Below are 72,089 nucleotides of genomic sequence, written 5' to 3' on the forward strand. Positions count from 1 at the left end.
TGAAAAATCCGTAAATTTGATGAAAAATTTGAAAATTTTGCATTTTTCTAACTTTGAAGCTCTCTGCTTGTAAGGAAAATGGATATTACGAATACATTTTTTTTTGGTTCACATATACAATATGTCTACTTTATGTTTGCATCATAAAATTGATGTGTTTTTACTTTTGGAAGGCACCAGAGGGCTTCAACGGTCAGCAGCAATTTTCCGATTTTTCACAAAATTTTCAAACTCAGTATTTTTCAGGGACCAGTTCAGGTTTGAAGTGGATTTGAAGGGTCTTCATATTAGAAATACCCCATAAATGACCCCATTATAAAAACTACACCCCCAAAAGTATTCAAAATGACATTCAGTCAGCGTTTTAACCCTTTAGGTGTTTCACAGGAATAGAAGCAAAGTGAAGGAGAAAATTCACAATCTTCATATTTTACACTCACATGTTCTTGCAGACCCAATTTTTGAATTTTTACAAGGGGTAAAAGGACAAAATTTTTACTTGTATTTGTAGCCCAATTTCTCTCGAGTAAGCACATACCTCATATGTCTATGTAAAGTGTTTGGCGGGCGCAGTAGAGGGCTCAGAAGGGAAGGAGCGACAAGGGGATTTTGGAGAGTACGTTTTTCTGAAATGGTTTTTGGGGGGCATGTTACCTTTAGGAAGCCCTTATGGTGCCAGAACAGCAAAAAAAAACCACATGGCATACCATTTTGGAAACTAGACCCCTCGGGGAATGTAACATGGGATAAAGTGAACCTTAATACCCCACAGGTGTTTCACGACTTTTGCAAATGTAAAAAAAAAATAATAATTTTTTACCTAAAATGCTTGTTTTCCCAAAAATTTTTTATTTTTAAAAAGGGTAATAGCAGAAAATACCCCTAAAAATTTGAAGCCCAATTTCTCCCGATTCAGAAAACACCCCATATGGGGGTGAAAAGTGCTCTGCTGGCGCACTACAGGTCTCGGAAGAGAAGGAGTCACATTTGGCTTTTTGAACGCAAATTTTTCTCTGGGGGCATGCCGCATTTAGGAAGCCCCTATGGTGCCAGGACAGCAAAAAACCCCCCACATGGCATACCATTTTGGAAACTAGACCCCTCGGGGAACGTAACAAGGGGTTAAGTGAACCTTTATACCCCACAGGTGTTTCACGACTTTTGCATATGTAAAAAAAAAAATAAAATTTTTACCTAAAATGCTTGTTTTCCCAAAAATTTTACATTTTTAAAAAGGGTAAAAGCAGAAAATACCCCCCAAAATTTGTAACACAATTTCTCCCGAGTACGGCGATACCCCATATGTGGCCCTAAACTGTTGCCTTGAAATACGACAGGGCTCCAAAGTGAGAGCGCCATGCGCATTTGAGGCCTAAATTAGGGATTGCATAGGGGTGGACATAGGGGTATTCTACGCCAGTGATTCCCAAACAGGGTGCCTCCAGCTGTTGCAAAACTCCCAGCATGCCTGGACAGTCAACGGCTGTCCGACAATACTGGGAGTTGTTTTGCAACAGCTGGAGGCTCCGTTCTGGAAACAGTGGCGTACCAGACGTTTTTCATTTTTATTGGGGAGGGGAGGGGGGCTGTGTAGGGGTATGTGTATATGTAGTGTTTTTTACTTTTTATTTTATTTTTTGTGTTAGTGTAGTGTAGTGTTTTTAGGGTACAGTCACACGGGCGGGGGTTCACAGTAGTTTCTCGCTGGCAATTTGAGCTGCAGCAGAAAGTTTGCGGCAGCTCAAATTTGCAGCCAGATACTTACTGTAATCCTCCACCCATGTGAGTGTACCCTGTACGTTCACATTGGGGGGGACATCCAGCTGTTGCATAACTACAACTCCCAGCATGCCCGTTGGCTGTCGGTGACTGCTGAGAGTTGCAGTTTTGCAACAGCTGTAGGCACACTGGTTATGTATCACTGAGTTTGTGACCTAACTCAGTGTTTCACAACCAGTGTGCCTCCAGCTGTTGCAAAACTACAACTCCCAGCATGTACGGTGCATGGTGTACGGTGACTGCTGAGAGTTGTAGTTTGCAACAGCTGGAGGCACACCGGTCGTGAAACACTGAGTTAGGTAAAAAAAAACTCTGAGTTTCACAACCAGTGTGCCTTCAGCTGTTGCAAAACTACAACTCTCAGCAGTCACCGACAGCCAACGGGCATGCTGGAAGTTGTAGTTATGCAACCAGCAGATGCACCACTACAACTCCCAGCATGCACTTTAGCTGTTTGTGCAAGCTGGGAGTTGTAGTTATACAACAGCTGAAGGTACACTTTTCCATAGAAAGAATGTGCCTCCAGCTGTTGCAAAACCATAAGTCCCAGCATGCCCATAAGGGAATGCTGGGAGTTGTGGTGGTCTGCCTCCTGCTGTTGCATAACTACAGCTCCCAGCATGCCCTTTTTGCATGCTGGGATCTGTTGCTAAGCAACAGCAGGAGGCTGTCACTCACCTCCAACGATCCTCGCCGCACAGGTCAGTCCCTCGTCGTCTCCGCCGCCGCAGCTGCTCCTGGGGCCCCGATCCCAACAGGGGCGCCGGGGATCGGGGTCCCCAGCACCCGGGGTGCACGTCCCGCACCCGCTCACGTCCTCCGGAAGAGGGGCGGAGCGGGTGCGGGAGTGACACCCGCAGCAGGCGCCCTGATTGGTCGGCCGGTAATCCGGCCGACGAATCAGGGCGATCGTGAGGTGGCACCAGTGCCACCTCACCCCTGCAGGCTCTGGCTGTTCGGGGCCGTCAGAGACGGCCCCGAACAGCCAGTAATTCCGGGTCACCGGGTCACTGGAGACCCGATTGACCCGGAATCGCCGCAGATCGCTGGACTGAATTGTCCAGCGATCTGCGGCGATCGCCGACATGGGGGGACATAATGACCCCCCTGGGCGATATGCCGGGATGCCTGCTGAACGATTTCAGCAGGCATCCGGCTCCGGTCCCCAACCGGCTAGCGGTGGGGGCCGGAATTCCCACGGGCGTATGGATACGCCCTCGGTCCTTAAGGACTCGGCATGCAGGGCGTATCCATACGCCCTATGTCCTGAAGAGGTTAATGACATGTTGCGCTGAATGAGTCAGGTACAACATGAGTGCCATGCCCCGACTGAAGCAGAGTCAGATCAAGAGCCGAGTGGCAGGTGTGTGTGAGGACGCGCGTGGCTGTGACGGAATGTCAGTAGCAGCTTCATGCGTGACATCGGGGAGTATACCCGTGGATGTCAGAACCGTGGATCAATGGACGTGAGTTTGTGGGTTTGCACGTGTGTACCCTCAGAAGAAGAGTTTCAGGGAATTTATTCCAGAGTATTCCCAGTGCCAAAGCCAGGTCAAAAATGTCATTTAATAATAGATCTTCGTTTTTTAAACAAAAATCTGAGAAAGATGAAATTCAGAATGGAAAGCATCAAGCCCGTTTACGGCATCGTGCAGCCAGGAGAGGTCATGGCATTGCTTGACCTAAAAGATGCTTACCTGCACATCCCCATCAGAAAAGATGACAGGAAATACCTCAGGGTGGCAGTAGCATCAGAAGGTCAGATGTTTCATTTTCAGTTTCTGGCGTTACCATTCGGTCTCTCGCCCGCTAAAAGAATATTTACAAAAGTCGTATTTGTATTGGTTGCTGCACTGCATCTCCAAGGCATAAGGGTCATACCCTATTTGGACGATTGGCTGATCATCGCCAACTCCCCTGGGACTTTAAGAAGTCATCTGTTGTCCTGCATGCATCTTCTACAAAGAGTGGGGTTCATCATAAACCATCAAAAATCAGAACTCAGTCCAGTAACACGGATTCAGTTTTTGGGGCTAATAGTGGATTTGCAAGCAATGAATATCTTTTTACCATCTCTGAAGATCACTCAGATAAAGAATGCCATGCAATATCTTTACCAGATTCCGAGGATTACAATCAGAAAAGCAATGAGCATTCTAGGCCTCCTGACAGCGACAATAGAAGCAGTCCCTTGGGCAAAGGCCCATTTTCGCTGTTTTCAGCAAGAGATTCTCCGGTTCAAGCCCCATCTTCAGCACCTAGACGCATATGATACCTCTCAGTGTCCGGAAAAGTCTGTTGTGGTGGACCATCAGGTCAAACCTGGAGATAGGAAGAATTTTTGTTGTCAACAGTCAAACCGTGATCACTACAGATGCCTCGGGTTGGGGAGCCCATTTCTGGTCAGACATGGACTCAAGGGGTATGGACACCCAGTATGGCGAAGAGGTCTTCGAATTTCAGGGACCTGAAGGCCATCCAGCTCGACCTGAAGCATTACAAATTCTCTGTCTTAAGAAAATCAGTGTTATTGCGGACCGACAACGCCACCGCGGCATTTCATATCAACAAATAAATGTGGAATGTGGTGCCGTGCACTTCAAGAGCTGTGTGCAGAAATTATGAAGCGGGCAGAGCCAGTTGTGCTGGATCTACAAGCAATTCAAATCAGAGGAGAGGCAAATCATCAGGCAGACCTGTTGAGTTGGCAGACCCTCAAATCTGGAGAGTGGGCTCTGAATACGAAGTGGGGGGAACTCCAGAATGAGATCTCATGGGGACCAGGAAGAATCGCAATTTAACAAGATTCGGTTCTCTCAGGAAGCAAGATTGGCTGGATATTCTGGACGCATTTTCATTTCCCTGGAGCAACAAATTTGTGTACCTGTACCCTCCGCTTCCTGTACAGCCCAGAGTGCTGAGCAAGATCATGACAGAATCCCCAACAGTAATTCTGGTCACACCGTTTTGGCCCAGGAGGGCTTGGTTTCCAACTGTGTTACAGCTCTCAGAGGGCAATTATTTCAAATTCCCAGCAGCACCAGACCTGCTTCTACAGAAGGGATTCTTTCACCCTCAACCTGAGCATCTCACAGCATGGTTACTGAGGGGGAAAGGTTAAAACAACTGGGTTTGTCAGAGGAAGTAGTGTGTACATTATTATCTTCCAGAAAATCATCTACAAATTTTATATATTCTAGGTTGTGTAAAAAATTCCAAGCCTGGCTCGCCTAATCCGATTCACAACTCGGATTATCATCAGTACTACAGTTTCTTCAAACCGGACATGACAAGTGGCTAAAAGCAAATACTCTAAGAGTTCATCTTACTGCCATAAATTCTATGATGGATGGGAAGTTTAACAATCAACCACTCATCACAAGATTCTTTAAGGCTCTGAGAAGATTGGATCAGGTGGTATGTCCTCCAGTAGCGGCATGGGGCTTATGTATAGTACTGAATGCGTTGACCTCCATTTGAATCTCTGGAGGACATTGACTTCAAGTGGCTCTCCATGAAAGTGCTATTTTTGGTTGCAGTGACTTCTGCACGAAGATTAGGAGAGATCCAGGCCTTGTCATCCAGTGAGCCATATATGAAAATGTTGCCTGATGGTGTGTGTCTCAGGACTATTCCAGCTTTCATTCCTAAGGTTCCTACTGCAGAGAATATCAATAGAGAATTGTTCCTGCCAGTCTTCATTCCGAATCCCACTATGCATGAAGAAATAAAGTTTCACACTTTAGATGTCAAGCGAGCGCTGTCTTGTTATCTGTCCCGCGTTCATGCCTTCAGAAGGGAAGAAAACTTGTTCATCCTAACCTCAGGTGCCAGGAAGGGGTTCAAAGCTTCAAAGGATACATTAGCTTGCTGGATTCATACTACCATTATTGAAGCTTACGTGAAAGAAGGAAAAGATCCTCCACAACCTTTGAGGGCCCATTCCACGAGATCCACATCCACGTCTTGGGTGGAGAGGGAACCTGTGTCGCTAATGGAGATTTGTAACGCTGCCTCGTGGTCGTCTACTTCAACATTTGCCAAACACTATCGTTTGGACCTTCAGACCAAGATCCCAGCCTTCAGCACCGGAGTCTTGTCTGCAGTGTGAGATTACTAATTAACCCCTCCCCTTTTGGTTCTATGTTATATCCCTCCTGTGCTGCCGTAGGGGACAATGAGGAAAGTGGGTATTTATACTTACTGTAATTTTACTTTCCTCAAGTCCCCAAAGGCAGCACACATACCCTCCCAATAAAGTGTGTTTTGCATCAGGCGGTCTATTTTATTACACAGAGGCCCTCATTTACTAAAGTCCAACCAATTCTTTTTCTCGGTTATTGCGCCTAAATTTTAGTCGCAACGTCTGTGTGACTATGCGACCAAATTTTTGTTGCAAAACCAACACTTTAGAAAACACTCTGAATGTTTTTTTTTCACTCTGAAATGGGCGCGTTTTATTCAAAAATGGGTGTTTTACCGACAAAAAACATGGAGTACTTCCAAAATCACTTGAGAAAAAGTGTGAGTTTGCCTCACACAATAACCGACAGCCAAGAGGCCGAGTGAAATTTCAAAAATGGAATGATTTCTAACAAAGGACTGTTTGTCATTGTGTTTTTTGTGAAAGTAACTTGTTTTATAACCTGAAAACTTTTTTTACAGTTCAACACTTTTCTGAATAAAATATTCAATGCTTTTGTGATAGTTTCTTTTTAAGACATTTGCAATATTAGGTTTAAATCAATTTAACACCAAAGCTGATAAACAAGGATGATTGTTGTAATGTTTGAAAAATTATAACACATGAATACGTTTGACTCATGGAAACATTTTTAAACTAACATGTCTAAACCATTTTGACTCACACAACTAATTTCTTTAGCTCCGAGTTTGTGCGACACAATTGACTAGTGCGACACAAAAAATGTGCGACACAAAAATAACCGTCATGTGCGACAGAATAGCAAATAAGCCTGAAAATAAAGACAAGTGATATTGAAATCACTCCAGAAGAAACACTCCACTCTTAGTAAATCAGGGCCAGAGTGCGGGAGTTTGCGGGGTTGTTTTATAGGTATGGTACCTTGGTTAATTAAAATAATTAATTATGCTAACATTTAGATGGGTGGTCCTGGTTGGTGGTCTGGAGACCGCAATACCCTTCTGTGCTGCCTTCGGTAGAATTACAGTAAGTATAAATACCCACTATATAAACATATATATATACATATATATATATATATATATATATATATATATACTCATGCATATATATTTATATACAGTGGCGATCAAAAGTTTGGGCACCCTAAGAAATTTTTTTTTTAATGTGCATAAGGAAGCCAAGGAAATATGGAAAAATCTCCAAAATGTATCAAATTACAGATTAGACATTCTTATGTGTCAACAAAAGTTAGATTTTATTTCCATCATTAACACTTTCAAAATAACAGAAAACAAAAAAATGGCATCTGCTAAAGTTTGGGCGTCCTACAGAATTTAAAGCATGCACTGCCCCTTTTGCAAAGCTGAGACCTGTCAGTGTCATGGATTGTTCTCAATCATCATCTAGGAAAACAAGGTGTTGTCAATCTCTCAGGTATTAAATGCCCAGACTCATCTGACCTTGCTCCAACAATCAGCACCATGGGATCTTCTAAACAGTTGTCTAGAAATCTGAAACTGAAAATTGTTGACGCTCACAAAGCTGGAGAAGGCTATAAGAAGATAGCAAAACGTTTTCAGATGTCAATATCCTCTTTTCGGAATGTAATTAAGAAATGGCAGTCATCAGGAACAGTGGAAGTTAAAGCAAGATCTGGAAGACCAAGAAAATATGAGACAGAACAGCTTGCAGGATTGTGACAAAAACAATTCAAAACCCATGTTTGACTGCACAATCCCTCCAGAAAGATCTGGCAGACACTGGAGTTGTGGTACACAATTCCACTATAAAGAGATACTTGTACAAATATGGTCTTCATGGAAGAGTCATTAGAAGAAAACCTCTTCTACGTCCTCACCACAAAAATCAGCATTTGAACTTTGCAAATGAACATATAGACAAGCCTGATGCGTTTTGTAAACAAGTTCTGTGGACCGATGAGGTTAAAATTGAACTTTTTGGACGGAATGATCAAAGGTACGTTTGGAGAAGAAGGGGAAATGAAGTTAATGAAAAGAACCTCTGTCCAACTGTTAAGCATGGGGGTGGATCAATCATGCTTTGGGGTTGTATTGCAGCCAGTGGCACAGGGAACATCTCACAAGTAGAAGGAAAAATTGATTCAATAAAATTTCAGCAAATTTTGGATGCTAACTTGATGCCATCTGTGAAAAAGTTGAAATCCACAGGGGATTACATCAAGAGGCGTAAACCGAAGGTTTTGCCATGGCCTCCACAATCTCCTGACCTCAACATAATTGAAAATCTATGGATAGACCTTAAAAGAGCAGTGCGTGACAGACAGCCCAGAAATCTCAAAGAACTGGAAGACTTTTATAAGGAAGAATGGGCATAGATACATCAAACAAGAATTGAAAGACTCTTGGCTGGCTACAAAAAGCGTTTGCAAGCTGTGATACTTGCCAAAGGGGGCAGTACAAGATATTAACTCTGCAGGGTGCCCAAACTTTTGCAGACGCCATTTTTTTGTTTTCTGTATCTTGAAAGTGTAAATGATGGAAATAAAATCTAACTTTTGTTGACATATGAGAATGTCTAATCTGTAATTTGTTGCCTTTTGGAGATTTTTCCATCTTTCCTTGGCTTCTTTATGCACATTAATACAAATTGTCACCTGGGGTGCCCAAACTTTTCATCCCCACTGTGTGTGTGTATATATATATATATATATATATATATATATATAATATATTGTGACAAGGTGGCAAGGAAAAGGGTGTATTTCCTTGGCTCACCCTGGAGAATCTCTCACCAGCTTCTTAAGTAATGAGGCAGCAGGGAAGAGAGGTGTATATAAGATGGAGACTCAGTCTCATCTGTGTTCTCCCTTGGAAACAGTATGCTGGCTATTAGAGGGGGAGACACACAGGCCACAGGCCCTGTGTAGGTAACACGCAGCCGCTGCGAGTGGTCCAAGTTTGGGTGTGAACTGGTAGTAAAACAGGTTGCAGGTGGCACGGGTTTTAACTGGATGAGGCAAGCTCACCAGTTGATAGACAGGGCATGCTGTGAGTTATAGTCAGCGACCAGACGGTCTAGGACTTAATTTTGTTCCTGTTTATGTTTTGTTTTTACCTGCAACCTGTGAAAATAACGCTGGCAAGGAGCCAGACTTGTATGAGGAACTGTGGTCTGCTGTGTTATTGTTAGGAACGTGTCCCATGGCAAGTGACCAGGACGATCCAAGAACTAATCCCTGAGACGGTTCGTCACATTTTGGTGGAGGATGCGGGCACACGTTGATAAGGACATAACGTTGACAAGGGCAACCCGTTGACAAGGGCAACCAACAGGCGAGTTGCAGTGGAGCTGTTGCTAGGAGCAACCCCCGCAAGATTGCAAGTCGGAGGAGCCCAGCAGAGGAGTTCAAGCACAGGATGGTGTCTGTGGAGGAGCGTTGCTAGGGGCAACTGATCAAGATTTTTGTTTTCAGAAAAAAGGACATTGGCAGGCCGTTGCTGGGGGCAACCGACGTGGGACACAACCGGTGGTCACCAGGATGAAGCCAAGGTCCCGTGAGGTATTGGTGGGCGGAATCACACTGTGGGTGGACTTGGATGGACGTAAGACTGTGTCTCAGATAATGCCGGAAATAATTCCCTTTGTGAAGTACCGCCCGGAGCCCGGTAAGACTGTTCAAATTACCTTTGATACATGTTTTGGGGCAGTAAGGTATATGATGGAGGTATGTGCAGAACTTACAGTTGAAATTGTACTGGACAGAGACTTTCCGTATTTCTGGCAGCTGTGGGATGCCGAGAGTGCACCTGAGAGTTCGCACACAAAGATTCCGGAAGTAGTGAGGACTGGGGTGTCTCTACTGGACTGTGTGAATGGTGCTGCATATTGTGAACCCATGCAGGCTGATAATGTTTTTCTTGAAACACTTATGTTAATGTGTTCTGATGTAAAGAGTACTGTTACCTCCTCTCGCAGGACAAAATAAAACCTGTGTGAGCTGGAAATAGAAGGTAAAAAGATGATGGATTTGTTAGATCAAAAATGTGTAATAAGTCTGGTAAAGACCAGCTGCAGAAAGCCAGACCCTGCTGTAATTTCTATAGAAGCTGGTTTTTGGGGTTATAAAATAGTTAATGTGTGTATTTCTACTCCCTATGGTACCATAAGTCACAAGGTTGCAATAAAGCCTCCTTAGAGTATGAAGTAGTGCTGGGGAAGGATTTTCCATTTTTTCAGCAGTTAGTCAGGAACACCTGATAGGCTCACAATACTTGGCTTTCAACACATAGCAAGGGACAGTAATTCAACAGATGATGAGGATGGGGAGTGTCAGCAGACCCTAGGTATATGTCAGGTGGGAGTGTGCCAGGCCACTAGGGGAGCTGAAGAACAGTCCGCAAGTCAAGTTAAAGAGGTGACTGGAATAGAAGCTATGGAGATGGTTGTGGAAAAACCAAAACTCCAGAAGAGAGTACCAGTGGAGCTCGGGGCTGCGCTTACGGTCACAGACAGAGTCCTAAGTGAAGGAGATGTGGCAGATATTGTAGCAGACCCAGCAGCCCTAGTCGTTTTTGCCAGGCCGTAGAGAGACTGTGACAAGACAAAAGTCTGCCAAGGAGCCGAGAGACAGTTCAGAGGAACTGTTTGGGAATCACCCTGACTCGCTGGTGCCAAGAGCCATTGAAGTTGTTGTTAGGGGCAACGAACTTACCGCCAAGGGATTGCCAATCTGACGGGAGTGTTTAGCAAGAGTCTCCCTTGATAACCTCTTCAACAGCGCCTCCTCCAGACTCCAGTGGTCTTAAGTGAGTCTTGTCCTCCAGTATTTGATCTTAAAGGGGGTCTCCTCCTACCCCTTATGAGGCAAATTAATCCTCCTAATGTTAAAGGCGCCTCATTTGCCTCTATATGTTAAAGGGGTTATCAGAGGAGCTAAAATGGCATAAACTTTCCCCTCCCTCCAGTGGCACTTTTCCAGTTAGCTCTCATCTCATCCTGATACCTTCTCACCTGGAATAAAGGGGGTGGCTGAAATAAGGGGTCATGGGTTATGTGGTTGAAACCAGGCCTCCATGTGGTAGAAAATGTACATACGATGTTGCAGACATTTGCTGCCACTGATTTCGCCTGCATGTGATGACTGCAACATGCTACCTGCTCCCCCATCTCGGCCCTCCATTTTCATACCAGAAGGTATCAGGACGAGTCGAGACCAAACCAGAAGTGAGCTCCTGGGAAGCGAGGTAAGGTCATACCTTTTCAGCTGTCTTGATAACCTTTTTAACAGCGCCTCCTCCAGACTCCACTGGTCTTAAGGGAGTCTTGTCCTCCAGTATTTGATCTTAAAGGGGGTCTCCTCCTACCTCTTATGAGGAAAATGAATCCTCCTGATGTTAAAGGCGCCTCATTTGCCTCTATATGTTAAAGGGGTTATCAGAGGAGCTAAAATGGCACAAACTTTTCCCTCTCTCCAGTGGCTGGGAAGCGAAGGAAGGTCATACCTTTTCAACTGTCTTGATAACCTCTTTAACAGCGCCTCCTCCAGACTCCACTGGTCTCAAGGGAGTCTTGTCCTCCAGTATTTGATCTTAAAGGGGGTCTCCTCCTACCCCTTGTGAGGCAAATGAATCCTCCTGATGTTAAAGGCGCCTCATTTGCCTCTATATGTTAAAGGGGTTATCAGAGGAGCTAAAATGGCATAAACTTTTCCCTCTCTCCAGTGGCTGGGAAGCGAAGGAAGGTCATACCTTTTCAGCTGTCTTGATAACCGCTTTAACAGCGCCTCCTCCAGACTCCAGTGGTCTTAAGGGAGTCTTGTCCTCCAGTATTTGATCTTAAAGGGGGTCTCCTCCTACCCCTTGTGAGGCAAATGAATCCTCCTGATGTTAAAGGCGCCTCATTTGCCTCTATATGTTAAAGGGGTTATCAGAGGAGCTAAAATGGCATAAACTTTTCCCTCTCTCCAGTGGCTGGGAAGCGAAGGAAGGTCATACCTTTTCAGCTGTCTTGATAACCGCTTTAACAGCGCCTCCTCCAGACTCCAGTGGTCTTAAGGGAGTCTTGTGCTCCAGTATTTGATCTTAAAGGGGGTCTCCTCCTACCCCTTATGAGGCAAATTAATCCTCCTGATGTTAAAGGCGCCTCATTTGCATATATATATATATATATATATATATATATATATATATATATATGTTAAAGGGGTTATCAGAAGAGCTAAAATGGCATAAACTTTTCCCTCTCTCCAGTGGCTGGGAAGCGAAGGGAGGTCATACCTTTTCAGCTGTCTGGTAGACTCTTTAACAGCGCCTCCTCCAGACTCCACTGGTCTTACGGGAGTCTTGTCCTCCAGTATTTGATCTTAAAGAGGGTCTCCTCCTACCCCTTATGAGGCAAATGTATCCTCCTTATGTTAAAGGCAGCTCATTTGCCTCTATATGTTAAAGGGGTTATCAGAGGAGCTAAAATGGCATAAACTTTTCCCTCTCTCCAGTGGCTGGGAATCGAAGGGAGGTCATACCTTTTCAGCTGTCTGGTTAACCGCTTTAACAGCGCCTCCTCCAGACACCACTGGACTTACGGGAGTCTTGTCCTCCAGTATTTGATCTTAAAGGGGGTCTCCTCCTACCCCTTATGAGGCAAATTAATCCTCCTGATGTTAAAGGCGCCTCATTTGCATATATATATATATATATATATATATATATATATATATATATATATGTTAAAGGGGTTATCAGAAGAGCTAAAATGGCATAAACTTTTCCCTCTCTCCAGTGGCTGGGAAGCGAAGGGAGGTCATACCTTTTCAGCTGTCTGGTAGACTCTTTAACAGCGCCTCCTCCAGACTCCACTGGTCTTACGGGAGTCTTGTCCTCCAGTATTTGATCTTAAAGAGGGTCTCCTCCTACCCCTTATGAGGCAAATGTATCCTCCTTATGTTAAAGGCAGCTCATTTGCCTCTATATGTTAAAGGGGTTATCAGAGGAGCTAAAATGGCATAAACTTTTCCCTCTCTCCAGTGGCTGGGAATCGAAGGGAGGTCATACCTTTTCAGCTGTCTGGTTAACCGCTTTAACAGCGCCTCCTCCAGACACCACTGGACTTACGGGAGTCTTGTCCTCCAGTATTTGATCTTAAAGGGGGTCTCCTCCTACCCCTTATGAGGCAAATGAATCCTCCTGATGTTAAAGGTGCCTCATTTGCCTCTATATGTTAAAGGGGTTATCAGAGGAGATAAAATGGCATAAACTTTTCCCTCTCTCCAGTGGCTGGGAAGCGAAGGAAGGTCATACCTTTTCAGCTGTCTTCATAACCGCTTTAACAGCGCCTCCTCCAGACTCCAGTGGTCTTAAGAAAGTCTTGTCCTCCAGTATTTGATCTTAAAGGGGGTCTCCTCCTACCCCTTATGAGGCAAATGAATCCTCCTGATGTAAAAGGCGCCTCATTTGCCTCTATATGTTAAAGGGCGTATCAGAGGAGCTAAAATGGCATAAACTTTCCCCTCCCTCCAGTGGCTCTTTTCCAGTTAGCTCTTATCTCATCCTGATACCTTCTCACCTGGAATAAAGTGAGTGGCTGAAATAAGGGGTCAGGTAATGTGTTGTTGTCACCACATGTGAGTGAAACCCGGCCTCCATGTGGTAGACAATGTACATACGATGTTGCAGACATTTGCTGCCACTGATTTCGCCTGCATGTGATGACTGCAACATGCTACCTGCTCCCCCATCTCGGCCCTCCATTTTCATACCAGAAGGTATCAGGACGAGTCGAGACCAAACCAGAAGTGAGCTCCTGGGAAGCGAGGTAAGGTCATACCTTTTCAGCTGTCTTGATAACCTTTTTAACAGCGCCTCCTCCAGACTCCACTGGTCTTAAGGGAGTCTTGTCCTCCATTATTTGATCTTAAAGGGGGTCTCCTCCTACCTCTTATGAGGCAAATGAATCCTCCTGATGTTAAAGGCGCCTCATTTGCCTCTATATGTTAAAGGGGTTATCAGAGGAGCTAAAATGGAATAAACTTTTCCCTCTCTCTAGTGGCTGGGAAGCAAAGGAAGGTCATACCTTTTCAGGTGTCTTGATAACCGCTTTAACAGCGCCTCCTCCAGACTCCAGTGGTCTTAAGGGAGTCTTCTCCTCCAGTATTTGATCTTAAAGGGGGTCTCCTCCTACCCCTTATGAGGCAAATGAATCCTCCTGATGTAAAAGGCGCCTCATTTGCCTCTATATGTTAAAGGGGGTATCAGAGGAGCTAAAATGGCATAAACTTTCCCCTCCCTCCAGTGGCTCTTTTCCAGTTAGCTCTTATCTCATCCTGATACCTTCTCACCTGGAATAAAGTGAGTGGCTGAAATAAGGGGTCAGGTAATGTGTTGTTGTCACCACATGTGAGTGAAACCCGGCCTCCATGTGGTAGACAATGTACATATGATGTTGCAGACATTTGCTGTCACTGATTTCGCCTGCATGTGATGACTGCAACATGCTACCTGCTCCCCCATCTCGGCCCTCCATTTTCATACCAGAAGGTATCAGGACGAGTTGAGACCAAACCAGAAGTGAGCTCCTGGGAAGCGAGGTAAGGTCATACCTTTTCAGCTGTCTTGATAATCGCTTTAACAGCGCCTCCTCCAGACTCCACTGGTCTTAAGGGAGTCTTGTCCTCCAGTCTTTGTTCTTAAAGGGGGTCTCCTCCTACCCCTTTTGAGGCAAATGAATCCTCCTGATGTTAAAGGCGCATCATTTGCCTATGTTAAAGGGGGTATCAGAGGAGCTAAAATGGCATAAACTTTCCCCTCCCTCCAGTGGCTCTTTTCCAGTTATCTCTCATCTCATCCCGATAGCACCCCACCTGGAATAAAGGGGATGGCTGTCATAAGGGGTAAGGTAATGTGTTGTGGTCACCACATGTGGGTGAAACCAGGCCTCCATGTGGTAGAAAATGTACATACGATGTTGCAGACATTTGCTGCCACTGATTTCGCCTGCATGTGACGACTGCAACATGCTACCTGCTCCCCCATCTCGGCCCTCCATTTTCATGCCAGAAGGTATCAGGACGAGTCGAGACCAAACCAGAAGTGAGCTGCTGGGAAGCGAGGGAAGGTCATACATTTTCAGCTGTCTTGATAACCGCTTTAACAGCGCCTCCTTCAGACTCCACTGGTCTTAAGGGAGTCTTGTCCTCCAGTCTTTGATCTTAAAGGGGGTCTCCTCCTACCCCTTGTGAGGCAAATGAATCCTCCTGATGTTAAAGGCGCCTCATTTGCCTCTATATGTTAAAGGGGTTATCAGAGGAGCTAAAATGGCATAAACTTTTCCCTCTCTCCAGTGGTTGGGAAGCGAAGGAAGGTCATACCTTTTCAGCTGTCTTGATAATCGCTTTAACAGCGCCTCCTCCAGACTCCACTGGTCTTAAGGGAGTCTTGTCCTCCAGTATTTGATCTTAAAGGGGGTCTCCTCCTACCCCTTATGAGGCAAATGAATCCTCCTGATGTAAAAGGCGCCTCATTTGCCTCTGTATGTTAAAGGCGTTATCAGAGGAGCTAAAATGGCATAAACTTTCCCCTCCCTCCAGTGGCTCTTTTCCATTTAGCTCTCATCTCATCCCGATACCTTCTCACCTGGAATAAAGTGGGTGGCTGAAATAAGGGGTCAGGTAATGTGTTGCTGTCACCACATGTGGGTGAAACCCGGCCTCCATGTGGTAGACAATGTACATATGATGTTGCAGACATTTGCTGCCACTGATTTCGCCTGCATGTGATGACTGCAACATGCTACCTGCTCCCCCATCTCGGCCCTCCATTTTCATACCAGAAGGTATCAGGACGAGTCGAGACCAAACCAGAAGTGAGCTGCTGAGAAGCGAGGGAAGGTCATACCTTTTCAGCTGTCTTGATAACTTCTTTAACAGCGCCTCCTCCAGACTCCACTGGTCTTAAGGGAGTCTTGTCCTCCAGTATTTGATCTTAAAGGGGGTCTCCTCCTACCCCATATGAGGCAAATTAACCCTCCTGATAGTAATGGCGCCTCATTTGCCTCTACATGTTAAAGGGGTTATCTCAGCATCTAAAATGGCATTATCTTTCCCCGGTTCCCAGTGGCTCACTTCAAGGTTGGTCTCTTTCCCTGTTGACTTATTACCTGGAATAAAAGGGGGGGACTGAGATGGTGGGTCAAGTACTGTGTTGTGGTTACCACATGTGGGAAAAACCATGCCTCCATGTGGTAGCCAATGTACACACAATGTTGTATACATTTGCTGCCACTGGTTTCACCTGCATGTGAAGGCTGCAGCATAGTACCTGCTCTACCATCTAAGCTCTACCTTTACATACCAGAAGGTGTTAGGAAGAGTAGAGACCAAATCAGAAGTGAGCTGCTGGGAAGCGAGGTACGGTCATACCTTTTCAGCTGTCTTGATAACTTCTTTAACAGCGCCTCCTCCAGACTCCACTGGTCTTAAGGGAGTCTTGTCCTCCAGTATTTGATCTTAAAGGGGGTCTCCTCCTACCCCTTATGAGGCAAATGAATCCTCCTGATGTTAAAGGCGCCTCATTTGCCTCTATATGTTAAAGGGGTTATCAGAGGAGCTAAAATGGCATAAACTTTTCCCTCTCTCCAGTGGCTGGGAAGCGAAGGAAGGTCATACCTTTTCAGCTGTCTTGATAACCGCTTTAACAGCGCCTCCTCCAAACTCCAGTGGTCTTAAGGGAGTCTTCTCCTCCAGTATTTGATCTTAAAGGGGGTCTCCTCCTACCCCTTATGAGGCAAATGAATCCTCCTGATGTAAAAGGCGCCTCATTTGCCTCTATATGTTAAAGGGGGTATCAGAGGAGCTAAAATGGCATAAACTTTCCCCTCCCTCCAGTGGCTCTTTTCCAGTTAGCTCTTATCTCATCCTGATACCTTCTCACCTGGAATAAAGTGAGTGGCTGAAATAAGGGGTCAGGTAATGTGTTGTTGTCACCACATGTGAGTGAAACCCGGCCTCCATGTGGTAGACAATGTACATACGATGTTGCAGACATTTGCTGCCACTGATTTCGCCTGCATGTGATGACTGCAACATGCTACCTGCTCCCCCATCTCGGCCCTCCATTTTCATACCAGAAGGTATCAGGACGAGTCGAGACCAAACCAGAAGTGAGCTGCTGAGAAGCGAGGGAAGGTCATACCTTTTCAGCTGTCTTGATAACCTCTTTAACAGCGCCTCCTCCAGACTCCACTGGTCTTAAGGGAGTCTTGTCCTCCAATCTTTGATCTTAAAGGGGGTCTCCTCCTACCCCATATGAGGCAAATGAACCCTCCTGATAGTAAAGGCGCCTCATTTGCCTCTACATGTTAAAGGGGTTATCTCAGCATCTAAAATGGCATTATCTTTCCCCGGTTCCCAGTGGCTCACTTCAAGGTTGGTCTCTTTCCCTGTTGACTTATTACCTGGAATAAAAGGGGGGGACTGAGATGGTGGGTCAAGTACTGTGTTGTGGTTACCACATGTGGGAAAAACCATGCCTCCATGTGGTAGCCAATGTACACACAATGTTGTATACATTTGCTGCCACTGGTTTCACCTGCATGTGAAGGCTGCAGCATAGTACCTGCTCTGCCATCTAAGCTCTACCTTTACATACCAGAAGGTGTTAGGAAGAGTAGAGACCAAATCAGAAATGAGCTGCTGGGAAGCGAGGTACGGTCATACCTTTTCAGCTGTCTTGATAACTTCTTTAACAGCGCCTCCTCCAGACTCCACTGGTCTTAAGGGAGTCTTGTCCTCCAGTATTTGATCTTAAAGGGGGTCTCCTCCTACCCCTTATGAAGCAAATGAATCCTCCTGATGTTAAAGGCGCCTCATTTGCCTCTATATGTTAAAGAGGTTATCAGAGGAGCTAAAATGGCATAAACTTTTCCCTCTCTCCAGTGGCTGGGAAGCGAAGGAAGGTCATACCTTTTCAGCTGTCTTGATAATCGCTTTAACAGCGCCTCCTCCAGACTCCAGTGGTCTTAAGGGAGTCTTGTCCTCCAGTATTTGATCTTAAAGGGGGTCTCCTCCTACCCCTTATGAGGCAAATGAATCCTCCTGATGTTAAATGCGCCTCATTTGCCTATGTTAAAGGGGGTATCAGAGGAGCTAAAATGGCATAAACTTTCCCCTCCCTCCAGTGGCTCTTTTCCAGTTAGCTCTCATCTCATCCCGATAGCATCCCACCTGGAATAAAGGGGGTGGCTGTCATAAGGGGTCAGGTAATGTGTTGTGATCACCACATGTGGGTGAAACCAGGCCTCCATGTGGTAGAAAATGTACATACAATGTTTCAGACATTTGCTGCCACTGATTTCACCTGCATGTGACGACTGCAACATGCTACCTGCTCCCCCATCTCGGCCCTCCATTTTCATACCAGAAGGTATCAGGACGAGTCGAGACCAAACCAGAAGTGAGCTGCTGGGAAGCGAGGTAAGGTCATACCTTTTCAGCTGTCTTGATAACCGCTTTAACAGCGCCTCCTCCAGACTCCACTGGTCTTAAGGGAGTCTTGTCCTCCAGTCTTTGATCTTAAAGGGGGTCTCCTCCTACCCCTTATGAGGCAAATGAATCCTCCAGATGTTAAAGGCGCCTCATTTGCCTCTATTAAAGGAGTTATCAGAGAAGCTAAAATGGCATAAACTTTTCCCTCTCTCCAGTGGCTGGGAAGCGAAGGAAGGTCATACCTTTTCAGCTGTCTTGATAATCTCTTTAACAGCGCCTCCTCCAGACTCCACTGGTCTTAAGGGAGTCTTGTCCTCCAGTATTTGATCTTAAAGGGGGTCTCCTCCTACCCCTTATGAGGCAAATGAATCCTCCTGATGTTAAATGCGCCTCATTTGCCTCTATTAAAGGAGTTATCAGAGAAGCTAAAATGGCATAAACTTTTCCCTCTCTCCAGTGGCTGGGAAGCGAAGGAAGGTCATGCCTTTTCAGCTGTCTTGATAATCTCTTTAACAGCGCCTCCTCCAGACTCCACTGGTCTTAAGGGAGTCTTGTCCTCCAGTATTTGATCTTAAAGGGGGTCTCCTCCTACCCCTTATGAGGCAAATGAATCCTCCTGATGTTAAATGCGCCTCATTTGCCTCTATATGTTAAAGGGGTTATCAGAGGAGCTAAAATGGCATAAACTTTTCCCTCTCTCCAGTGGCTGGGAAGCGAAGGAAGGTCATACCTTTTCAGCTGTCTTGATAATCGCTTTAACAGCGCCTCCTCCAGACTCCAGTGGTCTTAAGGGAGTCTTGTCCTCCAGTATTTGATCTTAAAGGGGGTCTCCTCCTACCCCTTATGAGGCAAATGAATCCTCCTGATGTTAAATGCGCCTCATTTGCCTATGTTAAAGGGGGTATCAGAGGAGCTAAATGGCATAAACTTTCCCCTCCCTCCAGTGGCTCTTTTCCAGTTAGCTCTCATCTCATCCCGATAGCATCCCACTGGAATAAAGGGGGTGGCTGTCATAAGGGGTCAGGTAATGTGTTGTGATCACCACATGTGGGTGAAACCAGGCCTCCATGTGGTAGAAAATGTACATACGATGTTTCAGACATTTGCTGCCACTGATTTCACCTGCATGTGACGACTGCAACATGCTACCTGCTCCCCCATCTCGGCCCTCCATTTTCATACCAGAAGGTATCAGGACAAGTCGAGACCAAACCAGAAGTGAGCTGCTGGGAAGCGAGGTAAGGTCATACCTTTTCAGCTGTCTTGATAACCGCTTTAACAGCGCCTCCTCCAGACTCCACTGGTCTTAAGGGAGTCTTGTCCTCCAGTCTTTGATCTTAAAGGGGGTCTCCTCCTACCCCTTATGAGGCAAATGAATCCTCCAGATGTTAAAGGCGCCTCATTTGCCTCTGTTAAAGGAGTTATCAGAGAAGCTAAAATGGCATAAACTTTTCCCTCTCTCCAGTGGCTGGGAAGCGAAGGAAGGTCATACCTTTTCAGCTGTCTTGATAATCTCTTTAACAGCGCCTCCTCCAGACTCCACTGGTCTTAAGGGAGTCTTGTCCTCCAGTATTTGATCTTAAAGGGGGTCTCCTCCTACCCCTTATGAGGCAAATGAATCCTCCTGATGTAAAAGGCGCCTCATTTGCCTCTATTTGTTAAAGGGGTTATCACAGGAGCTAAAATGGCATAAACTTTCCCCTCCCTCCAGTGGCTCTTTTCCAGTTAGCTCTCATCTCATCTTGATACCTTCTCACCTGGAATAAAGTGGGTGGCTGAAATAAGGGGTCAGGTAATGTGTTGTTGTCACCACATGTGGGTGAAACCCGGCCTCCATGTGGTAGACAATGTACATATGATGTTGCAGACATTTGCTGCCACTGATTTCGCCTGCATGTGATGACTGCAACATGCTACCTGCTCCCCCATCTCGGCCCTCCATTTTCATACCAGAAGGTATCAGGACGAGTCGAGACCAAACCAGAAGTGAGCTGCTGGGAAGCGAGGTAAGGTCATACCTTTTCAGCTGTCTTGATAACTTCTTTAACAGCGCCTCCTCCAGACTCCACTGGTCTTAAGGGAGCCTTGTCCTCCAGTATTTGATCTTAAAGGGGGTCTCCTCCTACCCCTTATGAGGCAAATGAATCCTCCTGATGTTAAAGGCGCCTCATTTGCCTCTATATGTTAAAGGGGTTATCAGAGGAGCTAAAATGGCATAAACTTTTCCCTCTCTCCAGTGGCTGGGAAGCGAAGGAAGGTCATACCTTTTCAGCTGTCTTGATAACCGCTTTAACAGCGCCTCCTCCAGACTCCAGTGGTCTTAAGGGAGTCTTGTCCTCCAGTATTTGATCTTAAAGGGGGTCTCCTCCTACCCCTTATGAGGCAAATGAATCCTCCTGATGTAAAAGGCACCTCATTTGCCTCTATATGTTAAAGGGGGTATCAGAGGAGCTAAAATGGCATAAACTTTTCCCTCCCTCCAGTGGCTCTTTTCCAGTTAGCTCTCATCTCATCCCGATAGCATCCCACCTGGAATAAAGGGGGTGGCTGTCATAAGGGGTCAGGTAATGTGTTGTGATCACCACATGTGGGTGAAACCAGGCCTCCATGTGGTAGAAAATGTACATACAATGTTTCAGACATTTGCTGCCACTGATTTCACCTGCATGTGACGACTGCAACATGCTACCTGCTCCCCCATCTCGGCCCTCCATTTTCATACCAGAAGGTATCAGGACGAGTCGAGACCAAACCAGAAGTGAGCTGCTGGGAAGCGAGGTAAGGTCATACCTTTTCAGCTGTCTTGATAACCGCTTTAACAGCGCCTCCTCCAGACTCCACTGGTCTTAAGGGAGTCTTGTCCTCCAGTCTTTGATCTTAAAGGGGGTCTCCTCCTACCCCTTATGAGGCAAATGAATCCTCCAGATGTTAAAGGCGCCTCATTTGCCTCTATTAAAGGAGTTATCAGAGAAGCTAAAATGGCATAAACTTTTCCCTCTCTCCAGTGGCTGGGAAGCGAAGGAAGGTCATACCTTTTCAGCTGTCTTGATAATCTCTTTAACAGCGCCTCCTCCAGACTCCACTGGTCTTAAGGGAGTCTTGTCCTCCAGTATTTGATCTTAAAGGGGGTCTCCTCCTACCCCTTATGAGGCAAATGAATCCTCCTGATGTTAAATGCGCCTCATTTGCCTCTATTAAAGGAGTTATCAGAGAAGCTAAAATGGCATAAACTTTTCCCTCTCTCCAGTGGCTGGGAAGCGAAGGAAGGTCATGCCTTTTCAGCTGTCTTGATAATCTCTTTAACAGCGCCTCCTCCAGACTCCACTGGTCTTAAGGGAGTCTTGTCCTCCAGTATTTGATCTTAAAGGGGGTCTCCTCCTACCCCTTATGAGGCAAATGAATCCTCCTGATGTTAAATGCGCCTCATTTGCCTCTATATGTTAAAGGGGTTATCAGAGGAGCTAAAATGGCATAAACTTTTCCCTCTCTCCAGTGGCTGGGAAGCGAAGGAAGGTCATACCTTTTCAGCTGTCTTGATAATCGCTTTAACAGCGCCTCCTCCAGACTCCAGTGGTCTTAAGGGAGTCTTGTCCTCCAGTATTTGATCTTAAAGGGGGTCTCCTCCTACCCCTTATGAGGCAAATGAATCCTCCTGATGTTAAATGCGCCTCATTTGCCTATGTTAAAGGGGGTATCAGAGGAGCTAAAATGGCATAAACTTTCCCCTCCCTCCAGTGGCTCTTTTCCAGTTAGCTCTCATCTCATCCCGATAGCATCCCACCTGGAATAAAGGGGGTGGCTGTCATAAGGGGTCAGGTAATGTGTTGTGATCACCACATGTGGGTGAAACCAGGCCTCCATGTGGTAGAAAATGTACATACGATGTTTCAGACATTTGCTGCCACTGATTTCACCTGCATGTGACGACTGCAACATGCTACCTGCTCCCCCATCTCGGCCCTCCATTTTCATACCAGAAGGTATCAGGACAAGTCGAGACCAAACCAGAAGTGAGCTGCTGGGAAGCGAGGTAAGGTCATACCTTTTCAGCTGTCTTGATAACCGCTTTAACAGCGCCTCCTCCAGACTCCACTGGTCTTAAGGGAGTCTTGTCCTCCAGTCTTTGATCTTAAAGGGGGTCTCCTCCTACCCCTTATGAGGCAAATGAATCCTCCAGATGTTAAAGGCGCCTCATTTGCCTCTGTTAAAGGAGTTATCAGAGAAGCTAAAATGGCATAAACTTTTCCCTCTCTCCAGTGGCTGGGAAGCGAAGGAAGGTCATACCTTTTCAGCTGTCTTGATAATCTCTTTAACAGCGCCTCCTCCAGACTCCACTGGTCTTAAGGGAGTCTTGTCCTCCAGTATTTGATCTTAAAGGGGGTCTCCTCCTACCCCTTATGAGGCAAATGAATCCTCCTGATGTAAAAGGCGCCTCATTTGCCTCTATTTGTTAAAGGGGTTATCACAGGAGCTAAAATGGCATAAACTTTCCCCTCCCTCCAGTGGCTCTTTTCCAGTTAGCTCTCATCTCATCTTGATACCTTCTCACCTGGAATAAAGTGGGTGGCTGAAATAAGGGGTCAGGTAATGTGTTGTTGTCACCACATGTGGGTGAAACCCGGCCTCCATGTGGTAGACAATGTACATATGATGTTGCAGACATTTGCTGCCACTGATTTCGCCTGCATGTGATGACTGCAACATGCTACCTGCTCCCCCATCTCGGCCCTCCATTTTCATACCAGAAGGTATCAGGATGAGTCGAGACCAAACCAGAAGTGAGCTGCTGGGAAGCGAGGTAAGGTCATACCTTTTCAGCTGTCTTGATAACTTCTTTAACAGCGCCTCCTCCAGACTCCACTGGTCTTAAGGGAGTCTTGTCCTCCAGTATTTGATCTTAAAGGGGGTCTCCTCCTACCCCTTATGAGGCAAATGAATCCTCCTGATGTTAAAGGCGCCTCATTTGCCTCTATATGTTAAAGGGGTTATCAGAGGAGCTAAAATGGCATAAACTTTTCCCTCTCTCCAGTGGCTGGGAAGCGAAGGAAGGTCATACCTTTTCAGCTGTCTTGATAACCGCTTTAACAGCGCCTCCTCCAGACTCCAGTGGTCTTAAGGGAGTCTTGTCCTCCAGTATTTGATCTTAAAGGGGGTCTCCTCCTACCCCTTATGAGGCAAATGAATCCTCCTGATGTAAAAGGCGCCTCATTTGCCTCTATATGTTAAAGGGGGTATCAGAGGAGCTAAAATGGCATAAACTTTCCCCTCCCTCCAGTGGCTCTTTTCCAGTTAGCTCTCATCTCATCCCGATAGCATCCCACCTGGAATAAAGGGGGTGGCTGTCATAAGGGGTCAGGTAATGTGTTGTGATCACCACATGTGGGTGAAACCAGGCCTCCATGTGGTAGAAAATGTACATACGATGTTTCAGACATTTGCTGCCACTGATTTCACCTGCATGTGACGACTGCAACATGCTACCTGCTCCCCCATCTCGGCCCTCCATTTTCATACCAGAAGGTATCAGGACAAGTCGAGACCAAACCAGAAGTGAGCTGCTGGGAAGCGAGGTAAGGTCATACCTTTTCAGCTGTCTTGATAACCGCTTTAACAGCGCCTCCTCCAGACTCCACTGGTCTTAAGGGAGTCTTGTCCTCCAGTCTTTGATCTTAAAGGGGGTCTCCTCCTACCCCTTATGAGGCAAATGAATCCTCCAGATGTTAAAGGCGCCTCATTTGCCTCTGTTAAAGGAGTTATCAGAGAAGCTAAAATGGCATAAACTTTTCCCTCTCTCCAGTGGCTGGGAAGCGAAGGAAGGTCATACCTTTTCAGCTGTCTTGATAATCTCTTTAACAGCGCCTCCTCCAGACTCCACTGGTCTTAAGGGAGTCTTGTCCTCCAGTATTTGATCTTAAAGGGGGTCTCCTCCTACCCCTTATGAGGCAAATGAATCCTCCTGATGTAAAAGGCGCCTCATTTGCCTCTATTTGTTAAAGGGGTTATCACAGGAGCTAAAATGGCATAAACTTTCCCCTCCCTCCAGTGGCTCTTTTCCAGTTAGCTCTCATCTCATCTTGATACCTTCTCACCTGGAATAAAGTGGGTGGCTGAAATAAGGGGTCAGGTAATGTGTTGTTGTCACCACATGTGGGTGAAACCCGGCCTCCATGTGGTAGACAATGTACATATGATGTTGCAGACATTTGCTGCCACTGATTTCGCCTGCATGTGATGACTGCAACATGCTACCTGCTCCCCCATCTCGGCCCTCCATTTTCATACCAGAAGGTATCAGGACGAGTCGAGACCAAACCAGAAGTGAGCTGCTGGGAAGCGAGGTAAGGTCATACCTTTTCAGCTGTCTTGATAACTTCTTTAACAGCGCCTCCTCCAGACTCCACTGGTCTTAAGGGAGTCTTGTCCTCCAGTTTTTGATCTTAAAGGGGGTCTCCTCCTACCCCTTATGAGGCAAATGAATCCTCCTGATGTTAAAGGCGCCTCATTTGCCTCTATATGTTAAAGGGGTTATCAGAGGAGCTAAAATGGCATAAACTTTTCCCTCTCTCCAGTGGCTGGGAAGCGAAGGAAGGTCATACCTTTTCAGCTGTCTTGATAACCGCTTTAACAGTGCCTCCTCCAGACTCCAGTGGTCTTAAGGGAGTCTTGTCCTCCAGTATTTGATCTTAAAGGGGGTCTCCTCCTACCCCTTATGAGGCAAATGAATCCTCCTGATGTAAAAGGCGCCTCATTTGCCTCTATATGTTAAAGGGGGTATCAGAGGAGCTAAAATGGCATAAACTTTCCCCTCCCTCCAGTGGCTCTTTTCCAGTTAGCTCTCATCTCATCCTGATACCTTCTCACCTGGAATAAAGTGAGTGGCTGAAATAAGGGGTCAGGTAATGTGTTGTTGTCACCACATGTGGGTGAAACCCGGCCTCCATGTGGTAAACAATGTGCATACGATGTTGCAGACATTTGCTGCCACTGATTTCACCTGCATGTGACGACTGCAACATGCTACCTGCTCCCCCATCTCAGCCCTCCATTTTCATACCAGAAGGTATCAGGACGAGTCGAGACCAAACCAGAAGTGAGCTGCTGGGAAGCGAGGTAAGGTCATACCTTTTCAGCTGTCTTGATAACCTCTTTAACAGCGCCTCCTCCAGACTCCACTGGTCTTAAGGGAGTCTTGTCCTCCAGTCTTTGATCTTAAAGGGGGTCTCCTCCTACCCCATATGAGGCAAATTAACCCTCCTGATAGTAATGGCGCCTCATTTGCCTCTACATGTTAAAGGGGTTATCTCAGCATCTAAAATGGCATTATCTTTCCCCGGTTCCCAGTGGCTCACTTCAAGGTTGGTCTCTTTCCCTGTTAACTTATTACCTGAAATAAAAGGGGGGGACTGAGATGGTGGGTCAAGTACTGTGTTGTGGTTACCACATGTGGGAAAAACCATGCCTCCATGTGGTAGCCAATGTACACACAATGTTGTATACATTTGCTGCCACTGGTTTCACCTGCATGTGAAGGCTGCAGCATAGTACCTGCTCTGCCATCTAAGCTCTACCTTTACATACCAGAAGGTGTTAGGAAGAGTAGAGACCAAATCAGAAGTGAGCTGCTGGGAAGGGAAGAAAGGTAATACCTATTGATAACCTCTCTAACAGCGCCTCCTCCAGACTCCACTTGATGTTAAGGGAGTCCTCCACATTTGGTTGTAAAGGTAAAGAAAAAGTTTGTTACACTGCTGATGAAGGCTCTAGTTGGTGTACAAAACCACGTGCAACAAGTTATATCTTCCTCCTCCACTTCTATTACCTTTTCATCTTTCTCCTTCTTTACCTCTTCCTCTGCTTCTTTCTGCCCTTCATTCTTCTCCACTTGTTCTTTCTTCTTTCTGTCCTTCTCTTCCTCCTTCTCTTCTTTTTTTTCTTCATTGTCCCCTTCATCCGGCTTCTCTTCTTCGTCTTCCTTCTCCTCTTCATTTATCTTCTTTTTTCCCTTCTCTTCCTCTTCTTTTTTCTCCTCTTCATCCTCTTTTTCCTCCTCCTCTTCTTTGTTTTCCTTCTTCTCCTCTTCTTCCTTCACACATAAGTAAATCAGATAATCTGTATGATTTGCCTCATCCAGCCTTCCATGATTGTTGTAATATCCTCCATCAGAAAGGGTTGCTCTCGACTAGAACAGTATCAGGGGATCCAAAGCCAAGACTTTGACATAATGAGACAACAGAGGTCCAACGAAGGTGTCTTTATTTGTAGGCAACTTTGGGCAAATATCACTTTTCTCTAGGGAATACTTCTTTTAGGTTGACTCATGAATGATAACAACAAGGTTTATGAAACAATGAACAATAAGAAAGATATGTGTAGCTCACTTTAACAAAAGAAACTAGCAACCAAGGTTTCTGATGTTGTGTATAACCACAGAGGGCTTATACTACAATACAAAAAAATGTATTACAGAGAAAATAAAAAAAAATCAGTCCTCAAGGATGCAGTAATAAAGAAATAAATAATATATATATATATATATATATATATATATATATTAGCAATAATAAGTATAATAAACTAATAAGAAAAAGAAAACCTATATATATATATATATATATATATATATATATATATACATATATATTAGCAATAATAGGTATAATAAAGTAATAAGAAAAAGAAAACTATATATATATATATATATATATATATATATATATATGTGTGTGTGTGTGTGTCAGTAAATGTAAGAATGTAAAAATTTGTTTGATAATTACAATAAAAACATATAATGACAGTAAAATAGGCAACCTGTACATACTCATAATAGCGGGAGGAAATAGAGCAAACCGGTAATGTGCCATGTTTATACAAGCATGATACACTCCACAGAAGGGTTGTCAATAATAGATGATAATAGATGATAGTAATAGGACACCAATGATTAATAGTATCGATGTTTCAAGCAGCATTTAACATTACTTACCTCATCGCTTTCTAAATATATGCCATCATCAATTTTCATGTAGATGGGCTAGAATAAAAGAAAAAATTAACAATAAGTTTCTTTATTAAAGTCATTGCCTATCCTTGTTAGGAATGCTTTACCATGAAAAATAGATTCTTACCCCGTCATCGTCCTCGCAATCCTCCATGTTGAGTTGATCCTAAAAATAAAAAAGTTTTAATAAAGTTATATATTATGTTTTCTGAGGCTTCAGGTTCAATCAATGTATTTCCTGTATGTTTATTAGAGAAGCAGGGAGAAAGGTAATATCTGGTTTATTTCCAGGTTCTTCTGATATAATTTTGGGGGTCCCCATTTGTTAAATTCCTCTATCAGCCAATAAAAAAAATGCAAAGTGAAGCAGCTCTCTGGAGGGTTATAGGTGATCAAAAATAACTAGCCAACTAGCTAAAAGGCCCAGAATTAATATAACTGTCTGATTTTTAGACAGTGTAAGCTGAGACTAGACAGCCTGAGAATGTATCAGATATATCACAGAGGTTCAGACTGTTTGATGAATTGCCTTAGTCTAAGTTTAGTATAAACTTAGATAATTTATTAGTTGGCTTAACCCCTTCACGACGAGCGATGTACATGTACGGCGCCACAAAGTGTCACTTGGCGCGCGGCTACGTACATGTACGTCGCGGGGCTCCGGGAGCGCCGCGTCACCGGTAGCGGTGATCGGGCCGGGATGACTGCTGTTATCTAACAGCAGGCATCCCGGCACATCGCCGAGGGGGGTCCTGAGACCCCCCCCCCCCCCATGACAGCGATGCGCGCAAATCGCAGGTCAATTCAGACCTGCGATCTGCGCGATTCTGGGTCATACAGGTCACTGGTGACCCGGTGACCCGGAAAATAAGAGGGATCGGGGGTGTCCGAGACACCCTCGATCCCCCTAAAGGGATAGGAGTTTGGTGGCAGGGGTGCCACCCCTCCTATCCCTGCTATTGGTCGGCCGAGCGACCAACTGATAGCAGACCGGGGGAGGGGGGGTTAAAGTTCGGTTCCCCCGCTTTGCATCACCTATCGGTGTCCGGGCAAAACGGGGGAACCGTCCAGGGAAGGTCGACACCGAAGGTCCCTACCTGGATCCCAGATCCACGTTCGCGATCCACCCCCACGTGCGGCGGCGGCAGCAATACTTCCGGGTCCTGCTAGGTGAGTTGTTGCCTAGCAACATCCAGAGGGCCACAGTTTACAGTGGTCTCTAAACCGTGGCCCTCCAGATGTTGCAAAACTACAACTCCCAGCATGCCCAGACAGCTGTTTGCTGTGTGGGCATGCTGGGACTTGTAGTTTTGCAATATTTAGAGGGGTTCAGGTTGTAGATCACTAAGTGGTCTCAAACTGCAGCCCTCCAGATGTTGCAAAACTAAAACTCTCAGCATGCCCAGACAGCAGTTTCCTGTCTCGGCATGCTGCGAGTTGTAGTTTAGCAACATCTGGAGGGCCACGGTTTTGAGACCACTGGACAGTGATTTACAACTTGAACCCCTCTAAATCTTGCAAAACTACAACTCCCAGCATTCAGGAACAGCATAAGGCTGTCTTGGCATGCTGGTAGTTGTACTTGCGTGCCTCCAGCCATTGCATAACTACATCTCCCAGCATGCCCTTCCGCAATCAGTACATGCTGGGAGTTGTAGTTTTGCAACAGCTGGAGGCACACTGGTTGGAAAATAATGAGTTAGGTCATAGAACCTAACTCAAGGTTTTCCAGCCAGTGTGCCTCCAGCTATTGCAAAACTACAACTCCCAGCATGCATGGTCTGTCAGTGCATGCTGGGAGTAGTAGTTTTGACCCCCCTCTCGTGTGAATGTACAGGCTACATTCACACTGGCGGCAGATTACAGTGAGTTCCCCGCTACAAATTTGAGCTGCGGCAAATTTTCCGCCGCAGCTCAAACTGATCTTTGGAACAGTGGTCCGTGAAAATGAAAAATTTTGCACAGCCCACTGTTCCAAAGATCTGTCAGACACAAGTGGGGGGTAAATGCTCACTGTACCCCTCATTACATTCTGTGAGGGGTCTAGTTTGCAAAATGGTATGCCATGTGGGGGTTATTTTGCTGTTCTGGCACCATAGGGGCCTCCTAAATGCGACATGCCCCCCGAGCAAAATTTGCTCTCAAAAAGCCAAATATGACGCCTTCTCTTCTGAGCATTGTAGTTCGCCCACAGTGCACTTCAGGTCCACTTATGGGTTACCTCCATACTCAGAAGAGATGGGGTTACAAATTTTGGGGGGGTCTTTTCTGCTATTAACCCTTGTAAAATGTGAAATTTGGGGGGAAACCCACATTTTAGTGAAATTTTCTTTTTTTTTACTTATGCAAAAGTCGTGAAACCCCTGTGGGGTATTAAGGCTCACTTTATCCCTTGATACGTTCCTTAAGGGGTCTAGTTTCCATAGTGGTATGCCATGTGTTTTTTTTTTTGCTGTTCTGGCACCATAGGGGCTTCCTAAATGCGACATGCCCCCCAAAAACCATTTCAGAAAAACGTACTCTCTAAAATCCCCTTGTCGCTCCTTCGCTTCTGAGCTCTCTACTGCGCCCGCCGAACACTTTACATAGACATATGAGGTATGTGCTTACTCGAGAGAAATTGGGCTACAAATATAAGTATACATTTTCTCCTTTTACCCCTTGTAAAAATTCAAAAATTGGGTCTACAAGAACATGCGAGTGTAAAAAATGAAGATTTTGAATTTTCTCCTTCACTTTGCTGTTTTTCCTGTGAAACACCTAAAGAGTTAAAACATTTACTGAATGTCATTTTGAATACTTTGGGGGTGCAGTTTTTATAATGGGGTCATTTATGGGGTATGTCTAATATGAAGACCCTTCAAATCCACTTCAAACCTGAACTTGTCCCTGAAAAATTGCGAGTTTGAAAATTTTGTGAAAAATTGGAAAATTGCTGCTTAACTTTGAAGCCCTCTGATGTCTTCCAAAAGTAAAAACTCGTCAATTTTATGATGCAAACATAAAGTAGACATATTGTATATGTGAACCCCAAAAATAATTATTTTGAATATCTATTTTCCTTACAAGCAAAGAGCTTTAAAGTTAGAAAAATGCAAAATTTTAACTTTTTTCATAAAATTTTGGGATTTTTCACCAAGAAAGGATGCAAGTTACCACAAAAATTTACCACTATGTTAAAGTAGAATATGTCACGAAAAAACTATCTCAGAATCAGATTGATAAGTAAAAGCATCCCAGAGTTATTAATGTTTAAAATGACAGTGGTCAGATTTGCAAAAAAGGGCTTCGTCCTAGAGGTGAAAATGGGCTCCGTCCTTTAGGGATTAAAGGGGTACTGTAGTGGAAAACATTTTTTTTTTCAAATCAACTCTTTCCAGAAAGTTAAAGAGATTTGTAAATTAATTCTATTAAGAAATCTTAATCCTTCCAGTACTTATCAAGTGCTGTTGTTCTTTTCTGTCTGACCACAGTGCTCTCTGCTGCCACCTCTGTCTGTGTCAAGAACTGTCAGAAAGTATGAGCAAATGCCCACAGCGAACCTCTCCTGCTCCGGACAGTTCCTGACATTAAAAAAGAGGTGTCAGCATACAGCAGATGATAAGTGCTGGAAGGATTAAGATTTTTTTTAATAGAAGTAATTTACAAATCTGTTTAATTTTCTGGCACCAATTGATTTGGAAAGAAATGTTTTCCACCGGAGTGCTAGAATTCTGGTTCAATTGTTGGCACATAATGTGGCAACCTAAAGGGGTTGTTCAGTGAAAAAATGTCTTAATCCATATCCACAGGATTGAAGGTAAGAGTATAATTGAGGTGGGTCTGACTGCTGGGACCTCCACGATCTCCAGAACTGGAGTCCGTCTCTTATCTCTGAGCACGTGTTGTAGGATGTATGGAGTGGGATCCTGCTGCATACTTGTTCCATGTCCGGTGTCCCCTGGCTGTTTAATATAGCAGATGGCTGCTGCCAATAGCCGACATGCGTTGATCACCGCAGTCGGCTATAAACCAAATAGATGTCACTACCTAAGCTGTACCTAAATGGGCATTGAAAATATCATTGGTTGTACAGTGGTGTGGATTGCCCACCTTCCCACCACAGCGCAATCGCAGGTGGGTTTGGATGCATTGTCCTGGCAGGGTTTACCTTCCCTTCTGAGGCTGCCATAGCTCTTCTATTGATACAATGTAAATCACTTAGATCAATAAAGGACATATGTCCTGCATAAATCTGTACAAGTCCCCTTGGGCATTGGTCACCAAACTCTAGACCTACAAAAGTTGCAAAACCACATCTTCCAGCAAGCCCCAACAGTAATTGGCTGTTAACGTGTAAAGAAAAAAAAATATGTTTTTGCAAGTATAAATTAACCCTCCCAATACAAAAAAGTTAAGATTTTTTTTTTTGTTTGCATATTTGGAATAACTGCATGTATAATTATCCTAACTCATAAAACTTAACCTTATTAATCCTGCATGGTGAATGGCTTATACAGAAAAAAGAGCCCTAAAATGATTCCACAGGTGTAAAAAGGGGTACTCTGGGAAACTAAACCTATAGCCCATCCTTTTCCTCTCATCAACGTATTTAATTGTCTAAATATCATTCATTAGCTATATAGAGCAGTCTCCCCTCTTTAGTTGTTACTCATGTGCATAAAGTGAGGGAATGACATCATCCAGCCATCCACTCTGTCTCTGTCCAAATTACTATCTGAAAGCAACCCCCACCTTCCTGCGAGACACAGACCATGTGGTTTCTACCCTGCACTGATGGTCATGCTCTCTTCAGTGCTAAGAACTGTGAGGTGTGTGAAGCCTCAGCCAGACACTGAACCTCTCTCTGCTGCTCACTGCAGAAGGGAGCCGGCTGGCAGAGCAGTGCTGCAATGATTGCTGGGAGATGTAAGCAAGGAGAGGGAAAGATGGCAAAGAATTTCAAGAAGTCAGAGAAGACAATGCATATCAGGCAGGATAGTTTACAGGGAACATATCCAGGTAGTGTGGTTGCTTTGGTTGGTGCTTTTTTCATATATATATTTCCCTGGAGTACCTCTTTAAGCATTTGTGTACATTTTGAAAGCATCAACATGTCAGTTAACTAGCATAATAAACAATGCATAAAAAGTAGCACTTCCAACTCAGATTTTCAAAATTAATTTTTGTGTTCGTTTTCACCTTAAAATCAATTTTTTGTTTCCCAGCATATTTTATGAAAAAATGAAGGACGTTATAACAATATACAATTGTTCACCACAAAACAAGCCCTAATACGAGTATATAGGTGAAAAACTAAAAGAGTTATGACTATAAGAAGAGAGGAGGAAAAACTGAAAATGCAAAAAAATGAAAATTGTCTCAGTCTATAAGGAGCTAATATGGTTATTTGTTATATTACTTACATAGTATTGGGTGATCCTTAGTCCCTGTTCTCTGTTCTGTCCACATGAAAAATAAAACAGAAATAAGCTATTGTTACTTCAATCTAATGTCGTTATTCAGAACTTACTTATGTATTGAAGGGCTTATCTAATAATATAGAAAATAGCTATAAGAAAAGAGCGCACGTAGTCTCTGTCTTCTGCTAGAATACTGCATCATTCTGTGTAATTCTATTTAGAATAAAGAAAACCTGATGAAACTGTTATATGTCAATAAGATCTTTTAGAAACTAGATTATAACAAATCCTTCATATTCATCATGTCTTTAAAACGGAACCCATGTGACCGTTGTGAAGAAAGCCTTTCTTATATCTACATCATATGTTAGCAGGGACATTTGCACAAGTATGCGAAGTTCATACCTATATCACCACTGATACCAATATCAGTACATCCCTACAATCTTCTGTGAGGGACACTATACTGAGATCTAACTACTGTGTGGGGCACTATAGTGTCCCTTGTGCCCCTGGTGAGGTGTTGTATCAGCGCCTCCCTACCCCCAAAAAAGCCAGCTGCACAGGCATACGCTGCTATCTAGATGGTGGTTTGTACTGGTAGGTGATGAAATATAGAGGTCAATGGTGGTATATACAGGTAGGTGATGTAATATACAGGCACATGATGCTATTTACATGTATATAGTGCTATGAATCAGTACATGAAAGTATATACAGATACATCCTCTCACCGTGTTACCGCATTTTCTCCCCTGCCATCACCAGTCACATAACTAAAATCTTCCATTCCTCCTTCAAACATTCTGTCATAACCCCATTTCTGAAGAAAACATCTCCGGATCCTGTGCAGCTAACTATTGACCTGTCTCTCTATTTCATCTCCAAACTCCTGGAATGCTTGGTCTAGTCCAACCTAATCCATTATCTCTCCAGGAACTCTCTCCTTGACCCCTTACAGTCTGGATTACATTCCCCATTCTCCACAGAAACTGGCTTAACCGATGTGCAGAGAAGCTGGGATCACGGCTCCCTGCTGTATGCAGGTTTGCACATCACCGCATCAACTGAGGGGCGGACTACTTAACTGTCTATCTAAATAAGAAAAACTTTGTATGTACCGGATGCCCTGTGGTTTAACCCTATAGTGACTTGGTCTAAGTATATTAGAATGCTTGACATGTTAAGCATCGGACCTGTCTCTTCTCTATAGGGATATCTATATTATATTTTGATCTATGTTGTTAATGAGTTTTCTGATAACTACTTTACAAGGGTTTCCCCTGAGGAAGCCGACATATTTTGTCAGAAACGCGTCGAAAAACCTTGTGACTTAGATTTACCATTGAGATACCTTGTAATTAAATATGTTGTCGAGAAACTTTGTATTGTGAGACAATATACACTTTAAGGTGATTGAAGACCACACAATATAGGTGGCAATATTTAATACATTTTTTAGTATCTTGGATATCAGATGAGACACCTGTACTCATCTGTGCCTTGTAATTGTTGTTTGAGTCTGGTCTCTGCTCACTTGCAGATTACCTTTCATTTTTTTTAAACACAGTAAAAGTTACGTTTTAAATATTCACTCCCAATTTCTTTGATTGCTAATCAGGAATTTATATTACTTAACCGAAGTCACTAATGATGTCTTATGGCTAAATCTAATAGCAATTCTCTCTACTGATTCTTCTTGCTCTCTATGCAGCATTTGACACTGTAGATCACCAATTACTTCTTGCTGTACTCCACTCCATTGTTCTTAAAGATTCCTCTCTCTCCTGTTTTTTTTTTCCTACCTCCGTGAACCCTCCTTCGGTGTATCAATTCCTATCTCTAGCTATTTCCCTGCTGCTCTTGTTGTTGGGGTTCAGGGACCCTTCCTGGGCCTTCTCCTCAGTAGATTTGAACTCCAGTACCATCTCTCCGCTGATGACATACAGCTCTCTACCTCTTGGCGTATCATCACCCCCGCACTCCTACAGAACACCAGCAACTGTCTCTTTGCTGTCTCTAACATTGTGTCCTCCCCATTGCTGAAAAGAAATCTTTCTATTACAGTACTCCTTGTATTTCCTCCATCTAATCTACCTACACCTGACATCTCCATTTCGGTGTGTGGTACAATTATTACTCCTGGACAGTAAACCCGCTGTCTTGAAGTTATGTTAGACTCAGATCTGTCTTCCACGCACCCCTCTTTTACTGCTGAAACAACCAAAACTATTGTGAATGCGTTAATTCATTCCCACCTGGATTACTGAAACTCTCTACTAATAGGCCTTCCCTTCTCTAAACTCTCACTCTCCAGTCCATCCTAAATGCCACTGCCAGATTCATCTTCCTCTACAGCTGTTATGTGATTTTAAAGGGGTACTCCGGTGGAAAACTTTTTTTTTTATCAACTGGTGCAAGAAACTTAAACAGATTTGTAAATTACTTCCATTAAAAAAATCTTAATCCTTAATCCAGTACTTATTAGCTACAGAGGAAATTATTTTCTTACATAGAGCTCTGCTGACATCATGGCCATTTTAAGAACTGTCCAGAGTAGGAGAAAATCCCCATAGAAAACATATGCTGCTCTGGACAGTTCCTAAAATGGACAGAAATGTCAGCAGAGAGCACTGTGGACAGAAATGTCAGCAGAGAGCACTGTGGACATGATGTCAGCAGAGAACACTGTGTTCCAAAAAGAAAAGAATTTCCTGTAGTATTCAGCAGCTAATAAGTACTGAAATGATCTAAAGCTAACATCTTCTTTAACCCCTTAAGGACTCATGACGTACTGCTACGTCATGAGTCCGCTCACGATCTATAACGCGGGGCCTCTAACAACAGCCAGGACCCGTGGCTAATAGCACCCGGCACTGATCGCAGTGCGGCATGCTATTAACCCTTCAGACACGGCGTTCAAAGTTGATCGCCGCGTCTGAAAACGAAAGTAAACCGTTCCCGGCAGCTCAGTCGGGCTGATCGGGACATTGCGATAAAATCGTGATGTTCCAATCAGCTGGGACACAGGCGGAGGTCTCTTTACCTCTCTCTGCGGCGTATGATCGTCGATTGATTGCTCCAAGCCTGAGCTACAGGCTTGAGCAATCGACCGCCTATCTGACTGATCCCTGCAAAGCTATGGCTTTGCAGGGATCAGCATAGGAGATCAGTGTGTGCAGTGTTATAGGTCCCTATGGGAGCTATAACACTGCAAAGAAAAAAGTGGGAAAAAAAAGTTAACAAAGGTCATTTAACCCCTTCCCTATTAAAAGTTTGAATCACCCCCCTTTTCCCATAAAAAAAAAACTGCGCAAATAAAAATAAAATAAACATATGTGGTATCGCCGCGTGCGAAAATGTCCAAACTATAAAAATATATCGTTAAAAAAATTCATAAGTCCAAAATAGTGTATTTTTGGTCACTTTTTATATCATGAAAAAATGAATAAAAAGCGATCAAAAAAGTCTGATCAATACAAAAATGGTACCGATAAAAACTTCAGAACACGATGCAAAAAATTAGTCCTCATACCGGCCCGTACACGGGGAAAAAAAAAGTTATAGGGGTTAGAAGATGAGAATTTTTAACATATAAATTTTCCTGCATGTAGTTATGATTTTTTTCATTACGACAATATCCAACCTATAAAAGTAGGGTATCATTTTAACCGTATGGACCTAAAGAATAAAGATAATGTGTTATTTTTACCGAAAAATGTACTACGTAGAAACGGAAGCCCCCAAAAGTTACAAAATTAAATTTTTTCTTCAATTTTGTCGCACAATGATTTTTTTTCCTGTTTCGCCGTGGATTTTTTGGTAAAATGACTAATGTCACTGCAAAGTAGAATTGGTGACGCAAAAAATAAGCCATAATATGGATTTTTAGGTGCAAAATTTAAAGCTTTATGATTTTTGGAAGGTGATGAGGAAAAAATGAAAATGCAAAAAACGGAAAAACGCTGAGTCCTTAAAGGGAACCAATAATCAGATTTTACCCTATATAATGCTTGGCAAAGCGTTATATAGGGTAAAATTGTTGTCCTCACCATCCCCGGGGGACGCTCCTGCCCCCAGGGATGGTGAAGATATGAAGTTATAAACTAGTCACCGCCGCCGCCGTAAGTAGTCACCTGGGTGGGAAGCTCTTCTCACCTACTCCCGTTCTTCGGCCGGCAGGGACGCCCCCTCCGCTTGATTGATGGGCCGCGTCATTGTTCCGCTCACTGAACAGACGGAGCAGAGCGATGACGCGGCCCATCAATCAAGTGGAGGGGGCGTCGCTGCAGGCCGAAGAACGGGAATAGATGAGAAGAGCTCCCCGCCTAGGTGACTACTTACGGCGGCGGTGGTGACTAGTTTATAACTTCATATCTTCACCATCCCTGGGGGCAGGAGCATCCCCCGGGAATGGTGAAAATAAAGATTTTACCCTATATAACGCTTTGCCAAGCTTTATATAGGGTAAAATCTGATGATTGGTTCCCTTTAAGGGGTTAATCTGAACCCCTCAATTCCACCTCTAAGACTTTGCTTGTGCTGCACCAGTTCTCTGTAATGCAATACCTCGGACCATCAGGCTTATACCCATCTTCCTCAGTTTCAAACCTGCCCTAAAGACACATCTTTTAAAGCAGGTGTATTCCCTAAATTTTCTCTCCCCTTTTATTACTATGTCTCTTCAAATTACTGGCAGTGTCATTATATGCTCTATGCACTTTAGACATTATGCAATTGGCTGGTGGCTGGTGCACCCACCATATGTATTCTACCCTACTTATTAAACATGGCTGGACCATTGTATAAATTCAGCATTTCCACCTTTTGTCTCTATCCCATCCCTCTCAGGGTAGGTTCATACTTTGGATAATGAACGGAATCTCCGCTCGCAGAATTCCGCGAGCTGAGATACCATTCTGGTGGCCGCTGCCGCAATACTTCGGCGGTAGGACCGTGCGGCACTGCACCATCACCATTGACGGCTTTGCAGTGTTCACGGGCTTCCACGCAAAGAATGTACATGTTCTTTCTTTGCGTGGAACAATTTCAGCGACGGAATTGTCCACTGCTGAAATTCCGCAGTGTGATCGAGTCTGATATTTATGTTCACAGCATGTAATTCCATTCGTGGCATTCCGCTCATGGAATTCCATGGGAATTACGTAGTGTGAACATACCCATAGACTGTAAGCTCTTGCAAGCAGGGACCTCACTCCTCTTGTTTGAAAATTTAGGCCGCGTTCACGAAATTTCGTCCGGCCAGCACCGGCTGCTTTATTAATGATTTAGAACCATGCGGACATTGCTGTCCCCATAGATGGCTATGTTTGTGGAGTGGATTTTGCCTAAGGAATGGACAAGTCCATTCTTATGGCAGCAGAATTTAAGCTGCGGAATATCTGCCACTAAAATTTAGCATTGCACTGTGCAGCAGGATCCCATTGCTGCACCGAATTTCCCAGCTTGGGGCGCTTGGGGGGGCTCCAGGACCCAGACATAGAGGCCAATCATGTAGTTGGTGACAGCCCACACAAAGCAGGCACAGCATGTTGCTCATGACTCTCAGGATCACACAAGTGGACATGAGCGGTTTGGTTTAACTGGTGCTCAGGATCCTCAGCTGCCTCCATAGAGGCGGGTGGCTCCAATGTCCCCCATGTCAGTGCTGCTCCTGGGAGACAGGTCCAGCCACAGCGATCACACAATGTCACTCACCCAGGCCCCCGGAAATATGGCCAATCACTGCAGAGAGGGGTAGGGGCTTCTCCTGCACTCAGGGTTACGTGCAACGACTGACCTCCAGTGGGAGCTGGGTTCGCTAAAGCTAAAGTACACCGGTATTATGTGATCAAGGTGTAACTTATCATTGAGAATATTGGTCTTGGTGATACTGGATTTTATTCAGTATCAGTATATGGTGATGTTATTCTGTCACTGTGTGGTGGTAATGTATGATAATGACATGGCGGTATTATTTGTCTTTTGTGTAGTGGTATTATTGATAAGGTTGGTATGAGTATACTGGGTTTTGTTTGCTATGATGTGGAATTAAGGATTTAAGTTTTGTGAATAGCCCGGTTTATGATAGTTTATTCACAACTGTAAATATGCCTGTAAATATTTGTAGGATTCCTTTGGGAAAAGTTCTGTACTTTCTTCTGTGTATTATAATTCACAGCTTTATTCAAAGCCAATCTAATTTGCTTTTATGAATAGGTGAGTAGAAGCCTTGACAGAGGAATGGCTGTGGATATAGTGTTTCTGGATTTTGCTAAAGCGTTTGATACTGTCCCTCATAGACGTCTGACAGGTAAGTTAAGGTCTTTGGGCTTGGAAACTTTAGTTTGTAACTGGATTGAACACTGGCTCATGGATCGTACCCAGAGAGTGGTGGTCAAGGATTCGTACTCTGATTGGTCCCCGGTTGTTAGTGGCGTACCCCAAGGTTCTGTACTGGGGCCGCTGTTGTTTAATTTATTTATCAATGTTATAGGGGATGATATTAACAGCTCTGTTTCTATCTTTGCAGATGACACCAAGCTTTGTAGCACAGTACAGTCTATAGAGGATGTGTATAGGTTACAAGATGATTTGGATAGACTAAGTGTCTGGGCATCCACTTGGCAAATGAGGTTCAATGTGGATAAATGTAAAGTTATGCATCTGGGTACTAATAACCTGCATGCGTCGTATGTCTTAGGGGGGATTAAACTGGCAGAGTCACTGGTAGAGAAGGATCTGGGTGTACTTGTAGATCACAGACTACAGAATAGCATGCAATGTCAGGCTGCTGCTTCCAAAGCCAGCAGGATATTGTCATGTATAAAAAGAGGCATGGACTCAAGGGACAGGGACATAATATGCCCCCTTTATAAAGCATTGGTACGGCCTCAACTGGAATATGCTGTTCAGTTTTGGTCGCCTGTTCATAAAAGGGACACTGTGGAGCTGGAAAGGGTGCAGAGACGTGCTACTAAACTAATATGGGGCTTGGAACATCTTAGCTATGAGGAGCGATTAAAGGAGTTACAATTGTTTAGTCTTGAGAAGAGACGTTTAAGGGGGGATATGATAAACGTATATAATTGGCCCATACAAAAAATATGGAGAAAAACTGTTCCAGGTTAAACCCCCCCAAAGGACGAGGGGTCACTCCCTCCGTCTGGAGAAGAAAAGGTTTAGTCTAAAGGGGCGACACGCCTTCTTTACATAAGGACTGTGAATTTATGGAACGGTCTACCTCAAGAACTGGTCACAGCAGGAACAATTAACAGCTTTAAAACAGGGTTAGATACATTCCTGGAACAAAATAACATTAATGCTTATGCAGAATTATAAAACTACATCCCTTCCCCTTATCCCTTTACACCCTTCCCTTCAATTCTCTGGTTGAACTTGATGGACGTATGTCTTTTTTCAACCATACTAACTATGTAACTATATTGTAGATTTATAGTGCAAGCATGGGTGTCCATGGGGAAATCGCCCCTTTTGGAAAAATGATCACTGAGGGAACACCATGATTTCTTCATACAGTTGCAGGATGGGTGGGGAAATTTCAAAAACGACAGACCCACGCCGCATCTCATTGATTTGAATGAGCCAACTGGAGTCAGATAGTGACTCTGGTCAGATCCTTTTTGCACAACAAAATCTGGTTTTGTTGCTGGACTGAAAACCATGGTATGCTGTGGTTTTAAGTCCAGCAATTAAACTGATGCAGTGCAAAAATGAGCCGACCAAAGTCACTATCTGACTCCAGTCTCAAAAATGAGAGTGAGATGTGGTGTGGGTCCTGCGGGGATACGGCAGCGGCCATCTTTGAAATTTCTCCAGGTGATCCGGCAAATGTATGATAAAAATAGTGGTGTGAATGTAGTCTAACTTGATGACAGGAAGCAATTTTGTCCTGCTTTAGCTGCATGGCCACCCGCCGTCTCCACTGCGATTACAGAACACTAGGTAATCACAGAGCACAGGGTGACACCCTCCAGCCGAATGTCGTAGTGTTGGTACGTGACGTCAGTGAGCAAAGTCTAGCAGCGCTGTGCTGAGGACGGCACCGACATCCGAAAGTAAGACAGCACAGGGTCATTAGCCACACCAGCAGCCATGTGCAGCAGGAGCAGTGGGGCCACAGAGAAATCCTTGCTTGGTACTTTACTGAGTGATTGTTTTTGGGGTGGGGGGCCATGAGGAACAGTAATATAGAGAAGGGGGGAGTGCAGTAATGATGAACAACAATAGAAGGGAAGGAGGGTGGTGGTACTGTAGGAACTGTAATGGAGGAGAAGGATGCAGGCGGCATGAGGAACAGTATGGAAGGAGAAGAGGGGCAGGCATGAGGAACAGTAATGGATGGGAATGGGGTGCTGGCATGAGGAACAGTAATGGATGGGAAGGGGGGTACAGGAATGAGGAACAGTATGGAAGGAGAAGAGGGGCAGGCATGAGGAACAGTAACGGATGGGAAGGGGGGTGCAGGCATGAGGAACAGTAATGGATGGGAAGGGGTGCAGGCATGAGGAACAGTATTGAAGGAGATGGGTGGTGCAGGCATGAGGAACAGTGTGGCAGTATTATATTCAGAGGGTTTAGTGTGTGACAGTATTATGTTCAGAGAGTTCAGTGTGTGGCAGTATTATATTCAGAGGGTTCAGTGGGTGGCAGTATTATTTTCAGAGGGTTCAGTGTGTGGCAGTATTATATTCAGAGGGTACAGTGTGTGACAGTATTATATTCAGAGAGTTCAGTGTGTGGCAGTATTATATTCAGAGGGTTCAGTGTGTGGCAGTATTATTTTCAGGGGGCACAGTGTGTGGCAGTATTATATTCAAAGGGCGCAGTGTGTGACAGCATTATATTCAGAGGGTACAATGTGTGGCAGTATTATATTCAGAGGGTACAGTGTGTGGCAGTATTATATTCAGATGGTACAGTGTGTGGCAATATTATATTCAGAGGGTTCAGTGTGTGGCAGTGTTATATTCAGAGGGTTCAGTGTGTGACAGTATTATATTAAGAGAGTTCAGTGTGTGGCAGTAAAATATTCAGAGGGTTCAGTGTGTGACAGTATTATATTCAGAGAGTTCAGTGTATTAGAGTTGTATCTCTATCTATCTATCAAATTAAAAAAGTAGTTTTTTGGACTATTGCCTTTGGTAAGGGAGGAGGGAGGGACAGACGCTGTGGCTGTATGAGTTCCTAAAATTCCTTATGACACCATGGGGTATGAGGAAGGAAGTCTCTTCTACTCTGGACAGTTCTTTGGGCTGGGTAAATAAGCTTGATATACCCTAGGAAGGAGGAACCTCTGGTGCCAGTTTCATCGATGGAAACAATGGTGCAGGTCATTTATACTGTGTCCACAGATGTGTGGGGTCTACTAGGGTTAGCTACATAGACATAAGATTACTGACACATTCATCAAAACTGGTAAAATCTGCCATAACAAAATCTAGGGGGACATTTATGAAGCCTCTGTCAGCATTCAGGCGTCCCTGCCAGCGCACAGGCTCCCTGGATTCATGTAGAAGCAGACACCTCTATATAAGTCCAGTAAACCTGTGCGCCCATGATGATATCTCCGCCAGCTCTGAGCAAGGGGGGATCTTAGCAGCAGTTTAGGCTGGCAGTGTAAACTGTGATAAATCTGGTGAGCAGCCGCGCCCCTTTTCAATAGGTCACACCCCTTTTGCAATTACCATCTTAAACAGCAAATAATCACACATCTGCAGTTAGAGCAATTATTTGCCTTTTTCACAAATCAACAAAAATATCACAATTGATAAATCCCCCGAATGCCTACTAAACTTTATATGTATACTTTTATATAACAAATGTGATTATCTCCAACGTCACTTACTTCTTCCTGGAATGCCAGAATAATGTCTATAGCCTCGGTCATCTCATAGATCTAGAACAGAACAGATTAAACTTAGTTTTATTCAGCTCATTAAACACATTATGGTGGAATGTATTATATCTATACATTATGATGAAATATAATTATCTTGTTTTACTCATTTCACCTATCAAATGTCTTTATTTGTATCTTATCTAAGTAATAATCTATAGGAAGAAGCCTAAGGATAGAATTACACTAAAGCTTTGTACTGGTGTTTTTTTAGGGTAAAAAACGCCAGAAAAAATGCATGAAAAACTGCCACTGATTTTTTTTCAGGTGTTTTTTCTGGTGTTTTTACCTTTGTGGCCCCCTTGTGGGCGTATTTTAACAAATTTTGTTTGGTACAAAAAAAATAAAATGATGAAGTAGGGATGGGAAAATTTGTAGGGAATTAAGTATTTCTTTTTTATGACAAAAAGTTTTTTACATTTTCAATCAGGTAATGATTTATGTGAGCGGGCAGGGATGTGAAAATGTAGCCGGCAATATTACAAATGGATAAAGGGTCCATGTAATTGTAAAAATAATATATATTTTTATCTTAATTTTGTAAAACTTTTTATTAATAATGTTTTTGATGTATTTTAATAATTTTAATAAATACAGTGGAAAATACAATATCAACTATATGTGCGTGATTATTGTGGTACTATAGAGTCTGTTCCATGTTGGGAGCAGTAGTACCTGCACTAAAGGACAGATCACAGTGGGTCCCACTCCTGAGACCTGTTGTGATCATAATTTCTAGTCATGAGAAGCAGGTGACACGCAGTAACGCTCAACATCCCTGCAATGTACTGTACTCCGGCCAGTGATGTGAAGAGAACTTCACATAACTTATTCATGTTTGCCGGTGATTGGCCGGTACTGTGTGGCCAATCACAGCTGTCAGCCTTTGCACATAAATCATTACCTGATTGAAAATTTAAAAAAAAATTGTTCTAAAAATGAATAAAATTTGTTCCCTACAATTTTTCTCATCCCTTTTGCATCCTTTTTTTTAATGGTATCCTATGAAATTTAATCAAAAAAGCAAACTCCATCCTTTTTTTAGATCACTAAAGTAAAAAAGAGAGTAAAAATCGCCTGCAAAAACGCCAATAATAAAACCCACATGGCTCATTGGGAGAAAAATGCCAAGATTTGCTCGAAAAACACCATATTTTCAACATGAGGTTTTTTTGAAAGTCACCCACTGAGCCAAAAAGATTTATAAAACGCCAAACTGAAAAATGGCCAGTGGACCTAGCATTTTGCAGTGTTTTTGCCTTGCAGCGCTTTTTCAAGGCAAAAACACTGTGCGGCAGAATGGGGGGCAATTTTGCACAAAATCCCAAGTGGAATTCTAGCCCAAGGGTCTATTCACACAGCATAATTTGCGCTTGCGGAATTCTGCCTCAAATGAAAGCCCAATAGACTTCTATGGGATTCCTAGCTCCCATTAACACTTCTGAATTTCCGCACAGATTAAGCACAAATTCCGCATGAAATCCACACAAGCCATAAACTACCCAAGGAAGCGGAATTGGTGCGGAAATTCTGCTGTGTGAATAGACCCTAAAGGGTTTGTCCCATTATTAAGATGTATACCCTATTCCCAGAATGGGGGATAAGTATGCAGTATGATTGCAGGGGGTCTCCCTGTTGGGACCACCTGTGATATCGAGCATGGAAAGGCAGTCATTAGAGAAGAGCGAACTTACAGTAAATTTGATTCGTCACGAACTTCTCGGCTCGGCAGTTGATGACTTATCCTGCGTAAATTAGTTCAGCCTTCAGGTGCTCCGGTGGGCTGGAAAAGGTGGATACATTGCTAGGAAAGAGTCTCCTAGGACTGTATCCACCTTTTCCAGCCCACCGGAGAACCTGAAAGCTGAACTAATTTATGCAGGAAAAGTGATCAACTGCCGAGCCGAGAAGTTCGTGACGAATCAAATTTACTGTAAGTTCGCTCATCTCTAGCAGTCATGTATGCGCTCTGCCTCTCTATACATTGTGTATGGGTTGGCTGTAGATATTTTACTTTACACCTGTTATGAATTGCTTGTCTTGGTAAATCTATCATATTAGGTACTAAGAAAAATAAATAAATAAATATAAACATAGATTTCAACATTGCCTTTTTGAAAAGATGGCACCAAACATCCAGGATTCAGGATTTTATATTGACTCTTTTTTGGGGGACAGATACTTTGAAAGGAGGAGATGTATCAAAATCTGGGCAGAGGAAAAGTTGACCAGTTGCCCATAGCAACCAATTACATTTCATTTTTTTATTTTTCAGAGGCCTTTTTAAAAATGAAAGGAGCAACCTGATTTGTTGCAATGGGAAACCGGTAAATGTTTCCTCTGCACAGGTTTAATAAATCTTCCCCACAATTGAAAAAAGATTTAAAAAAAAAAAAAAAGTTAATCAATTTCAACCTAGATGCTTATTGTGTCCCTACTGTGTTGATCCAGAGGAAGGCAAAAAAAACTTATAAGGCTCATGCCTATTGCCCAATGCCAGGTGGAAATGTTCCTTCCTGATTCCAAATATGGGATCAGAATAAATCCCTGAACCAACGTTCTGTCGCTTTGCATCTAGTATTCATAACCTGTAGTATTATTACTCTCCAGGAATACATCCAGACCTCTTTTCAACTCTTATTGAGCTCCCCTGACCACTTCACCTGGCAGAGGGTTTCCTGGTCTCACTGCTCTAACAGTAAAGATGGGCTTATAGTGGGATAACGCACCCTCTGAAAATATATCTGTAAACAACCATGGCACCTATGAGGTTAAACAGCGGTGATAAGAGGTTTCTCTGATCCTGGCTATTAGAGCAGGAGATCGCCTGTCATTATTTAGCCATTACCAGGTACAGCCGACATGGGAAACCCAATCTAGGCCAAGGCTTCCTAGTGACCACTATACAAAGACTGATTGAGGTCACTAAGAGGTAAATGTTGATGGCCTGCCTTTAGGAAAGGCCACCAATATTTGATGGTTGGGATGCTCCCTGAACACCATGGGGAAATGTTATCAAAACCTATGTCTAGGAAAAGTTTACCAGTTGCCCTTACAACAAATCAGAGTGCTTCTTTTATTTTTCAGAGGCCTTTTCAAAAATTGAAGGAGCAATCTGGTTGCAATGGGCAACTGGTCATCTTTCCCTCTGCACAGGTTTTGATAAATCTTCCCACATATCTTCTTCATTATGTCTACAGGATCAGCAGGTTGTCCATATAGGCAGCTGTGAATGATAATGAAGGACAGTTCCATTAAAGGGGTTCTCCGGTGCTTAAACATCTTATCCCCTATCCAAAGGGATAGGATGCCTGATCGCGGGAGTCCCGTCGCTGGGGACCCCCGGGATCATGCACGCGGCACCCCGTTTGTAATCAGTCCCCGGAGCGTGTCCGCTCCGGGACTGATTACCGACGACTACAGGACTCCGCCCCTCAATGCAAGCCTACGGGAGGGGGCATGATAGCTATCACACGCCGGCGCAGGCGTGACGTCACACGCCGCCCGCCCTGTAGTCGCCCGTAATCTGACCTGGAGCGAACACGCTCCGGGGACTGATTACAAACAGGGTGCCGCGTGCATGATCACGGGGGTCCCCAGCGGTGGGACTCCCACGATCAGGCATCTTATCCCCTATCTTTTGGATAGGGGATAAGATGTTTAAGCACCGGAGAACCCCTTTAAAGTGAAAGAGCGCTGCCTATCAATGTGTTAGACATTTAAATAGGAACTCCAGTGGAAAACCAATGTTTTCAAATCAACTGGTGCCAGAAAGTTAAACAGTTTTGTAATCCTTCTAGTACTTATCAGCTGCTGTATACTACAGATATACTACAGAGAAGTTTGTGTAGTTATTTCCAGTCTGACCACAGTTCTCTCCTTTGACACCACTGTCCATGTCAGGAACTGTCCAGATTAGAAGCATAATCCCATAGAAAACCTCCCCAGCTCTGGACAGTTCCTGACATGGATAGACTGGACTGGACTTGTCAGACTGGAAAGAATTTCACAAATTTCTCTTTAGTATATTTTTAGCATACAGCAGCTGATAAGTACTAGAAGGGTTAAGATTTTTAAATAGAAGTAATTTACAAAACTGTTTAACTTTATAGCAACAGTTGATTTGAAAACATTATTTTTCCACCGGAGTTCCCCTTTAAATATTAAAGGGGTATTCCAATGTTTTGTAAAAAAAAAAAAAATCATATGCTGCTGGGGCAGGAAAAAAAAATATATATATATCTAGCCCAATGCCCTGTTGGTCCACCCCAGCTTTGTTTTGCCCCAGTTAGGTCCCCTAATCTTTCTTCTAACACAGTGGTGTCCTCTGATGGACAGTTATTGGCTCAGCGAGCAGGTCCTGGACTAAGTGCCTGTCTCAAAGGCAGGAAGAAAATATAAAATTGGGGGACCAGAAGGAGACACACAGGAGCTGCGGGGGACCAGGGCTGGGTTTGTATGGCTTTTTAGGCAATTTTTCCACGTCACAGCCACATTTAAAAAAAAAAAATTTTAGAAAGCAGTCTGTCACATGTGCTCAGTGTGAACCTGCTTTCATCTGTGAAGAGCACGGGGCGACAGTGGTGCATTTGCCAATGCACGGTGTTCCGCTGAAAGCACAACCACCACCTGCAGATGTCGGGCCCTCATACCACCCTCATAGAGTCTGTTTCTGACCATTTGAGAGAACACGTACATTTGTGGCTTGCTGGAGGTCGTTTTACAGGGCTCTGGCAGTGCTCCTCCTGCTCCTCCTTGCGCAAAGGCAGAGGTAGCGGTCCTGCTGCAGGGTTGTTGCCCTCCTACTCCATGTCTCTTGATGTACTGGCCTGTCTCCTGGTAGCGCCTCCATGCTCTGAACACTACGCTGACATACACAGCAAACCTTCTTGCCACAGCTCACATTGATGTACCATCCTGGATGAGCTGAACTACCTGAGTCACTTGTGTGGGTTGTAGACTCCGTCTCATGCTACCACTAGACGGAAAGCACCGCCAGCATTCAAAAGTGACCAAAACATCAGCCAGGAAGCATAGGAACTGAGAAGTGGACTGTGGGCACCACCTATAAAACCGCTCCTTTATTAATTGTTAATTGTTTTGTTAATTGCCTATAATTTCCACCTGTTGTCTGTTCCATTTGCACAACAGCATGTGAAATCGATTGTCAATCAGTGTTGCTTCCTGAGTGGACAGTGCGATTTCACAGAAGTGTCATTGACTTGGAGTTCCATTGTGTTGTTTAAGTGTTCTCTTTATTTTGTTGAGCAGAGTAGTAATATATTCATCTGCACCATCCCTGGAGGACATTTATGTCCCCAGGGATGGTGAGGATTTGCAGTTTGTAAGTACCCCCTAGCCACCCTGTAAGTAGCCACCTAGTCGGGGAAATATACTTATCTAGTTTTGCCGCTTTGGGTGCAGTAATGTCCCCTCGGCATGATTGACAGCTGCTGAAACTTAGCACCAACCGTTTGACTCTTCAGCTGGTAACACAGGCGATCAAAACTAAATGTATGGGTAATCTTATCCCTCTAGCACCTAAATGCAAAGATCTGCAGCTTCTACACCTTGTATGGAGCTGATTCAGGAGCAGATTCACTTTAAATGAGCAATTATTATTCACAACTATAGGATTAATGAAAGTCAACACAAACATGAGATTTACCTCGTCATCCGTGTAGTCATAGTGGGGTGTCCTCTCAAATGTGTGGCGCTCCATCTCCAAAAAAAGAGAGACAGAGGTCAGCTTTTTGACTCGTTCTGTAAACACTAAAGACATATTCCTGCACAATATTCATATAACCTGATTTCTTAGTGATTGACATATACAATTATTCTTTATATATTTACCACATTACTGTTTGTATAATAATAAAATATGTATTTTCTGCACCAGTATTTTTCATGATTTCTGTTTCTTGCTGTCATCAATAGGAACCTTCAGGGTTGGACACAGACAGCAGAGGACACCTGCATAAGAACAGCATATCAGCCTTTCATAGAGCTCCCCCTTATGTTCCTCTAACAACCCATCAGCATCTGTAAGCTATGAGATGTATTATTACATGCAATCTAATGGGCAGTAGGAAGCTGCTTATAAGGTGGCAGTGGATCCTTTTACTACTTGACCCCTATACAATAGTCTGCACATGAAACATGTCCACCCCTGGGAACCTTCATTGTTACTTCCAATGGCTGAATATCTCTCCCAATCATGTGATCACTGGGTTGCTCTGCTTATTATAGGACAAAGCTCTTATACCTGTCCTGATAGGGTATGTTCACATGGGGCAGATACACTATGGAATTTTTTTTTGCATTTAACCCCTTAAGGACCAAGTCATTTTTCACCTTAAAGGGGTATTCCAGGAAAAAACGTGTTTTTATATTTCAACTGGCTCCAGTTAAACAGATTTGTAAATTACTTCTATTAAAAAATCTTAATCCTTTCAGTACTTATGAGCTTCTGAAGGTAAGGTTGTTCTTTTCTGTCTAAATCCTCTCTGATGTCACCTGTCTCGGGAAAGGCCCAGTTTAGAAGCAAATCCCCATAGCAAACTTCTTCTAAACTGGGCGTTTCCCAAGACAGGTGTCATCAGAGAGGATTTAGACAGAAAAGAACAACCTTAACTTCAGAAGCACATAAGTACTGAAAGGATTATTTGTTAATAGAAGTAATTTACAAATCTGTTTAACTTTCTGGAGCCAGTTGATATATGTAAAAAAGTTTTTTCCTGGAATACCCCTTTAAGGACCAGAGCGTTTTTTGCACATCTGACCACTGTCACTTTAAGCATTATTAACTCTGGGATGCTTTTACTTTTCATTCTGATTCCGAGAATGTTTTTTCTTGACAAATTCTACTTTATGTTATTTATTAAATTTTTTCAATACTTGCATCATTTCTTGGTGATAAATTCCAAAATTTGATGGAAAATTTAGCATTTTTCTAAATTTGAAGCTCTCTGCTTGTAAAGAAAATAGACATTCCAAATAAATTATATATTGATTCACATATACAATATGTCTACTTTATGTTGGCATCATAAAGTTGACATGTTTTTACTTTTGGAAGACATCAGAGGGCTTCAATGTTCAGCAGCAATTTTCCAATTTTTCACAAAATTTTCTAAATCGGAATTTTTCAGGGACCAGTTCAGATTTGAAGTGGATTTGAAGGGCCTTCATATTAGAAATACGCCACAAATGACCCCCATTATAAAAACTGCACCCCTCAAAGTATTCAAAATGACATTCAGTAAGTGTGTTAACCCTTTAGGTGTTTCACAGGAATAGCAGCAAAGTGAAGGAGAAAATTCTAAATCTTAATTTTTTACACTAGCATGTTCTTGTAGACCCAGTTTTTGAATTTTTACCAGGAGTAATAGGAGGAAAAAAAAATTTTGACCCAATTTCTCTTGAGTAAGGAAATACCTCATATGTGTATGTCAAGTGTTCGACGGGCGCAGTAGAGGGCTCAGAAGGGAAGGTACAACAATGGGATTTTGGAGAGTGAATTTTGCTGAAATGTTTTTTGGGGTTATGTCACATTTAGAAAGCCCCTATGATACCAGAACAGCAGAAAACACCCCACATGGCATACCATTTTGGAAACTACACCACTCAAGGCACGTAACAAGGGGTCCATTGAGCCTTAACACCCCACAGGTATTTGACGGCTTTTCATTAAAGTCGGATGTGTAAATTAAAAAAATATTTTTTTTTTACTAAAGTGCAGTTTTTCCCCCCACAAATTTACCATTTTTACAAAGGGTAATGGGAGAAAATGCCCCCCAAAATTTGTAACCCCATCTCTTTTGAGTATGGAAATACCCCATGTTAGGACGTAAAATGCTCTGCGGGAGAACTACAATGCTCAGAAGAGAAGGAGTCACATTTGGCTTTTGGAAAGCAAATTTTGCTGAAATGGTTTTGGGGGGGGCATTTCATATTTAGGAAGCCCCTATCGAGCAACAGCAAAAAAAAAAAAAAAACACGTGGCATACTATTTTGGAAACTTCACCCCTCAAGGAACGTAACAAGGGGTGCAGTGAGCCTTAAAACCTCACAGGTGTTTGACGTCTTTTTGTTAAAGTTGGATGTGTAAATGAAAAAAAAAAAAAATGTTTTCACTAAAATGCTGGTTTTTCCCCAAATTTTAAAGTTTTACAAGGGGTGATAGGAGACAATTACCCCCAAAATTTTTAACCCCATTTCTTCAGAGTATGGAAATACCCCATGTCTCGCCCCCTGCCATAGACTTACATTGAGGGGTGGAGCGTGACGTCATGCCGTGATCGACAGTCATCAGACCCGGAGTGGATGTTTGCTCCTGGGCCTGATGACAGCGGGGTGCTGCGTGCGAGATCGCGGGGGTCCCAAGCGGCGGGCCACTTATCCCCTATCCTTTAGATAGGGGATAAGTTGTCAGCACGGTAGTACCCCTTTAAAGGGGTTATCCAGGAAAAAACTTTTTTTTATATATCAACTAGCTCCAGAAAGTTAAACTAATTTGTAAATAACTTCTCTTAAAAAATCTTAATCCTTTCAGTACTTATGAGCTTCTGAAGTTAAGGTTGTTCTTTTATGTCTAAGTGCTCTTTGATGACACGTGTCTCGGGAACCGCCCAGTTTAGAAGAGGTTTGCTATGGGGATTTGCTTCTAAACTGGGCGGTTCCCGAGACACGTGTGATCAGAGAGCACTTAGACAGAAAAGAACAACCTTAACTTCAGAAGCTCATAAGTACTGAAAGGATTAAGATGTTTTAATAGAAGTACTTGACAAATCTGTTTCTGGAGCCAGTTGATATATAAAAAAAAAAGTTTTTCCTGGATAACCCCTTTAAGGCTCACTATACCGTTTGTTACATTCCATGATGGGGTGTAGTTTCCAAAATGGGGCCACATGTGGGTATTTATTTTTTTCCGTTCATGTCAGAACCTCTGTAAGATCAGCCACCCCTGTGCAAATCACCAATTTAGGCCTCAAATGTACATAGTATGCTCTCACTCCTGAGCCTTGTTGTGCGTCTCGCAGAGCATTTTACGCCCACATATGGGGTATTTCTGTACTCAGGAGAAATTGCATTACAAATTTTGGGGGTCTTTTTATTCCTTTTACCGCTTGTGAAAATAAAAAGTATGAGGCAACACCAGCATGTTAGTGTAAAAATTAAAAAAATGTTTACACTAACAGGCTGGTGTAGCCCCCAACTTATCCTTTTCATAAGGAGTAAAAGGAGAAAAAGACCCCCAAAATTTGTAGTGCAATTTCTCCCGAGTATAGAAATTCTCCATATATGGCCCTAAACTGTGTCCTTGAAATACGACAGGGCTTCGAAGTGAGAGAGCGCCATGCGCATTTGAGAACTAAATTAGGGATTGCATAGGGGTGGACATAGGGGTATTCTATGCCAGTGATTCCCAAACAGGGTGCCTCCAGCTGTTGCTAAACTCCCAGCATGCTTGGACAGTCAGTGGCTGTCCGGAAATGCTGGGAGTTGTTGTTTTACAACAGCTGGAGGCTCCATTTTGGAAAAACTGCTGTACAATATGTTTTTCATTTTTATTGGGGGGGGGACAGTGTAAGGGGGTGTATATATAGGGTTTTACCCTTCATTATGTGTTAGTGTAGTGTAGTGTTTTTAGGGTACATTCACAGGGGCGGGTTTATGGTGAGTTTCCCGCTAGGAGTTTGGGCTGCGGCGAAAAATTTTCCGCAGCTCAAACTTGAAGCAGTAAACTCACTGTAAACTCACCCGTGTGAATGTACCCTGTACATTCACATTGGGGGGGGGGGGGGGGGGGGAGCAAGCCTTCAGCTGTTTCAAAACTACAGCTCCCAGTATGTACTGACAGACCATGCATGCTGGGAGTTGTACTTTTGCAACAGCTTCAGTTAGGTTCTGTTACCTAACTCAGTATTTTCCAATCCAGCTGTTTCAAAACTACAACTGAGATGTAGTTATGCAACAGCTGGAGGTACGAAACTACAACTCCCAGCATGCCGAGAAAGCTATTTGCAACATCTGGAGGGCTACTGTTTAGAGACCACTGCACAGCGATCTCCAAACTGTAGCCCTCCAGATGTTGCTAGGCAACTCACTGGCTTCCTTAGAATCCAGGGAGCCACATCGCCATCCTCTGCCGCCACCGATCGCCGCCCGCTGCCACCGATTGCCACCCGCTGCCGATGAGTAAGTGGACCTCTGGCGCGGTTCCCCGATGTTTCCCCGTTCTGTCTGGCCTACTGTGGGTGGGCAGAACTGGGGAACCGAACGTTAAACTCCCCCCCCCCCCACGATCTGCTATTGGTCGTCGTGTCTTGGACAACCCCGATCCCCCTTATTTTCTAGGTCACCGTAGACCAGTATGACCTGGAATCACCACAAATCGCCAGTGTGAATTCACCGGCGATTGCTGACATGGGGGGGGGGGTCTCAGCAGTCACTCCGGTCCGGTCCCCGCCTGGTGTGCGGCGAGGACCAAAATTTCCACGGGTGTACAGGAACGCCCTTGGTCCTTAAGTACCAGGGATCGAAGGCGTACCTGTACGCCCTTGGTCCTTAAGCGGGTAATAAACAAATTGCTAAACAAAAGAATGCAGAAATGGTATGTAAAACTAAACTACTTATACAGTGATCCCTCAACTTATAATGGCCTCAACATACAATAGTTTCAACATACAATGGTCTTTTCTGGACCATTGTAACTTGAAACCAGACTCAACATGGCTGGAAGAAATGACCAATCAGAATGGACATTTTACTGGTAAAACCCCTGTATTATTGAAGTGCATGCACTGAATTCCTGTCTGGTAGCGCCCCCTACAGAGCAGGGAGATATTACATGTTCTGTACTACTCTTTACCTGTGCCAGGGTTAGCTGCTCCTTTGGACACCAGGTAAAGGTGACTAGTGTTGCTCGCGAATATTTGCAATCCAAATTTTATTCGCGAATATCGCATATTCGCGAATTTGCGAATATTCGCGAATATAGCACTATATATTCATAATTACGAATATTGTTTTTTTTTTTTTTTTTTTTTCACAGTACACATCACAGTGATCACCCCTCTCTGCTTCCAGCTTGTGTGGTGTAAAGAATGCTCTAATACTACTGTGTGAGACTGGCGTGCGAATTTTCGCTTATGCTTATTTTTGTATATGCTAATTTTCGCATATGTTAATCTCGCATATGCAAAAATAAAACGTGAATATTACGAATATGCGAATTTAGCGAATAAATGACGAATATTCGTCCATATATTTGCGAAATATCGCAAATTCGAATATGGCCTATACTGCTCAACACTAAAGGCGACTCAATTTTACTTTTTTTGGACATTATCCTCTACATAGACAGTGATTTACAGCAACCAGCAGCTCTTTCTTACTTTTATATGTAAGGACTTGCTTTATCTATATTAGTTCTCTACCTATTTTTGTTTACTCCTAACTTTTTTCCTATTTTTGGATGACATTTTGGAGGCTTCAGAACCAATTACCAGCTTTCCCTAGAGTTATGGTCTCAACATACAATGGTTTTAACATACAATGGTTGTCCTGGAACCAATTAATATTGTAACTTGAGGGAAAATTGTACTAAACTTATACTAGACAGTCTAAAGATGTACCAGATAAATTTGGTGATTTTGAAAGTTTACACTGTCCAAGAATCAATAGTATTAGTATATTTGCTCCACTGACAAACAAAAATTATTACCAAAACCAAAATTAACAACCTGGCCCAGAATTCTGATGTAAACAATTAACTGTACATAGAAGATGTGGCAAGGGGAAGAGAGGTGCACTGATTCTTATATCATGTGATTCAAGGAATTCTATTGAAAAATGCCATTTTTTTTTCACCTATAGAGGACTATGAGAGGAGAAACACCACAATTTAATTTAGAAAAGAAAAAATAAAATAAAAAATAAAAACATAGCTAGTAAATGCAGTGATTTTGAAAAGTTTCCATTGAGCCAAAAAAAAAAAAACACCATTAAAGGATGAGGTAATGCCAAAAATTAAAGAATAACTCCGGGATGTAACAACTGATCCCCTATCCTAAGGATAGGGGATAAGTGTTAGATCGCTGGGGGTCTGACTGCTGGGGCCCCCCGCTATCTCCTGCAGTGAGCCCCGGCTCCCTGCATGAAACGGGCCTTTTCGTCCACAGCACGAACCTGTGGCTGACATGCCCCCTCCATGCAGTTCTATGGCAGAGCCGGAGATTGCTGAAAGCAGCGATCCAGCTCACCCTTAGAGCTGCATGGAAGCGGCGTGTTGGCCACCGCTTTGTGTGGTGGTCGACACGCTCCATTCATGCTGAGAACCGGGGCACCGTTCGGGAGATCCAGTGGTCAGATCCCCCGCGACCTTAGGATAGGGGATAAGTTGTTACATCCAGGCATTATCCTTTAAAACACTATGTAGGTATGGAATTTCCTATTTTCATATTGACTCCTAGCTAACATCTGGCAGCGGTAGTTTTGGCCCAAATGCATTTTGGGGGCATTTGTGAGCAAAAGGGCTGTGTTTTAATTTTTTTGCGTAAAGCAGTGCTCTCCAACATGTAAAGGAAGAGTGATGCAGTTGCCCATAGCAACCCATTAGATCGCTTCTTTCATTTTTTAACAGGCCTCTATAAAAATGAAAGAAGCGATCTGATTGGTTGCTATGGGCAACTGCACCACTCTTCCTCTACAAAGGTTTTGATAAATCTCCCCCATAGAGCCCAGTTCATATAATAATAAGATGATATATGTGCCAGTCGGTGACCAGTTAATGCCCATCACATGCCAGTCTCATGACCTATTATTTCAGACATATATTTACAGTTGGAGCAATATACAGCTATAATATACATTGGATGTGTAACTGAACAGAAATATGTGACGATATTAATGAGGGATAATATAGTTTAGAGTAGGACTTACCACTGAATGATCCGGAAAGGTTGGTATAACCTGAAGATAATCCGGCAAGTGAGGTGTAACCTAAAATAAAAGCACACACACAGACACACAACAACAAACAACACACACAGACACTCAGACACAACAAATAATACAATAATACAGTTGTAGTGCTCAGAAATAACAGAATAGCTCCTCCTCTGGCGGTCGCTCCAGCTGAGTGACTGTTCGTCGTCAGGACAACAGACAAACGTACCGTGCAGGTGCCAGGCCAGACCGACCAATCACAGGCCAGCTCACTTGTATCCAGACCAACCAATCACAAACCAGCTCTTTTGTATGCAGCTGATCTGCTGGATTCATACATATAATAGGGTTTTAGGATGATTGATAAATCTCCCCAATAATTGTGGATCAATACCCATAATTCCTGCTGAAACCTCTACAATAGTGGGCCCTGACTTCAATCCCCTATGAATTATTCATGGAAGTGCCTGTCCTTAATGCAAAAGCTGCTCCTCAGCATATTTCCTATATATAATTTACATTTATAGACACCACACAGGTAAATCCGCATATGTGCTACTCCATGTCACCCTGGGACCTCATCCAACTGCTCATATGTTATGTTTCCTTCCTTGTATAGGAAACTGAATTGTAAGCAATAACTAATACAAAGCTTGTATATATAAAGTAATGAAGGCATATTGTAAAATAGAAGAATATTTGAAGTCACAAAAGGGTCTTTATGATCTTCCATGACCATTTAAACAGTATAAGGCAGTGTATTATATACAGGCCATGGGGCTATAATTTATTATCTTACACAACGCAGCTGCTGCAGAACCTCTTTTGACTTTCAAAATGGTCAGCTCATATGGACCACTTCTGGCAGTTAGTACCAAGTAGTACCAAGAGTTGTGTGCCCTCATTTTATACAACATGGGGAAAACATTTAATCTCGAAAAAACAAAGGATTGTTGGGGAGATTTATCAAAACCTGTGCAGAGGAAAAGTTGACCAGTTGCCAGTAGCAACCAATCAGATTGCTTCTTTTATTTTTCAGAGGCCCATTTCAAAATGAAAGAAGCAATCTGATTGGTTGCTATGGGCAACTGGGCAACTTTTCCTCTGCACAGGTTTTAATAAATCTTCCCCTGTATGTTTAGTTGGGTGCAGGCCCATCATAATATGGACATTATCATAAGTCACATTTACATAACATGTTATTTTTATAGATCTACTACTGAATACATTGCGGTATTACGCATGTGAAAGAGTTGATATTTTACTCTTTGCTGCCCCTACTTATGAGCAATATATGTATGTGTAAGAATGTATAGATCCTTGGTCACATGACTCATCTTAGCTAGATTCTATGCAGAAACTGCTAGTCTACCACGTCCAACCCTTTCTCCCTAGAGGACTTGAACCTGATTGTCTCATATATCTGCTTGGTCCCATGTGAGAGGAGTTTAGGCCTAGTCAGAACTCATTTTCCAGTTATCTCCAAAATCCTGCTTCCTGCTCCAATGAGAAGAATTGTCCAGTCAGTAAAAAGTAGTAGCTGAGCAAGGACTCTTCTGCATACACTTAACTCTTTGTTGGCTTCCAGTCATGCTAAGTGCTGTGTAGCTATCACATCACAAGCAACTTTAATCCACACCCTTTGGCAGGAAATTGTGCTGCAAACTGAAACCTGAGCAGGGTCTCTACAGTAGATTGTGTGTATATAAATAAAAATATAGAAAATGGTAGAGCAGCACCTCAAATAAAGATGTAGAAATAGTAAGGGTGCGCGTCGGTCACTGGGACCCTGGTCCTGGGTCCAAATTCACAGCATAGAACAAAAAGCATGACCGCAGCACTCCATAAGGTGAAAGAAAAAAGTGTCTTTATTCCATGAACAAAACTTGGTGCGACGTTTCGGTGTCCTCACAACACCATTCTCAAGCCTTGAGGCTTGAGAATGGTGTTGTGAGGACACCGAAACGTCGCACCAAGTTTTGTTCATGGAATAAAGACACTTTTTTCTTTCACCTTATGGAGTGCTGCGGTCATCCCTTTTGTTCTATGCTGTAAATAAAAATATATATATTTAAATAAACATATACCAGCGCTGAAAGGGTTAAACAATAGAGATACTTTTATTGTTGCATGCTGATGTAATCTGCAGATAGTGGTAATAATCCTCAATGTGCCGATGGTCTAGATAGAAAAAAAATGAAGTATAAAAGCACAAGAATGGGACTTGCAAGTTATTCACTTGGTAAATAGTCCGTACCCCTTAAATATTGATGACAGTTGTAGTCTATATAGTAGTTATACAACTGTCTTGAGGCTTTGTTTACACTTTGTGTTTCTTGGTGCTTTTTTCTGTTTTTGCTGTGATTTTCCCAAACATTGGCAAAATGTAGATATTGTACCACAATTGTGTAAAATATGCCAACAATTAAATTTTTACCACGATTTTGGAAAATTGCTGTACAAATATCCAGTAAAAATGTGTGAAAATGGAGTAAGAATAAAGCCTAAACATGTCAAATCTTCATGAAACACCTCAATTGGGATTTTGGCCAAAACACTTTCTTCTCAGGTGCAATAATCAAATGTCCAAGCCAAAGCCAGAGGATTCATGGGAAAACTAGGCTGCATTACAGAACCCACATTATTGTGCATTTGTAAACCAAAATGGAGCCTATCCCATGCCTGCCACATCAAAAAAAGAGGCAAGCACAATTCATACACAAGAATCTCTACTTCAAAAGCCTATGCTGCACAATATAAGCAAAAACAAAAAATACACAATCCCAGAATGCTTCTTTAACTTGTAATTTCCTCCAATTATCTTAACCCCTTAAGGACTGAGCCCTTTTTCACCTTAAGGACTGAGCCCTTTTTTGCAATTCTGACCACTGTCATTTTATGCATTAATAACTGGGATGCTTTTACCGATTATTCTGATTCCGAGATAGTTTTTCGTGACATATTCTACTTTAATACAGTAGTAAATTTTTGTTGTTACTTGCATCCTTTCTTGGTAAAAAAAAAATCCCAAAATTTCATGAAAATTTTTAACATTTAGCATTTTTCTAAATTTGAAACTCTCTGCTTGTAAGGAAAATAGACATTCCAAATAAATTATATATTGATTCACATATACAATATGTCTACTTTATATTTGCATCATAAAGTATCCACGTTTTTACATTTGGAAGACATCAGAGGGCTTCAAAGTTCAGCAGCAATTTTCAAATTTTTCGCAAAATTTTCAAAATTGCAATTTATCAAGGACCAATTCAGTTTTGAAGTGGATTTGAGGGGTCTTCATATTAGAAATACCCCATAAAAGACCCCATTATAAAAACTTTACCCCCCCCCCCCCCCCAAAGTATTCAAAATGACATTCAGAAAGTGTGCTAACCCTTTTCGTGTTTCATAGGAATAGCAACAAGGTGAAGGAGAAAATTCAAAATCTTCATTTTTAACACTCACATGTTGTTGTAGACCCAGTTTTTGCTCAGAAAGGAAGGAGCGACAATGGGATTTTGGAGAGTAAGTTTTTCTGAAATGGTTTTGGGGGGTCATGTCACATTTAGGAAGCCTCTATGGTGCCAGAACAGCAAAAAAAATAAAAAAAAAATACATGGCATACTATTTTGGAAACTACACCCCTCACGGAACGTAACAAGGGGTCCAGTGAGCCCTAACACCCCACTGGTGTTTGATGACTTTTCGTTAAATTCGGATGTGTAAATGAAATTATTATTTTTTTCTCACAATGCTGGTTTTCCCCCAAATTTTACATCTTTACAAGGGGTTATAGGAAAAATGCCCCCCCCCCCCAAAAAAAAAAAAAAAATTTGTAACCCCATCTCTTCTGAGTATGGAAATACCCCATGTGTGGACGTCAAGTGCACTGCGGGTGCACTACAATCCTCAGAAGAGAAGAAGTCAAATTTGGCTTTTGGAAGGCAAATTTTGCTGAAATGGTTTTTGGGGGGCATGTCGCATTTAGGAAGCCCCTATGGTGCCAGAACAGCAAAAGAAAACCACATGGCATACTATTTTGGAAACTACACCCCTCAAGAAATGTAACAAGGGGTACAGTGAGCCTTAACACCCCACAGGTGTTTTACAAATTTCTGCTATAGTTGGACATGAAAATGAAAAATTAAATTTTTTTCACTAAAATGCTGGTGTTACCCCAAATTTTTCATTTTCATAAGTGATAATTGGAGTAAAAGCCTCCCAAAATTTGTAACCCCATTTCTTCTGAGTATGGAAATGCCCCATATGTGGATGTAAAGTGCTCTGTTGGCGCACTACAATGCTCAGAAGAGAAGGAGCACCATTGAGCTTGGTGAGAGAATTTGGTTGGAATAGAAGTCGGGGGCCATGTGCGTTTACAAAGCCCCCCATGGTGCCAGAACAGTAGACCCACCCCACATGTGACCTCATTTTGGAAATTACACCCCTCACAGAATTTAATAAGGGAACATATACACCCCACTGGCGTTTGACAGATCTTTGGAACAGTGGGCTGTGCAAATGAAAAATACAATTTTTCATTTTCACGGACCACTGTTCAAAAAATCTGTCAGACACCTGTGGGGCGTAAATTATCACTGTACCCCTTATTACATTACATGAGGGGTGTATTTTCCAAAATGGGGTCACATGTGGGTATTACTTTTTTTGCGTTTATGTCAGAACCGCTGTAAAATCAGCCACCCCTGTGCAAATCACCAATTTAGACCTCAAATGTACATAGTGCGCTCTCACTCCTGAGCCTTTCTGTCCATCCGCAGAGCATTTTACAACCACATATGGGGTATTTCCGTATTCAGGAGAAATTGCGTTACAAATTTTGGGGGTCTTTTTTTGCTTTTACCGCTTGTGAAAATTAAAAGTATGGGGCAACTCCAGCATGTTAGTGTAAAAATTATTTCTTTTACACTAAAAGGCTGGTGTAGACCTCAACTTTACCTTTTCATAAGGGGTAAAAGGAGAAAAAGACCCCCAAAATTTGTAACACAGTTTCTCCCGAGTACGGAGATACCCCATATGTGGCCCTAAACTGTTTCCTTGAAATACGACAGGGCTTCGAAGTGAGAGAGCTCCATGCGCATTTGAGGCCTAAATTGGGGATTTGAATCCGCCACAAAAATACTCTACAGCAGTGTTTCCCAAACAGGGTGTCTCCAGCTGTTGCAAAACTCCCAGCATGCCTGGACAGTCAGTGTCAGAGACAGCCCCGATCATCCTAAAGGATAGGAGTGAGGTGGCAGGGGTGCCATCTCCTTCTATCCCCTGCGATTTACCGATCAAGACTGATCGGCGAATCGCAGGACAGGGGCGGGGCGGAACATTAATTTCCCCCACTCCTGGATGTCAGAGTAGACCGGGGAAAGATGACGGCGATGTGCGGGGGCCCTGTGTATGCGGCGGGGACCACTGGCATCAGTTACCTGGGTACTGGTGACCGAGGATCTGGGACAGGAGGCGCAGGCAAGTGGCGGCGGTTTCCCAGATACAGCAGTGAAGATCGCCGTAAAGTGATCTTCACTGCTGTACCTAGGAGTTTCAAAACTGCAACTCCAAGCATGCCCAGGCTGCCTTTGGCTGTCTGGGCATGCTGGGAGTTGTAATTTTGCAACATCTGGAGGGCCACAGTTTGGAGACCACTGTCCTTCCAGATGTTGCAAAAGTACAACTCTCAGCATGCCCAGATGGTCCAGGCATGCTTAGAGTTGTAGTTCTGTAACATCTGGCCCTTCAGATGTTGTAGAACTACAACTCCCAGCATGCTTGGACAGTCTCAGCATGCTGGGAGTTGTAGTTTTGCAACATCTGGCAGGGCACTGTTTGGAGACCACTATACAGTTGTGTCCAAACTGTAGCGCTCCAGATGTCAATTTAAAGCATGCCGAGACTGTCCAGGCATGCTGGGAGTTGTAGTTCGGCAACATCTGGCCCTTCAGATGTCACCGAACTACAACTCCCAGCATGCCTGGGCAGTCTGGACATGCTTGGAGTTGAAGTCTTGCAACATCTGGAGGGCTACAGTTTGGAGACCACTACACAGTGGTCTCCAAACTGTTCTCCTCCAGTTGTTGCATAACTATAACTCCCAACATGACCTTCGGCTGTCAGCGCATGCTGGAAGTTGTAGTTTTGTCCCCCCACGTGAATGTACAGTTTGAGATGCAGTTTTTGAGATGCAGTTTTTCTCTGCAGCGGGAAACTCACTGTAAACCTCTGCCCGTGTGAATGTACCCTAAAAACACAACACTACACTAAAACTAAAACACTGCATATACACTACACCCTTACACTGTCGCCCCCCCCCCCAAATAAAATTTAAAAACGTCTTGTACGTCAGTTTTTCCAAAATGGAGCCTCCAGCTGTTACAAAATAACAACTGCCAGCATTGCTGGACAGCCATTGACTGTCCAGTCATGTTAGGAGTTTTGTAACAGCTGGAGACACCCTGTTTGGGGAAAACTGACGTACAGTATTTTTGGTGTATCGCTTGCATCCAGGTACACCCCTATGGAAACCCCTAAATTAGGCCTCAAATGTGCACGGCGCTCTCTCACTTCAGAGCCCTGTCGTATTTCAAGGCAACAGTTTAGGGCCACACATGGGGTATCTCTGTACTCGGGAGAAATTGTGCTGAAATTTTTTTTGGGGGGGGGGGGCTTTTTTCCTTTTACCCCTTATGAAAAGGTAAAGTTGGGGTCTACACCAGCATGTAAGTGTAAAAAAAATTTTTTTTTACTCTAACATGCTGGTGTTGCCCCATTATTTTCATAAGAGGTAAAAGGAAATAAAGACCCCCAAAATTTGTTACACAAATTCTCCCAAATACGGAAATATCCCATATGTGGACATAAAATTCTCTGCGGACGCACAACGAGGCTCAGGAGTGAGAGCGCACTATGTACATTTGAGGCCTAAACTGGTGATTTGCACAGGGGTGGCTGCTGGTTACAGTGGTTCTGACATAAACGCAAAATAAATAAATACCCACATATGGCCCCATTTTGGAAACTGCACCCCTCACGGAACCTAGCAAGCGGTACATTGAGCATTTACACCCCACAGGTGTCTGACAGATTTTTGAAACAGTGGTCCGGGAAAATTAAGAATGTAATTTTTCATTTGCACGGCCAATTTTTACAAAGATCTGTCAAACGCCAGTGGGGTGTAAATGCTCACTATACTCCTTGTTACATTCCTTGAGGGGTGTAGTTTCCCAAATAGTGTGCCATGTGGGGTGTTTTTTTGCTGTTCTGGGACCATGGGGGCTTCCTAAATGCGACATGCCCCCCAAAAACCATTTCAGCAAAATTCGCTCTCCAAAATCCCATTGTCGCGCCTTCTCTTCTGAGCCCTCTAGTGCGCCCACAAAGCACTTTACATCCACATATGAGATATTTCCTTACTCGTGAGAAATTGGGTTACATATTTTGGGGGGATTTTCTCCTTTTACCCCTTATAAAAATAAAAAATATGGGTCTACAAGAACATGTTAGTGTAAAAAATGAAGATTTTGAATTTTCGCCTCCACTTTGCTGCTTTTCCTGTGAAACACCTAAAGGGTTAACAAACTTTCTGAATGTCATTTTGAATACATTGAGGGGAGCATTTTTCATAATGGGGTCCATTATGGGGTATTTCTAAGTTCTAACATAAATACCCTAAAATGCACTTCAAAACTGAACTGGTCCCTGAAAAATTCAGATTTTGAAATCTACTTGAAAATTTGGAAAATTGCTGCTATACCTTGAAGCACTCTAATGTCTTCAAAAAGAAAAAACATGTCAACTTTATGATGCTAAATAAAATAGACATATTGTATATGTGAATCAATATAGAATTTATTTGGTATGTCTATTTTCCTTACAAGCAGAGAGCTTCAAAGTTATAAAAATGCAAAATTTTCAAATTTTTCATGAAATTTTAGAATTTTTCACCAAGAAATGATTCAAGTATCGACGGAAATTTACCACTAACATAAAGTAGAATATGTCACAAAAAAACATCTCTGAATCAAATTCATAAGTACAAGCATCCCATAGTTATTAATGCTTAAAGTGACAGTGGTCAGAATTGCAAAAAATGCTCTGGTCCTTAGGGTCAAAATGGTCTCGGTCCCCAAGGGGCTAACAGCGCCTCCTCCAGACTCCACTGATCTTAAGGGAGTCTTGTCCTCCTACCCCTTGTGAGGCAAATGAATCCTCCTGATGCTAAAGGTGCCTCTAAATGTTAAAGGGCTTATCAGAGGAGCTAAAATGGCATAAGCTTCCCCCCCCCCCTCCAGTGGCTCTTTTCTAGTTAGTTCTCATCTCATCTCATTACCTTCTCACCTGGAATAAAGAGGGTGGCTGAAATAAGGGGTCAGGTAATGTGTTGTGGTCACCACATGTGGGTGAGACTAGGCCTCCATGTGGTAGACAATGTACATACGATGTTGCATACATTTGCTGCCACTGATGTCGCCTGCAAGTGATGACCTCAACATGCTACCTGCTCCCCCATCCCGGCCCGTCAGTGTCTTTATTGCCCCCGTGCCTAGCCCAGGATCAGCGGTATTACCGTCGGGTGGTTAAAGGGGTATTCCAGGCCAAAATGAGGCTCAGTAGTGTGTGTGGCCTCCACGTGCCCGTATGACCTCCCTACAACACCTGGGCATGATCCTGATGAGGTGGCGGATGGTCTCCTGAGGGATTTCCTCCTAGACCTGGACTAAAGCCTCCGCTAACTCCTGGATAGTCTGTGGTGCAACGTGGTGTTGGTGGATGGAGCGAGACATGATGTCCCAGATGTGCTCAATCTGATTCAGGTCTGGGGAACAGGTGGGCCAGTCCATAGCATCAATGCCTTCCTCCTGCAGGAACTGCTGACACACTCCAGCCACATGAGGTCTAGCATTGCCTTGCATTAGGAGGAACTCAGGCCCAACTGCACCAGCATATGGTCTCACAAGGGGTCTGAGGATCTCATCTTGGTACCTAATTGCAGTCAGGCTACCACATGGAGGGCTGTGCAGCGCCCTCCAAAAAAATGCCACCCCACACCATTACTGACCCACCGCCAAACCGGTCATGCTGGAGGATGTTGCAGGCAGCAGAACATTCTCCACGGCGTCTCCAGACTCTGGCACGTCTGTCACATGCTCAGTGTGAACCTTCTTTAATCTGTGAAGAGCACAGGGCGCCAGTGGCGGATTTGCCAATCTTGGTGTTCTCTGGCAAATGCCAAACGTCCTGCACGGTGTTAGGCTGTAAGCACAACCCCCACCTGTGGACGTTGGGCCCTCATACCACCCTCATGGAGTTTGATTCTGACCGTTTGAGGGGACACATGCACATTTGTGGCCTGCTGGAAGTCATTTTGCTGGGCTCTGGCAGTGTTCCTACTGCTCCTCCTTGCACAAAGGTGGAGGTAGCGGTCCTGCTGCTGGGTTGTTGCCCTCCTACGGCCTCCTCCACATATCCTGATGTACTGGCCCGTCTCCTGGTAGCGCCTCTGTGCTCTGGATACTACACTGACACAGCAAACCTTCTTGCCACAGCTCGCATTGATGTGCCATCCTGGATGAGCTGCACTACCTGAGCCACTTGTGTGGGTTGTAGACTCTGTCTCATGCTACCACTAGAGTGAAAGCACCACCAGCATTCAAAAGTGACCAAAACATCAGCCAGGAAGCATAGGAACTGAGAAGTGGTCTGTGGTCACCACCTGCAGAACTGCTCCTTTATTGGGTGTGTCTTGCTAATTGCCTATAATTTCCACCTGTTGTCTGTTCCATTTGCACAACAGCATGTGAAATCGATTGACAATCAGTGTTGCTTCCTGAGTAGACAGTGCGATTTCACAGAAGTGTCATTGACTTGGAGTTACATTGTGTTGTTTAAGTGTTCCCTTTATTTTTTGGAGCAGTGCATATTTACAGTGTATATATATATATATATATATATATATATATATGGATTCAAATAGAGAAAAAAAATCAGACATGGTCGCACATCTACAACATGCACATTGATCCTCGGCTTCTCAGCAAAATTTATTACACTAACAGGTTGTTAGTATACTTGAAGTGCAAGCCCACTAGCCACGTCACGGCCACCTGTAAATAGCGGATCCCTAACATCCCTAGCACAAAAGTAGGGGGGGAATAATAAAATGCTACCTACTCTATATGCCGCCAGGATATAACAGTGCCGCACACTGTGCCACCAGGATATAACAGTGCAACACAATGTGCCACCAGGATATAATAATGCAACACACTGTGCCACCTGGATTTACTAGTGCCGCACACTGTGCCACCAGAATTTAACAGTGCCCCACACTGTGCTGCATGGATATAATAAGAGAAAAGTAATGCCAGCACTCACCATATATTCAAGGTAGTTTATTGTATTTCCTCAGTATCAACAGGACACATTTCGGCCTTTAGCCTTTCTCTGCAAATACTGAGGATATGCAATAAACTACCTTGAATATTTGGTGAGTGCTGGCATTACTTTTCTACTATCTTCTGGGCCTGATCCATCTACGTGCACCACCAATCTATGGAAGTGCCGAACTCCACCTATTGTGGATATAATGTCATACACTGTGCCGCCTGGATATAACAATGCCACACACTGTGCCGCTAGAGTATACTAGTGCCACACACTGTGTGCCATGGCATAGTATAGTAGTACATAGACTGTGGGCTCAGTACATAATAGTACCATACAAGAGCCCCTCAAAACATAATAGTGTCCACTTCAAAGGATTATACCAACCCAGTGTGCCTGCCTGACCCCCCTAACTTTGTAATAGTTGCAGAGCCACAGATTGGGGTACATTGTCACCCATCATCCCTACAGGACTTACAATAGACTCCAGCTGATGGGACAGTCAGACAGACTATACAATGATTTAATGACCTGAGTGACGTCTTTTCTGTTGTCTTTTCTTCTTCTTCTGGTCCAGGCACCAGGATGTCTTGCATCTCCATCTTCTCTGCAGAGTCTGACGCAAGCACATCATAGGTTGGTCACCTTGTCCACAGATCCTCATCCTCTATAAGAAGACAATAATCATTATAACCCTGCCAGATACTGTGCCCCCTAAATATATCCCTTCCAGAACCCTCTGTCCCCTGCAACCTAAATCCTCCTCCAGACCCCTCTGTCCCCAGACCACTATGTCCTCCTATAGACCCCTCTGTCCCCAGACCACTATGTCCTCCTCCAGACCCCTCTGTCCCCAGACCACTATGTCCTCCTCCAGACCCCTCTGTCCCTAGAACACTATGTCCTCCTCCAGACCAATATGTCCCCAGAACACTATGTCCTCCTCCAGACCCCTCTGTCCCCAGACCACTATGTCCTCCTTTAGACCCCTCTGTCCCCAGACCCCTATGTCCTCCTCCAGACCCCTCTGTCCCCAGAACACTATGTCCTCCTCCAGACCAATATGTCCCCAGAACACTATGTTCTCCTCCAGACCCCTCTGTCCCCAGACCACTATGTCCTCCTTTAGACCCCTCTGTCCCCAGACCACTATGTCCTCCTCCAGACCCCTCTGTCCCCAGACCACTATGTCCTCCTATAGACCCCTCTGTCCTCAAACCCCTATGTCCTCCTCCAGACCCCTCTGTCCCCAGACCCCTATGTCCTTCTCCAGACCAATATGTCCTCAGACCACTATGTCCTCCTCCAGACCCCTCTGTCCCTAGAACACTGCATCCTCCTCCAGACCCCTCTGTCCCCAGACCACTATGTCCTCTTATAGACCCCTCTGTCCCCAGACCCCTATGTCCTCCTCCAGACCCCTCTGTCACCAGACCACTATGTCCTCCTCCAGACCCCTCTTACCCCATCATACCCCTAAACCCTCCTGGCTCCTCTGCCCCTCCTCCTCGGCTCAGGGCCCCTCATCTCACATGGCCTCTATTGCTTAACAGCCACTCAAGCCATGGTGGGCTCAGTAGCAGTATGACACATGATCGGATTAGATACACAGGCCCAGCAGACAGTATCACACATCATGGAATTAGATACAGTAGCTTAGCAGACAGTATTGCACATGACAGATTTAGATACACTGCCTCAGCAGACAGTATTGCACATAAGGGATTTAGATATACAGGCTCAGCAGGCAGTATCACACATAGTTCAGCAGATAGCATCACCCATGGAAAGATTAGATACAGCAGCTCAGCAGACAGTATCGCACATGACAGATTTAGATACACAGGCTCAGCAGACAGTATCGCACATGACAGATTTAGATACACAGGCTAAGCAGGCAGTATCACACATGACAGATTTAGATACACAGGCTAAGCAGGCAGTATCACATATGGCTTAGCAGATAGTATCACCCATGGAAAGATTAGATACAGCAGTTCAGCAGATAGATCATCTATGATAGGATTAGATACAAGGCTCAGATACACAGCTCAGCAGACAGTATCACACATGACAGGATTAGATACAGAGCACAGCAGATAGTTTTACACATTAAAGGTCTATTCACACGTACAGAATTCTTTGCTGATTTGATGCGCAGGATTTTCTGCTGCAGATTTCAATGTAAACTGATTGACTGAACACAGCTTCAAATCCTGCACATCAAATCTGCAAAGAATACTGTACCTGTGAATAGACCCTAAAAGCCGGGACCCTGGGCAATTAGCGTGCGGCAACGATCATTATTCAGCATGCTATTAACCCTTTAGACCCGTCGATCAAAGTTGATCGCCGCGTCTTAAGTTGAAAAAATTGGATCCCGGCAGCTCAGCTCCGGATCAGCTAGGACGCAACAGGAGGGTCCCTTACCTGCCTCCGGCGTGTCCGATCGGCGATTGACTTCTCCATGCCTGAGATCCAGCAGAAATGTCTGAACTATCGTTAATTAAACCGCACGGTCAATGGCATACACGCAAAAAAATTCCGAATTTTTGGTCACTTTTTATAGAATAAAAAAATTTATGAAAACAAACAAAAATGGTACAGATAAAGACTTCAGATCACCGCGCAAAAAATGAGCCCTCATACTGGCCTGTACACGGAAAAATAAAAAAGTTATAGGGGGTCAGACAAAGAAAATTTTAAACATATTAATTTTCTTGCGTGTAGTTATGATTTTTTTCTAGAGGTAAGACAAAATCAAACCTATATAAGTAGGGTATCATTTTAATCATATGGACCTACAGAATAATTATAAGGTGTCATTTTTACCAAAAAATGCACTGTGTAGAAACAGAATCCCCCAAAAGTTACAAAATGGCATTTTTTCTTAAATTTTGTCGCACAATAAATTTTTTTTCTGTTTTTTTCTGTTTTGCAGTGGATTTTTGGGTAAAAAGACTAATGTCACTGCAAAGTGTAAAAACACAAAAACCCTGCGTCCTTAAGGGGTTAAATACACAGCTCAGTAGACAGATTACACATGAGTCTCACCAGATCAGAATGTCTGGTGGTTGTGCCTGAACTTTTCAGCCAGGAATTTTCAGAAGATGGCGCAGAGCACAGCAGCTGAGGAAGGGACACCTCGGGGGAGGGAGCAGACGTGCGTTGCTGTTCTTAAAGAGGCAGTGTCCCTGCCCCTAGCTCATAGGACTTGGGGCCGGGGGCTAAGACTGGAGTGCGGCAGCCTGCAGCTCACAGGTGGAATTTAGCTGTCGGACCTGAAAGGCAGCACTCCTCTCTCTGGGGATCCGGGACAAGTGTCCTGGATCCTCAGCAGCAGCGGGCCCTTTACCCAGCCGAGCCCTCGGACCAGCCAGTCAGTCCGCCCCTGAGTACAATTCCCTAATGTGCCATCTTTGAGCCGTTACTTTTATGGTCTATTCACACGTACAGTATTCTGCGCAGATTTTCTGCTGCAGATTTCAATCTAAATTGATTGACTGAAAACAACTTGAAATACTGCGCATCAAATCTGCACAGAATACTGTGTGTGTGAATAGACCCTTATGCATACACCTTCATTCCTTCAGAAGATATAGCTCTCTATACGGCCAGCCTGACCTCTCTATTACAACTGCAGTTGTTTCTGGTAGTATTCCGCCCTCTAACGATCGATCTGTAATACTACATCCTGCCTTCTTACTACGGGCCAGCAATCACACACGCACATTAGCCCAATCATTACAGCGCATGCACATTTATCCAAACGTTGCTACGTCTGGCGCGCTGCGATTGACGCTGGATTTGTGACGGCCCCTTATAGCTCTGTGAGGACTGTGCTTTCCTGCTAAATTGACGGTAGTGTGTGTGTTAACAGGGGGCGGTTTTATGTGTTCTAGGGGTGCGGGATAGATAACTGGGATGTGGGTTTCTGTGCAGGAATGGATAAAGTAGCAGCTTATATATATACACACACACAATGTTTTCCAACCAGCAAGGCTGCCATCAGAAATTTTGGGGCCCCTTACACAGCTCAAGGCTTGGGCCCCCCTCCCATGGTCCACTACCAAGTCTGCCCCCAGTGCCCGCCTGCTATCTTACCCATTGTCCATGAAAAAAATATTTTAAAACACAGGACAGGAAGAACAAGAGCCCTTTAATTTAAAGAGGAAGGAAGGAGGAAATATCACCATAAATATTACCATCATCAATGTTACTGACCAAATGCTGTGTACTGAGACCCATATTACCAATAATACCAGTATACAAGGAGAAAATGATCACTGTACATATTACCATCATACTGTTACTGACCAAATCCTGTGTACTGAGGCCAATTATACCAATAATAATACCAGTATAAATGTGAGAATAATACCGCCACACCATGACCACCACATACCAATATCCCCTCCATACAAAGCCCACATAGTAGTGACCCTGGCTCTGCAGTCCCTGTGATTACAGTGCAGTAACATCTGCTGACTCACAGGAGGCGTCTTCTTGGAGTTGTTGTCTTTCCTTTTCTGTCTTGCTCTGACCATCATGAAGTCTTCTTCCAACCAATACTGCTCTTCACAGAATCTGACAGACAACAAATATATTATGGTCACACTTTTTCAGCACATTTCCCACATGTTCCCTACTCTAAGTGCCCCAAATAATGCCTTACTTGGTGCCCTGAATAGTATAAGGAAGTAAGTGAGTTGGAGAAAAGGGTAGGGGATAGGGTGGAGGGTAGGTTATATAAGGTAGAACCCCACCAGTAGGTCGATAATGGCCCTTGTAGGTAATGCCCTCAGTAATGCTCCCAGGTAGGTTATGTCCCAGTAGGTAGGCAGTAGGTCATTCAGCTAGATAAGTTGTAGTTAATGCCCCCTGCAGGTATGTAATAGATAATGCCCCCAGTAGGTAGTAAGTTATTCCCCCAGATAGGTAATGCCCCTGAGTAAATAATACTCCCAGGAAATAGTGTCCCCCCAGGTAGGTAATGTCCAAGTAGACAGTGAGTAGGGGGCATGGGGATGGGTGTTAGCTGGAAGGCCTGGAATAAAGGGCTGGCAGCGAGATAGATATGAGATAGATAGATAGATATGAAATAGATATGAGATAGATAGATATGAGATAGCTAGATAGCTAGATAGAAGAAGATAGAAGAACAGCACATCCAATTAAAAAATATCCGTATGGAGGTGCTCGCAGATCCTGGATCCTTGGTTAGAGGACCAAATTGTTTAAACAGAAAAAAGAGATCTTGTCCACAGCACCAACAAGCTGCTGTATTGACACCTGTTATGGAATAAAATCTTCACTTTTTTGGAATTGGTGCTGTGGACAAGATCTCTTTTTTCTGTTTAGATAGCTAGATAGATAGATAGATAGATAGATAGATAGATACAATAGAGAAACAGCAGCACTCAAAAATAATGTATGGCTTTTATTAAACCAAACATCTGATAAGCGACGTTTCAGCCGTCTCACACGGCCTTTGTCAAGCCCTAGACAGATAGATAGATATGAGATAGATATGACATAGATAGATAGATATGAGATAGATATGAGATAGATAGATAGATAGATAGATAGATAGATAGATAGAAAGATAGATATGAGATAGATATGAGATAGATAGATATGAGATAGATAGATAGATATGAGATAGGTAGATAGATAATGACGAAGGAAAACAGCACATCCAATTAAAGAAATCCAAAGTAGAACAATTCAATGTGGTGCACACAGAGGCCAGCCCTGGGTCAGGGCTCCATATGTAAATAGGAAGGAATATCCGCAGCACACAGGTATCCGTGTAAATCAAAATGTGATTTATTCCATCAAAATCAAAAGAGTGTCATAAAACAACATTTCAACCAGCTCTCCTGGTCTTTTTCAAGCTCGAAAAGGAGCTTGAAAAAGACCAGGAGAACTGGTTGAAATGTTGTTTTGTGACACTCCTTTGATTTTGATGGAATAAATCACATTTTGATTTACACGGATACCTGTGTGCTGCGGATATT

At 43.6% G+C, this 72,089-nt stretch overlaps 1 protein-coding gene across 1 annotated transcript; it reads right to left on the reverse strand.

Annotated features, from left to right (window-relative positions):
- Positions 1 to 5,399: 5,399 nt before the first annotated feature.
- On the reverse strand, positions 5,400 to 55,870 carry LOC130356856 (cilia- and flagella-associated protein 251-like). The gene is made up of 8 exons (XM_056558897.1): positions 55,669 to 55,870; positions 48,392 to 48,445; positions 42,673 to 42,723; positions 32,808 to 32,843; positions 27,530 to 27,568; positions 27,388 to 27,435; positions 26,248 to 26,487; positions 5,400 to 5,492 (listed from the first exon to the last, which is right to left on the reverse strand). Exons 2-8 carry the CDS (start codon positions 48,443 to 48,445, stop codon positions 5,478 to 5,480), a joined length of 483 nt encoding a protein of 160 aa, XP_056414872.1. The 5' UTR covers positions 55,669 to 55,870; the 3' UTR covers positions 5,400 to 5,477.
- Positions 55,871 to 72,089: the final 16,219 nt, after the last annotated feature.

Source organism: Hyla sarda, chromosome 2, assembly GCF_029499605.1.
Source record: "Hyla sarda isolate aHylSar1 chromosome 2, aHylSar1.hap1, whole genome shotgun sequence".
Taxonomy (NCBI): Eukaryota; Metazoa; Chordata; class Amphibia; order Anura; family Hylidae; genus Hyla; species Hyla sarda.

Excerpts from the sequence above, each read along its gene's own strand:
- LOC130356856 (XM_056558897.1), bottom strand. The coding sequence starts at position 48,445 with ATGGAGCGCCACACATTTGAGAGGACACCCCACTATGACTACACGGAT. Across the intron at positions 32,844-42,672 it reads TTCTGGCATTCCAGGAAGAA|AACAGAGAACAGGGACTAAG; the intron begins GTAAGTGACGTT and ends TCATGTGGACAG. Across the intron at positions 27,569-32,807 it reads TAAGGATCACCCAATACTAT|GATCAACTCAACATGGAGGA; the intron begins GTAAGTAATATA and ends TTTTATTTTTAG.